Consider the following 72,089-nt stretch of genomic DNA (forward strand, 5'->3'; position numbering starts at 1 on the left):
CCTCTCTTGTGGATATCTATTCGATGTAATCTTCTTTTGCGGTGTGTTTGTTGAGACCGATGAATTGTAGGTTTATGATCAAGTTTATCTATGAACAATATTTGAATCTTCTCTGAATTCTTTTATGTATGATTGGTTATCTTTGCAAGTCTCTTCGAATTATCAGTTTGGTTTGGCCTACTAGATTGATCTTTCTTGCAATGGGAGAAGTGCTTAGCTTTGGGTTCAATCTTGCGGTGTCCTTTCCCAGTGACAGTAGGGGCAGCAAGGCACGTATTGTATTGTTGCCATCAAGGATAACAAGATGGGGTTTATATCATATTGCATGAGTTTATCCCTCTACATCATGTCATCTTGCTTAAATCGTTACTCTGTTCTCTTGAACTTAATACTCTAGATGCATGCTGGTTAGCGGTCGATGTGTGGAGTAATACTAGTAGATGCAGGCAGGAGTCGGTCTACTTGTCTCGGACGTGATGCCTATATACATGATCATACCTAGATATTCTCATAACTATGCTCAATTCTGTCAATTGCTCAACAGTAATTTGTTCACCCACCGTAATACTTATGCTCTCGAGAGAAGTCTCTAGTGAAACCTATGGCCCCCGGGTCTATTTTCCATCATATTAATCTTCCAATACTTAGTTATTTCCTTTGCCATTTATTTTACTTGCATCTTTATTTCTCTTTATCATAAAAATACCAAAAATATTATTTTATCATATCTATCAGATCTCACTCTCTTAGGTGACCGTGAAGGGATTGACAACCCCTTTATCGCGTTGGTTGTGAGGAGTTTATTTGTTTGTGTAGGTGTGAGGGACTCGTGCGTGGCCTCCTACTGGATTGATACCTTGGTTCTCAAAAACTGAGGGAAATACTTACGCTGCTCTACTGCATCACCCTTTCCTCTTCAAGGGAAAACCAACACAGTGCTCAAGAGGTAGCATGGATGCATTCAAAGGCAATGATAGAATTGTCCGAGATGAGCCGTCCCGGAATAAAGGCACTCTGGTTTTCAGTAATCTGCTCCGAAAGCAACAGATGGAGCCGATTAACCAAACACTTGGACACAATTTTATAGATTACATTGCGTAAGGTGATCGGCCTGAAATCCTTCAACTCCTTAGGGTGAGGAACTTTCGGTATTAGAACAATCGCCGTATCGTTCACTCCCTCCGGCATTGAACCTGAAGTAAAAAACTCCAAAACAACAACAATGATTTTAGTTTTTAGAGCAGACCAGTTCCGTTGGTAGAACCTAGATGGGAAGCCATCCATACCAGGAGCTTTCAACGGTCCAATATCAAAAAGAGCAGCCGACACTTCCTCCTCTGAAAACGGAGTGCATAATGTATCGTTCATATGTGGAGTAACCTTCATCAATATGCCATCAAGCACTTCCTCCGGTGCTCAAGTTGGATCTTTGGTATATACTTCCTTAAAGTAGGAAGTAGCCATGCGCTCCATCTCTGTTGGAGCAGAACACCAAGTTCCATCGGACCGACGCAGTTTCTATATATGATTCCTGCTTGCCCTCAATAACGCCCGTCGGTGTAGATAAGCGGTATTCCATCCCCCTTCTTTTAACCATGTAATACACGATCTTTGAAGTCACATCATCTCTTCCCTGTAAAGTAGTTCGTCCAGCAGATACATCTTCTTCCTGATCAAGGTTCTATCGGCATCACGCATCTGTAGATCAGCCAACTTAGCTCTCAGTTTCTCTAGTTCAGTCGCGACGTGGCCAAAATTCTCTTTACTCCATTCCCGCAGGCTGTTCATCATTTCATGCTGGGCATCCTGGACAGCTCCAAGATTGCCCGCGGGTTTACTCTTCTCCCACCTTCTTGCCACCACATCTGCCAACGCGGGGTGTCGTTCCCACATGATCTCATATCCAGGTGAGTCCCTAATTCTCTTCGGATCTACCAAAGAGAGCTGAATCAACACAGGGTTGTGATCTGTGCAAGACGAAGCTAGATGAGTTACTTGCGTGCAAGGAAAGAGCTCCCTCCAGGCTTCGTCCACACAAGCTCTGTCGAGCCGAACCCGTACGTTCCTGTCACCTATTTGGCCATTATCATACGTAAATGGGAACCCCAAAAAACCCAGGTCCAACAGCTCACATGACATCAAACACTCTCGAAATATCATCATTTGGTTTTTAGAAGTTGGACTCGAGACATGTGTTCATGTTGCCACATTGCCTCGTTGAAGTCACCACACAATAACCAAGGATCTGTGGAGGTCGCTGATACGTCTCCAACGTATCTATAATTTTTTATTGTTCCATGCTATTATATTATCTATTTTGGATGTTTAATGGGCTTTAATATACCTTTTTATATTATTCTTGGGACTAACCTACTAACCAAAGGCCCAGTGCAAATTGTTGTTTTTTGCCTATTTCAGTGTTTCGCACAAAAGGAATATCAGACGGAATCCAAACGGAATGAAACCTTCGGGAGAGTGATTTTTGGAACAAACGCAATCCAGGAGACTTGGAGTGGACGTCAAGGAAGCATCGAGGAGGCCACGAGGCAGGGAGGTGCGCCCAGGGGGGCAGGCGCGCCCCCACCCTCATGGGCCCCTCGTGGCTCCCCTGGCCGACTTCTTTCGCCTATATATACTCATATACCCCAAAAACATACGAGAGCACCACAAAACCCTATTTCCACCACCACAACCTTCTATACCCAAGAGATCCCATCTTGGGGCCTTTTTCGGAGCTCCGCCGGAGGGGGAATCGATCACGGAGGGCTTCTACATCAACACCATAGCCTCTCTGATGATGTGTGAGTAGTTTACCACAGACCTTTGGGTCCATAGTTATTAGCTAGATGGCTTGTTCTCTCTCTTTGGATCTCAATACAAAGTTCTCCTCGATCTTCTTGGAGACCTATTTGATGTAATTCTTTTGCGGTGTGTTTGTCGAGATCCGATGAATTGTGGGTTTATGATCAAGATTATCTATGAAAAATATTTGATTCTTCTCTGCAATCTTTTATGTATGATTTGTTATCTTTGCAAGTCTCTTCGAATTATCAGTTTGGTTTGGCATACTAGATTGATCTTTCTTGCAATGGGAGAAGTGCTTAGCTTTGAGTTCAATCTTGCGGTGTCCTTTCCCAGTGACAGTAGGGGCAGCAAGGCACGTATTGTATTGTTACCATCGAGGATAAAAAGATGGGGTTTATATCATATTGCTTGAGTTTATCCCTCTACATCATGTCAGCTTGCCTAATGCATTACTCTGTTCTTATGAACTAAAGACTCTAGATGCATGCTGGATAGCGGTTGGTGTGTGGAGTAATAGTAGTAGATGCAGAATCGTTTCGGTCTACTTGTCGCGGACGTGATGCCTATATACATGATCATGCCTAGATATTCTCATAATTATGCACTTTTCTATCAATTGCTCGACAGTAATTTGTTTACCCACAGTAATACTTATGCTATCTTGAGAGAAGCCACTAGTGAAACCTATGGCCCCGGGGTCTATTTTCCATCATATAAGTTTCCAAACTATTTTACTTTGCAATCTTTACTTTCAATCTATATCATAAAAATACCAAAAATATTTATCTTATTATCTCTATCAGATCTCGCTTTTGCAAGTGGCCGTGAAGGGATTGACAACCCCTTTATCGCGTTGGTTGCAAGGTTCTTATTTGGTTGTGTAGGTGCGAGGCGACTTGCGTGTAGTCTCCTACTGGATTGATACCTTGGTTCTCAAAAACTGAGGGAAATACTTACGCTACTTTTCTGCATCACCCTTTCCTCTTCAAGGGAAAACCAACGCAGTGCTCAAGAGGTAGCAAGAAGTATTTCTGGCACCGTTGCTGGGGAGGCTTACACCAAGTCAAGTCAAGATTTGATCTCCCGCCAACGTGCGATTTCTGGCGCCGTTGCCGAGGATATCTACGAACAAGTCAAGACATACCAAGTACCCATCACAAACTCTTATCCCTCGCATTATATTATTTGCCATTTGCCTCTCGTTTTCCTCTCCCCCACTTCACCCTTGCCGTTTTATTTGCCCTTCTTCTGTTCGTCTTTTCGTTTGCTTTGATGTCTTACTTGGCTCGTTTGCTCGTTTGGTTGGAATAGTTGTTTATTTATTGCTAAACAGAGAACCTAAGATCTATGGATCCTCATCCGCTTGCCAATCTTTTTAAGAGATCCAATTATGATGAACCAATTGCTAGTGAGTTTTGTGCACTAGATTATCTTTATGAAGTTTTGCTTGAAATTCGTGAATCTGAAAATTGTGATGAAGTACTTTATGAAGTGATTCACGATAGATCTTTGAATAAAAAGCATGATTGCAATGATAATAATATAAATTATATTAATGTCAACTGTGCTTATAATATGCAAAACCCTAAGCTTGGTGATGCTAGTTTTGCTATGTCCACTACTTGTTGCAATGATCATGATTGGGGTGATTCTTCTTACGATCTTGAAAATTTATTTAAGTCCCTTGATGAATATGTGATTGATAATAGTGTTTGCAATAATATTAAAAGTGGGTTTGGAAGAGTGTCGACTTTAGATCCCACATATTTAGAGAATGTTCAATCTTATGAATTTTTTGATAAAAGTGGGTTTGGAGAGGTCATGACTTTAGTTAATGTTAATCCCACTATTTTGGAAGGGTGTCAACTTTGCATGCATGTGGATCATGTAGAGAAAATTTTATGTGAGAGCTATATTGTTGAATTTGATTATGATCCCACATGTAATTATTATGAGAGAGGAAATTATGGTTGTAGAAATCTTCATCTTACTAAATTACCTCTCGTCATGTTGAGATTGCTATTGTCTCTTTCTTCTTCTTTGCATATGCTAATTTTTGCTTGCTATGATAATTTGTTTGCTTATAAAATGCCTATGCATAGGAAGTATGTTAGACTTAGATGTGTTTGTCACATGCTTTATGATGCTCCTTTTGCGCTTCAATTCTTGTCTTTCATGTGAGCATCATTAAAATTATCAACGCCTAGCTAAAAGCTTAAAAGAAAAGCGCTTGTTGGGAGACAACCCAATTTATTTCCTTTATGTTTTTGAATAAATAATTCATCTAGATTCTGTTTAGATGTGGTTTTATGCTTTTAATTAGTGTTTATGCCAAGTAGAACCTTTGGGAAGACTCGGGGGGGGGGGGTTGCGATCTTGCTGTAAAAAACAGAAATGTTAGCGCTCACGAGATTTGCTACCATTTTTTACTGGAGAGTGAGATTAGGTTTATTATTTTTGAAGATGATTAATAGACAAATTTCTCACATCCACCAACTTATTTCATAATTTTTGGGGTTACAGAAGTATTCGAAACCTACAGATTACTACAAACTGTTCTGTTTTTGACAGAATCTGTTTTTCGTGTGTTGTTTGCTTATTTTGATGAATCTATGGCTAGTATCGGGGGGTATGAACCATAGAGAAGTTGGAATACAGTAGGTTTAACACCAATATAAATAAAGAATGAGTTCATTACAGTACCTTAAGTGGTGGTTTGTTTTCTTATACTAACGGAGCTCATGAGATTTTCTGTTGAGTTTTGTGTTGTGAAGTTTTCAAGTTTTGGGTAAAGATTTGACGGATTATGGAATAAGGAGTGTCAAAATCCTAAGCTTGGGGATGCCCAAGGCACCCCAAGGTAAAATTCAAGGACAACCAAAATCCTAAGCTAGGGTATGCCCCGGAAGGCATCCCCTCTTTCGTCTTCATCCATCGGTAACTTTACTTGAGGCTATATTTTTATTCACCACATGATATGTGTTTTGCTTGGAGCATCTTGTATGATTTGAGTCTTTGCTTTTTAGTTTACCACAATAATCCTTGCTGTACACACCTTTTGGAGAAACACACATGAATCGGAATTTATTAGAATACTCTATCTGCTTCACTTACATCTTTTGAGCTAGATAATTTTGCTCTAGTACTTCACTTATATATTTTTAGAGCACGGTGGTGGTTTTATTTTATAGAAATTATTGATCTCTCATGCTTCACTTATATTATTTTGAGAGTCCTCTATAACAGCATGGTAATTTGCTTTAGCTATAAAATTAGTCCTAATATGATAGCCATCCAAGATGGGTATAATAAAAACTATCATAAAAAGTGCATCGAATACTATGAGAAGTTTGATACTTGATGATTGTTTTGAGATATGAAGATGGTAATATTAGAGTCATGCTAGTTGAGTAGTTGTCAATTTGAGAAATACTTGTGTTGAAGTTTGTGATTCCCGTAGCATGCACGTATGGTGAACCGTTATGTGATGAAGTCGGAGCATGATTTATTTATTGATTGTCTTCCTTATGAGTGGCGGTCGGGGATGAGCGATGGTATTTTCCTACCAATCTATCCCCCTAGGAGCATGTGTGTAGTACTTTGTTTCGATAACTAATAGATTTTTGCAATAAGTATGTGAGTTCTTTATGACTAATGTTGAGTCCATGGATTATACGCACTCTCACCCTTCCACCATTGCTAGCCTCTCTAGTACCGCGCAACTTCCACCGGTACCGTAAACCCACCATATACTTTCCTCAAAACAGCCACCATACCTACCTATTATGGCATTTTCATAGCCATTCCGAGATATATTGCCATGCAACTTACCACTGTTTCGTTTATTATGACACGCTTCATCATTGTCATATTGCTTTGCATGATCATGTAGTTGACATCGTATTTGTGGCAAAGCCACCTTCATAATTCTTTCATACATGTCACTCATGAGTCATTGCACATCCCGGTACACCACCGGAGGCATTCACATAGAGTCATATTTTGTTCTAGTATCGAGTTGTGATTTTTCGAGTTGTAAGTAAATAAAAGCGTGATGATCATCATTATTAGAGCATTGTCCCATGTGAGGAAAGGATGATGGAGACTATGATTCCCCCACAAGTCGGGATGAGACTCCGGACAAAAAAAGAAAAAAGAGAAAGGCCATAAAAAAGTGAAGGCCCAAAAAAAGGAAAAAAGAGAAGAAAAAAATGAGAGAAAAAGAGAGAAGGGACAATGTTACTATTCTTTTACCACACTTGTGCTTCAAAGTAGCACCATGATCTTCATGATAGAGATTCTCTTATGTTGTCACTTTCATATACTAGTGGGAATTTTACAATATAGAACTTGGCTTGTATATTCCAATGATGGGCTTCCTCAAAATGCCCTAGGTCTTCGTGAGCAAGCAAGTTGGATGCACACCCACTTAGTTATTTTGTTGAGCTTTCATACATTTATAGATCTAGTGCATCCATTGCATGGCAATCCCTACTCACTCACATTGATATATATTGATGTGCATCTCCATAGCCCATTGATACACCTAGTTGATGTGAGACTATCTTCTCCTTTTTGTCTTCTCCACAACCACCATTCTATTCCACCTATAGTGCTATGTCCATGGCTCACACTCATATATTGCGTGAAGATTGAAAAAGTTCGAGAACAACAAAAGTATGAAACAATTGCTTGGCTTGTCATCGGGGTTTTGCATGATTTAAATATTTTGTGTGGTGAAGATGGAGCATAGCCAGACTATATGATTTTGTAGGGATAACTCTCTTTGGCCATGTTATTTTGAGAAGACATGATTGCTTTGTTAGTATGCTTGAAGTATTATTATTTTTATGTCAATATTAAAATTTTGTCTTGAATCTTTTGGATCTGAACATTCATGCCACAATAAATAAAACTACATTGAGAATTATGCTAGGTGGCATTCCACATCAAAAATTCTGTTTTTATCATGTACCTACTCGAGGACGAGCAGGAATTAAGCTTGGGGATGCTTGATACGTCTCCCACGTATCTATAATTTTTTATTGTTCCATGCTATTATATTATCTGTTTTGGATGTTTAGTGGGCTTTAATATACCTTTTATATTTTTTGGGACTAACCTACTAACCAAAGGCCCAGTGCAAATTGCTTTTTTTTGCCTATTTCAGTGCTCGCAAAAAAGGAATATCAAACGGAATCCCAACGGAATGAAACCTTCGGGAGAGTGATTTTTGGAACAAACGCAATCCAGGAGACTTGGAGTGGACGTCAAGGATCGAGGAGGCCACGAGGCAGGGAGGTGCGCCCAGGGGGACAGGCGCGCCCCCACCCTCGTGGCTCCCCTGACCGACTTCTTTTGCCTATATATACTCATATACCCCGAAAACATCCGAGAGCACCACGAAACCCTATTTCCACTGCCGCAACCTTCTGTACCCAAGAGATCCCATCTTGTGGCCTTTTCCGGAGCTCCGCCGGAGGGGGAATCGATCACGGAGGGCTTCTACATCAACACCATAGCCTCTCCGATGATGTGTGAGTAGTTTACCATAGACCTCCGGGTCCATAGTTATTAGCTAGATGGCTTCTTCTTCTCTCTTTGGATCTCAGTACAAAGTTCTCCTCGATCTTCTTGGATATCTATTCGATGTAATTATTTTGTGGTGTGTTTGTCGAGATCCGATGAATTGTGGGCTTGTGATCAAGATTATCTATGAACAATATTTGATTCTTCTCTGAAATCTTTTATGTATGATTTGTTATCTTTGCAAGTCTCTTCGAATTATCAGTTTGGTTTGGCCTACTAGATTGATCTTTCTTGCAATGGGAGAAGTGCTTAGCTTTGGGTTCAATCTTGCGGTGTCCTTTCCTAGTGACAGCAGGGGCAGCAAGGCACGTATTGTATTGTTGCCATCGAGGATAAAAATATGGGGTTTATATCATATTGCTTGAGTTTATCCCTCTACATCATGTCATCTTGCCTAATGCGTTACTCTGTTCTTGTGAACTTAATACTCTAGATGCATGCTGGATAGCGGTCGATGTGTGGAGTAATAGTAGTAGATGCAGAATCGTTTCGGTCTACTTGTCGCGGACGTGATGCCTATATACATGATCATGCCTAGATATTCTCATAATTATGCACTTTTTTATCAATTGCTCGACAGTAATTTGTTTACCCACTGTAATACTTATGTTATCTTGAGAGAAGCCACTAGTGAAACCTATGCCCCCCGGGTCTATTTTCCATCATATAAGTTTCCAATCTATTTTAATTTGCAATCTTTACTTTCAATCTATATTATAAAAATACCAAAAATATTTATCTTATTATCTCTATCAGATCTCACTTTTGCAAGTGGCCGTGAAGGGATTGACAACCCCTTTATCGCGTTGGTTGCAAGATTCTTATTTGTTTGTGTAGGTGCGAGGCGACTTGCGTGTAGTCTCCTACTGGATTGATACCTTGGTTCTCAAAAACTGAGGAAATACTTGCGATACTTTGCTGCATCACCCTTTCCTCTTCAAGGAAAAAACCAACGCAGTGCTCAAGAGGTAGCAGTCGCGCGTAGCTGGGACAGGGAACTCCACATGCGATGGCGGTTCTCCACCCGCGGTTCGCCATACACAAACGTTGTTCTCCATGTCTTGTCATTGGCAACATCCACAATCCGCACGTCAATATACCGTGCACAAGAATCCAACACCGTTACTTGAAACTTTTCGTCCCAGTAGAGCACAAGTCCTCCACTGAGCCCATCACTCGAGACACCCACAAAACACTTCATCTGTAATCTCCATTTGAGTTTCTCCATCTTTTTTGAGGCCTATCTTGTTTCCGAGAAAAAAACAAGCCCCGGGGAATTGGCTTTAGAGAGGGCCAAAACCTCACGAACTATCCCCCCCCCCCCCCCCCCCGCGGAAGTTCCACACTAAGATATTCATTGCGTCTGGCGGTCCTCCTCGAGGGAGGCCGCCGATCTATCTCCAGACACACCATCAGACTCAACACGGACTCTCTTACTATACCAAGCACAAACACACACGGCAGTTGCTAGGTGGCCGCACTCGACCGCGGCAGCGTGGGATCCAATTTTTCTCGGCAACAGCCTTCACTTTTTTTCTTAGGTTAAGTATATATGTAGCTGATTTATTTCTAATAGTTCTCTTAAAAATGTTGATTGTGTTTCAAAAAGATATTTATTCATGTATTAAAATATGTTCATCATGTATTAAAAAACGTTCAACATGTATTTAAAAAACATGTACTTGAAAAATGTTAAATACGTATTTTAGAAATGTTAAATATGGATAAATATAACGTTCCAGATGTATACAATCTACAATGTGTATGAAAAAAGTAGACATCAAATCATGTGTTAAAAAATGTTAACTATACTTTTGAAAAATGTTAAATGTGTAAAAAACAATGCTTTGGATGTACACAAAAAATGTACAATGTGTATGAAAAAGAGTAGATGTCAAAACATGGGTTTTAAAAAACAAAATTAATATGTATTTGAAAAATATTAAATATGTATAAAATTAGTGCTTCAGATGTATCAGAATGATCAAGGGTTTTTTGCTTACCTGACACTTCTGAAGATAGTACTGCTCTTCATCAGTGACAACGATCACAATGTCGGAAACGTCGGCTGCCGAGAAGGAATAACATCGACTAGCAAAGAATGAACACAATCAATGCAATGCATAGTCAAATGCATGACATGGTATTTCAAGGTACTGAATCCATCTAATGCAACATTAAGTCATTTTAATTGAGGTGGAATTCAAACATATAGCAAATTCCAACTCCAAAACTAATTATCATATGTTCCATAATCATGAAATGTCCTAGTTGGTGACGTTAACTAGCTCAAACATGAATGAACATGGCATAAATAGATTCTTCATATTTTTTTGATAATTTTTCATATATAAATTATTTTCATCTGAGCTATGGTTTAATTTCTATGGGTTTTTGAAGTTTATGCAAATTTCTAAAATAAATAAATCATTTAGATTTATTTAAAATCCAGATATCCTTTATTGCGTCAGCATGAGGTCAGGGCTAGTCCAGGTCAAACCTAACATGTGGGGTCCACATGTCATTGACACACCGGTTAACAGAGGGTTAATTAACACCTAACAAAAGTAATTTGCAGGCCGGGGCCCACTGTCACTGACCTAAACTAACCGTAATTAGTCTAACTAATGCTGCCATGTTATCTCAAAGAGCGGTTAGTCGCCGGTGATAAATAGGATGCGACGGAGCTCGCCGGCTGGCCGGCCAACTCCAGAGACGAGAGATTGCGCGGCTAGGCTTGCTGGAGCCAGCGCAACGAGGCGCGTCGGGTGGTAGTAAACTTCAGATCGACCGTGCCAATACCATGAACAGAAGCACCCGCGCCATTCCCCATCAATACGGACCCATGGCCTGTGGCCTGGTAATAAGAAAACAATGAAATGTCAGCACACACATGAACACCTGCACTTGTGTCCACCCACCAATCGGTGGGCTGAAACACTGAAAAACAGTAAATAAATTACTGTACCCAGATGCACCATTTTCATTGTTGTCCACAATCATGTTGACAGACTTAGAGTCCTGTCCTGGCTTCTTGTACTTGTTTGGGCACTTGTTGGCCCAATGTTCAACCGAACCACAAGTAAAGTAGCCCTCATCCTTCTTGTTCTTCTTAAAGGTCTTCTTACCCTTCTTATTAAAGTCGGTATTGTGTTGGACACCGTTCTTTTCATTGGGCTTGTGGGAGTTATGGTTCCTCTGGTTCACCATGTTGGTGACAGAGATTCCTTCGACCCCTTTTCCGTGTGAGTCCTTTGCCCTCGAATCCCGCTCAACACTCAGATGGCCGATGTCATCCTCCACAGAGAATTCACGCCTCTGATGTTTCAGAGTGGTGGTAAAGTTCCTCCGGGAATTAGGGAGCTTAGCAATTATGCAGCCCGCAACAAACTTGCCCGGTAACTCGCACTTAAGAAGTTCAAGCTCCTTAACGATGCATATTATCTCATAAGCCTGCTCCAGCACGTGACGGTTTTCAACCATCTTGTAATCGTGGAACTGCTCTATAACATACATTTCGTTCCCAGCGTCGGTGGCCTCGAACTTAAATTCAAGCGTCTCCCACAAGTCCTTGGCGACATGCACATGTAAATATGCGTCGACCAACTTATCTCCGGTCACGCTAAGAACTGCTCCTAGGAACACGATGGTAGCTTCCTTGAACGCCTTCTCCTGTGCAGGAGCAATCGTTCCTGAAGGAACACTGGTGACCCAGAACACGTTCATAGCCATGAGCCATAAGGTGGTCTTTGTCTGCCAACGTTTAAAATATGTATCGGTAAACTTATCCGGTTTCAATGCTGCGGCAAAGCCACTCGCCGAAAAATTCCTACACATATTAGGTTTTTGGATTGCTGACTAAATAGGCAATTCTTCGATTAACTTAATCCACGAGTAAATCACTAGCATGGCATTGACACAAATAAACGCATACTGATATTCAGTCAATCAAGCACATACTACGCTAATTACAGAAAGATCCGTGTATAACGCTACCATGGCTAAAACAGAAAACAATAGGAGCGGGATAAACGAATTATACCCTCCAGTAGGCCATGAAGAGGCCGCGATAGTGGTGGCGGCGGCAGTGTCCTCGGCGGCCTTCTTGTCGGCCTTAAGTTTCTCAACGGCGGCACGTTGGGCCTCGGTGGACATGGTGATGATGAAGACGACGCAGACGTAGGGTACTGGATTGGAGGCAAGCAGTCGCGTAGTCTGTTGGGAAACGCAGTAATTTCAAAAAAATTCCTACGCACACACAAGATCATGATGATGCATAGCAATGAGAGGGGAGAGTACCGTCTACGAACCCTCGTAGACCGTAAGCGGAAGCATTATGACAACGCGGTTGATGTAGTCGTACGTCTTCACGATCGCCCGATCTAGCACCGAAGGTATGACACCTCCGCGATCTGCACACGTTCAGCTCGGTGATGTCCCGCGAACTCACGATCCAGTAGAGCTTCGAGGGAGAGTTTTGTCAGCACGACGGCGTGATGACGGTGATGATGTTGCTACCGGAACAGGGCTTCGCCTAAGCACCGCTACGATATGACCGAGGTGGATTATGGTGGAGGGGGGCACCACACACGGCTAAAAGATCAATGATCAACTTGTGTGTCTATGGGGTGCCCCCCTCCCCTGTATATAAAGGAGTGGAGGAGGGGGAGGAGGCCGGCCTCCTAGGCGCGCCCCAAGGGGAGTCCTACTCCCACCGGGAGTAGGATTCCACCCCTTCCATGAGTAGGAGTAGGAGTGAAGGAAGGAGAAGAGAGGGGGAAGGAAAGGGGGACGCCGCCCCCCTTCCTAGTCCAATTCGGACTAGAGGGGGAGGGGGCGCGCGGCCTGCCCTGGCCGCCCCTTCCTCTCTCCACCAAGGCCCATGAGGCCCAATACACTCCCCGGGGGGTTCCGGTAACCCCCCAGCACTCCGGTATTCGTCCAAACTTACTCGGAACCCTTCCGATGTCCAAACATAGTCATCCAATATATCAATCTTTATGTCTCGACCATTTCGAGACTCATCGTCATGTCCGTGATCAAATCCGGGATGCCGAACTATCTTCGGTACATCAAAACACATAAACTCGTGACATTGTCGTCACCAGACGTTAAGCGTGCGGACCCTATGGGTTCGAGAACTATGTAGACATGACCGAGACATGTCTCCGGTCAATAACCAATAGCGGAACCTGGATGCTCATATTGGCTCCTACATATTCTACGAAGATCTTTATTGGTCAAACCTCATAACGGTATACGTTGTCGTTGTTCCCTTTGTCACCGGTATGTTACTTGCCCAAGATTCGATCGACGGTATCTCAATACCTAGTTCAATCTCGTTACCGGCAAGTCTCTTGACTCGTTCCGTAATGCTACATCCCATAACTAACTCATTAGCTACATTGCTTGCAAGGCTTATTGCGATGTACATTACCGAGAGGGCCCAGAGACACCTCTCCGGCAATCAGAGTGACAAATCCTAATCTTGATCCATGCCAACTCAACAAACACCATCGGAGACACCTGTAGAGCACCTTTATAATCACCCAGTTACGTTGTGACGTTTGGTAGCACACAAAGTGTTCCTCCGGTATCCGAGAGTTGCATGATCTCATAGTCATAGGAACATGTATAGTTATGGAGAAAGCAATAGCAACAAAATAAACGATCATCGTGCTAAGCTAACGGATGGGTCAAGTCAATCACATCATTCTCTAATGATGTGATCCCGTTAATCAAATGAAAACTCATGTCTATGGTTAGGAAACATAACCATCATTGATTCAACGAGCTAGTCAAATAGAGGCAAACTAGTGACACTATGTTTGTCTATGTATTCACACATGTACTAAGTTTCCAGTTAATACAATTCTAGCATGAATAATAAACATTTATCATGATATAAGAAAATATAAATAACAACTTTATTATTACCTCTAGGGCATATTTCCTTCATAGTCGCTGCCCAAAAACCTATTCGCCCCTCTCCCGTACAAGAACCAGAAGGGCGGGGTTTCAGAGACCTGGTCTCCCGTCGACCGTGTATGCAGCAGACGGGGTGGAGTCACCGGCGGCAGCAAAGGAACGATGGTGGGCGTGTGCGTGAGCAGATGTGCTATGTTTATGGCGGCTAGGGTTGGGAGACACCGCACACAGAGACGTGGCTCGACCCATGTCTGAGTCCATGACAGCCCACGATCCGACGTCTCAGATCATGGCCCAGCTCTCAGAAACTCTCCGTTAGTGACTGGCAAAAATAAGCGCGTAGGTGTGGGCTCGGCTCAATCCCGCAACCCGCGACGCGTCGTGATGAGGCGAGGCGGGCGACGAAGGAGGAACGCGCAAGGGCCTCTTCTATTCTCAAGCTCCAATAGCATGTAGAAGAGAAACCCTTATAAAGAGGTCCAACTCCTTCTCCACTAGCGTGGTGGGACTAAACTTCCCACTACACCTAGTGCCATATACCCACATGGACCCTTAGAGATTTTTCAGAAATTGCTATATGGTCCTAAAGCCCATCCCAAATTTCAGCAGTAACGCCGGCGACAACATGGACGCCGGCGCTGAGCTCACGGGTGCGGCGGCTAGCGCGGTTAGAGCAGGCGGGCGAGCTAGAGGGCGGGAAGGGAAGGAGGAGGAGCTCATGGGGGTGTAGCAGCTGGTCAATGGCTTCGGGGACGGCCGAAATGGGGTTCGGCGTGACGGCGGATCTCCCAGACATGCTGGCGCGGCATCCCGTCGATGGTGGCCACGTAAACAGAGCTCGACGGGCGGTGGATGCCCTCGGGGATGCTCGAAATTGAGCGCTGGAGAGAAAGAGGGACCAGAAGGGAGGGGAACGACAGAGGGGCTCGAGGGGGCCTTCCAGGCGAAGGGGAAGGGCACGGGGGAGACTGCTGCGTGGTAAGCACGAGGTGGACGCGGTGCGTGCACGGGCGACACGCAGGTGCTCCTACTGGCAGGAGGTACGAGACGCTAGCGAGGAGGTGGGCTGGGCCAGCTACCATATAGTAGGTTGTGAGTCGAGTCTTTCTCTCTGTTTTCTATTTTCTGTTTTCAATTAATTATTTTGCCACTGTTTGAAAATCAAAACAAAATTCAAACCAGTGCCAAAACTTTCTATGAATATTTATGTGACTTAGCTGGACCTTTCCAAATGCACATAAATATTTCAGAGACATTTGAAGATATATTCTAACAATAAGAATATAAATTCAAATTCAAATACAATAGTGATTTAAATTTCAAGGCCCAAAATATTTGGTAAAAATGTTCATCATTTTTGGTTGGGCACAAAACCTTTGCCAAACTATAAGCAACATTATTTAAGGTAATTTTGGAATCATTGAATGCATTTTCAGGGTTTTTGCCCTTTATTTAAAATTTGGAGCCTTCAAATTTCCTTATTTCAAATTTCACTAAAATTAAATATGATGCATGATGCTCTTTGACGCAACTATTTACAAGCAACAATCTAGGGCTGTGACATCAGAATAGGTATCTCTAATATAACTTTTTCAAGTCCAAAATTTCAGTTGCCGTAATCTCCCTCTTCATATAAATCTTGTAATTTAAGAGAGAAAAGACATTAGAATGGTACTACAAAGTATTATATTTGTCAAAAAAAATATAAATAACAATAAAAAAACATAATGTAAAATGGACGCATCAGTTCCCATCAGCGACGACTTCACCCCAATGAATGCCTCGTCCAAATGAGCAAACATAGGGAGGACCAGGGCCGCGTTGGGGTGAAGGTCGAGTGTGTACTTGAAAATGCTCCAGAATAGCGGGAAGAAAGCTTGAGAAGGGCGGCACCAAACCCTTGACGAGAAAGACAACGAAAATCAAAGCGTCCGTGATGTCAACCTCCCTCGCGCTAGCCACCTTGAGCTTGGTCAGACCCCATTTATTATCTGCCCCACCCACGAAGTGTCAAACCTTGTCCAGCACCTCGGCGTTGATGATTCCTAGGAGGTGGAGGGCCCACGGCGGGGCCACCGGTCGAGGCATTGTCACCTAGATCATTTTGTCACCATATCATTATCAACCATCTGTAAACAGAAAGGGATCTGTTTTGACGTCACAATTAGTTCACGAATACGAGACTCAAGTGCCCACCAAAAGCCTCACTATCTAAGCAAACACCATATTGTCCAATGGGTAGTGACAACAAACGTGAGTAGCGCATTGAGAGAACATTTCACATTTTCACAACAAGCCTGAACCACAACAAGCCTGAACCAGAATTCAACAATGTTATGACGGCACTCCCAGGAGTCTGACACCCCTCCTACTTCTTTGTTTTGTCATAAACCTCAATATATCTCTTCGGAACACCGTGATGTTCAACGAGGTGCTTTGCCAGGTTTTCAATGACTCCGCCTTGAATCAAGACCTCATGCTGCCCCTTTTTACCTGAAATGATAATGTGAATTGTAATGCATATACATATATCGGTTGCACACCTTCACAAACTTTTTCCCTATCAAGAAACAGGTGGACAAGGGTTGGGTACAAAGCAATAATACCTGGAAGCTCAGCTGTGGTGGTGCTGCAAGCAAATTTCTTTTGTAGTTCAGAAGCCAAGGAGTCAGCATCCAGCAAAAAGCATTCCAATCCAGAGACTCGGGTCATCTTCTTGTTCCCTTGCCTTCTTTCTGTCATGATTTGAACAGTGCGTATGGCGCCCTTACGAATAGCCACCTCATTTCCTCTAGCTACTCTATGATGAATTTGCATACGGTTAATAAATGTTGACCCTAAATCCTTCTTGTGGATCTCACTTGGGTATGCTGAACCCTTCTTCACAGCCCCTTTGTACAGAGCATCACATAATGTAGCATCCAGAATTACTTTGGCCTTATCTGTTTGCTTGACCAAATTTTCCTTCTCCACATACCTTCAATCATACGAGAATAAAATTAGTTGAAATGTCAGAAACTTGCAGTCTTCCCGCTTTACAAACATAGAACTTGTAGACTACGAGAATCAATTGCTGTACCAGAAACAAACCTGAAAACCACATCAGACGCCTCTGATGCACTGTAATACTTCCCTGTGTCAGCGTCAACAGCCAAAAATATGGGGTTGACATGCGAACTTGGCTTATAAATTTCATCCACTTCCAGTTGCTTTGTACTGCTGCCATCGGCAACAATGTTATCATGCTGTTCAACTGGCTCCTGTACCCTCTTATGATGTTTGAAGGTCGTGTAGTCTGGATGTTTGCGACTGATACTTATCAACATGACTTCCTTTTTATGCTTGTCCTCTTTCACTGAGATCTGTAAATTTAATGGGCATTAGATAATCTTGAGGAATTTAAAAACTGGATTAGTTCCAAACATGGGTAGTATGTACTGATAATTCGTAAATTAAACTTCATTTTGATACGATACCACATTACCACACATCAATGCATCATCATCATGACTCTTTCTAAATCTTACAAGTTCGCAAGTGAACTGTATAATATAGTAAGAAAGATTAATAAGCACACGACCTTCAATCACACATGCTCTATTCCAGATGTTAGGATGAGTGTAGCACTTTTGTACCAAGTTCGACAAAACCATGTGAACAAAACCTTTCACAGGTTCCAACTGTGCAAGGAGTTCACAACCAAGAGATAGGATACATCAGCTCTACTCGACTAAACGTGCTGAAAGACATGGAAGATGAATAAATCAAACCCTAGTGTGTAAGTTAACTTCTTAGAAATCCTTAGGAACCCTGTCATGTACTCCCTCCGTTCCGAATTACTTGTCGCAGGTATGGATGTATCTAGATGTATTTTAGATCTAGATACATCCATTTCTGCGACGAGCAATTTGGAACGGAGGGAGTATCTGCTTACTTAAAGGGCTTAAATAGTTACTAGTTATCAGATACATGACAATCTAGCGAACAATAATGTATTCTTGACTATTTAATAGACTTCTAATTTACCATATGAATGAAAAAAGGACAGACCCAGTGCATAGAAGCTCCCACACAAGGTGGGGTCTGGGGAGGGATTATAGGAACCTAGTCTTACCCCTGCAAAGTGCAATGCAGAGAGGCTGGTTCGAACCCAGGACCTCTTAGCACAAGTGGGGAGGACTTCACCACTGCGCCAGGCCTGCCCTCTAATTTACCATAAATGAAGCTTAAAAGAAAAGCTTTGCCCAACTAGCTTACAAGGCCAGAAGAAGATTTTGACTGCAACCACTTGGATAGTTTTTTATGTGATGACTTCTTAATATCAAGGGTAACACCTGGAGGTCTGCATGGGAGAATGTGATTTGACCTACACAGAACAGTAAACAGAAGATGAACAAGATAATAGTTATGCATCATAAAAAATGCAGGTTATAGGAGAGTTGGATATCTTGGTGAAGTCACCCTGCCAAATTATCATTTACTAGATGTAGAAGATAAGTACCAAGATCTATTTTCTCAAAGCAATGCCAATATTTACTGATGTAGATTAGCGTGAAACATGGTTTTGTTGACTATCAAAAGACTTGGTAATGAGACTCGGTATAAAGCTGTGTGAATAACTCATCTCAATCATATGACCGGGTGGAAAACAATTAGTGTCGCATGAACCTACTCAGAAGGGACAGAATAACAAATTGTTCATCAATGTGAAATTACTATATACACATACCACAATATACTTCCTGGCATGGGGAGGTCTTTATCTTTTATGTTCGTGTGTAATGCTTGCAGAAGGCATATGTCCAAGAGAGAGTCAATTTCTTCAGTAGACAAATGTTGATGTTCCTTCTCCTCGGTCTGTTCCTCGGTGGTTTTCTCTTGAGGCAAATTTAACTCGCTCACGCCAGCTGTTACATTCTCTATGGTTTCACTGTTAATGGCATGATCTTCAGTAAGACACTCCGAGACATCAACAGCTGCTTTGTCTTGCTTTCCTTCTGAAGGATCTTCGGAAGAGTCAATATGTTGAGAAGCGGAAGCAAAATTAGGATCTTCAATAACCATGTCATCATAAAATCCTTCATTTGGAACATAACGACCATCAGCAGAAGCCCTGCAATAATATTTAACAATTATTTATAGAAGTGAAGATGAACTCAGGTGTGCATTAATAGCATTTAACTTGCCATAACAAATCTTTATAGTAATGTGCAATCCGCAAAGCCTTGCCACGTAATCCTGCCTTTAGTGCTTCAGTATTGCTCATAGTTGTGGTCCCAACCTGTGTAGAGCGTGTAACAGAACCAGAAGTTGAACTTGTACATCTTTGGCAAGATTACTTAATAAAAACTACGAACCAAACTAGTGCAAGAGACCATGAGAAACTTACAGCAATTGGAGCAGGGTTACCAGGGACTTTAACTGACCATGGCTGGCCAGCTTGGAAAGAAGGTAATCCTTCTGGAGGTACGCTGATACCAGGAAACATAAGATCGGCGCCACCAAGAATGAAGTGTGAAACTTCACCACCCTTAAGTGTAAAAGCTGGCAACAGATAAGGAACCTTCCAGAGTGCATAAACTGCAACATTTTCACCAATTAAATAATGCTACAAAGTAGAGAATGAGGAATCCACTTATCTTGAGATCTAAAACACACAACAAGCTGTGATCACATTTTAGTCCAACCATAACTTTATCAACAAATTAAAGCACATTAAAGATGGATCCCACAGTTTGCAGCTCAGCTATCCCAAGCAGAAGCATAATATTTTCACCTATTTGATAAAAACAGAAAATTAAGCCATTCAAAACAATAAATAGACATATCAAAAGTTCCTCTTGCTGAAGTAATAGTCATACTAATTTAGGCGCATGTTATCTTTGGCTTAGACACATATGCCCTCCTGTATTCTACAAAGTTCGGCTTGGCTTTCAACGTCAGTGCATTATTTGTTTCCCTACATCCCTACTATGGTACCCATACACTCTTGGAAAAAGCAACTTGCAGAATGATAGCACGTCAACAAGAATTACTACGTACCAATTTACCATTCCAGTCACTTTTCATGCAAGCTAGAGTGTGTAGTTAGTGGCGCATAAAATTAGAATTAATTGAAAACCAATAAATCAAACAAAGAGTTCAATTGGTTAGAAGCACATGAACTATAAAATTAAAGAATCAATTATTATAATAGTTAGAAAACAACAGACTGAGGACTACACTCATTGCTTGAAGCATTAGCATGTTTAGATTCTCTTCCTAAATTTTGTTTTATACATGCACAATCAAAATAAGAATTTCAAAAATTGCAATAACAAAAAAGACACAACACAGTGGAAATGAGAAGGGTTAAGATTACTACTCCCTCCGTTCCAAAATAGATGACCCAACTTTGTACTAACTTTAGTACAAAGTTGGGTCATCTATTTTGGAACGGAGGGAGTAGATGAAAATAAATGTATTACTCTGCAATCTGGAAATAAAAATAACCTGTTGGAAACAGCTCATGGCCTCTTCCATCAATGTCGAATAGCATTGGCAGTTCGCCCTCTATGCCATAAACAAGAGTCCGGCTTGGGTACTTAGCGACTGTTATCTCAACCTATCCACAACGCAATATTTTCACAAAGTTATGAAGAAGATATAAATGCAACAAATAATAACTAAGTTTGAATGAAAAGATATATACAGTTCACTCTTCCGTAAACTGGCAACACCACAAAATATAAGGTAGATAATAATACAGTTGATAATAAACAATACAGGCCAGTTAGATAGATGGGCGGGGATGAATGCTGAAAATTCACAGCTATTGCATGTAAAAGTAGACCAGTCTATCTATTGTAAGTACAATTATATATTTGATGTAATATAACTTGAACCACTTGGCGAGCTAAAACCATGTAACATATTTTCAAGACTTAATACCTTTGGAGGAAGCATGTTATAGGGTTATACTGTTATTACTCCACATACTGATAAGAAAATTCATTACCTTTGGAGGAAGAATGGCATCCAGATCATCATCAGATGCTTGCGGAAACCTTTGCTTGGCGGTTCTTCTCAGCTTCTTTTTGTCAGCGCCTGACAAACGTTGTAGTGCTTTTGCATCAACATTCTTCTTGAACATGGTTTATGGGTTATCAAACAAGATTCCAGGCTGCAAAAAAAAAGCATCAAACAGGTCATCAAATGGAATATAGACCGGTAGAGCAGTACAGACATCCATCAAAAAGTCCTGCTGCATTCAAACTTCTGGGGGGGAGCAGAACATAAGGAAACATGTAGCAGAATTCCAATTTCGTTGTACCCTATAATAGTCACAAGGGCTACATTACACAAATCATAACCCTCTTAGGACAATACCAGTTTATCATTCCAACCAGCCACAATCTGGAAAACCTCCATCTTCTTGGTTCGAAGGAAAATAAGCGAAATTGGCAAGCTCTCCACGCGAATAGAATAAGAGAAGTCAATTCCATTGCATCCCAAAACTTCGTACTTCCGGAACTACAAGGAAGCTATGGATTCACAGCGGAGAGACCACACCAATATCACCGACCCTATCCAATAACTCGGAAGAGGCGGCAGATTGTAACAATCGACTGAAAAGGAAAAAAAGGAGGGCAAACTTTTCACCGTTCGCCCAAGCAAGGGCCAGCGAATCGAGAGACTAAGAGTGATGGAGGAGATGAGCGAGGCGAGAGACAGAGAAACAGAGAGAGAGGAAGGCTTCGTTACCGGCGGCGAGGCGATCGGATTGGAGGAGCGCGGAGGCGGCGATAGGACTGGACGGATCGGGAAGCTTCCGGGGATGGAAACCTCTCACGAGTCCAAGGGCAAACCCTATCTGGCGCTCATCTGGGCCGGCCCATCTAGGTATTTTGTTGTGTGTAAAGCAGGCGCTGTAACCGATGAAATCACTAATTAAGAAGTACTCGTTGCAAAGAATACTTCACTTTCTCAGGTCGCGACAAGTGGCGCACATGCAGCGCGCCACTTGTCGCAACCTGGGAGTTTTCCCTTTTTTCATAGATTCATTATTCAAAACGTTTTATCTCTTAAACCATGTGTCCAAATCTCGAACCGTTTTCATCATTGGATTCCTCGCGTCGAGATCTTCAAAATTAGATCCCATGTTGATAGGTTTTGACGAACTTTTTTTTCATGAAAAAAAACCGGAGAAAAAACCGGGCGAAAAAACCGAACCGGGAGCACGTTTTTTCCCTTTTCGAAAGAGGCACGCCCGTGCCTCTCACAAAATCACAACCGTGCCTCTCGTGGAAGCAAAACCGTGACTCTCATGGAAGGAAAAAAAAACAGAAAACGCGTCTTTTTTCGTTTTCGAGAGGCACGACGGTGACTCTCGTGAAAGCACAACCGTGCCTCTCGCGGAAGCAAAACCATAACTCTCGTGAAAGAAAAATAAATAGAAAACACGTATTTTTTCTCTTTCCGAGAGGCACGGCCGTGACTTTCGCGTAAGCACAAGCATGCCTCTCGCGAAAGCAAAACCGTGACTCACGAAAGAAAAAAAACAGAAAACGCGTTTTGTTTTTTCCTTTCCGAGAGGCACGGCCATGACTCTCGCAAAAGCACAACTATGCCTCTCGCGGAAGAAAAACCGTGACTCTCGCAAAAGAAAAAAAACAGAAAACGCGTTTTTTTCGTTTCCGAAAGGCACGGCCGTGACTCTCGATAAAGCACATCCGTGCCTCTCGCGGAAGAAAAACCGTGACTTTTGTGAAAGGAAAAAAAAGAAAACACGTTTTTTCGCGCAAAAAATTTTTTTTTTCAAATTTTTTTATCGAAAAGCTAAGAAAGATCGGGGGAAAACCAAAATGTCAAAAAAACAGGGAAAAAACCCGTTTAAAAAGCCGAAAACGCGTGTGGAAAAATAAAAAAATAAAATTCGAAGGGAGCGTCCAGAGCGCGACACGTGGCGAATGGCTGAGAGCGCGCCAAGTGGCGCTGATCGTTGCGAGGCTCCCGAAGTAGCGCTCGTTAACTAGTTGCTCCCTGGAACTGATTCGAACCCGCGACCTCCGGACTTAGAGCATCTCCAGACGCGTCCCTAACAAACCCTTTCCAGACGTTTTTTTCGCGCCGGTGCAGAAAAATCGGCCCAGTCACGTCTCCAGGAGCCCGATTTTCGCCGGCCTGGGCCGAATTTAGCGCCGGCGGACTCAGGCCAAACCCGGCGCGTTGGGGACGCTCGGGGGCGCCGGGGCAAGCGATTTTGGCGCGAAAGAGTCGCGGGCCCGCTGCGTCAGCGACACCGCGTGTCGTCTTCCCCGAACGCCTCGGTTTTCCGCGGGGAATCAATGGCAAGGCTGTCGCCGGTCGGCCTTACCATTGATTCCTCACGGGCGGCGCGTCACGGGGCGGCGCACCGATGCCCCCCCTTCCTCGCACACGTACACACGGGGCGACACCGCTATATAAGCCGGTGGCCTCCCTCGCCTCTGGCCACACCAGCCACACTAGCCCTAGCCCGCCCTCCACCTTTCCCGAGAGCCGCCGCCGAGCCCTCCCTCTCCCGAGCGCCGCCGTCGAGCCCTCCCTCTCCCTCCCTCCCTCCCTCTCCCGATGGCCAAGCGATTCCCCGGCGATGAGGCCGCAGCCAACGGCTTCGGCCGCCGCTCGCTCCGCGAACAGGAGTCTTGGCTCCTGTTCCAGGCGAACATCCCGGCGCCGTCGGACATGCGCGCAGGGCCAACGGGGTGGAGACTCAGCAACGGGGGAGTGCCCATTCCCCCGTTGCCCGACGCCGTGGCGAAACCGGGCTACTTCGCCGACGAGGTCGACGTCATGCGCGCCTCCCTCACCGACGCCCAGCTCGCCCTCCCCGAGTACGCCGCCGACAACATAGCGGCGTGGACGGCGTACTTCCAGCGCCGGCAGCAGCAGAGGATGGCGTCCACCAACGGCGCGCCGGTGGTGGCTGGCCTGAAGAACAGCGAGGGACGTCACCTGTGGTGGGGTGTCCCCGGCCGCACCCTCGAGGGCGTTCTAACGTACCTCGAGGGCGGCAATGACCCGCCGTTGGCATACCCCCCGGCGAGGGCGGCCGCCACGGCCACGGCTCACCGTCGATGCAACGGGCAATGGTTGCCCAGGAGGTTCGGCGCCTCCTCTTCTTCCTCCTCCTCCCGCTCTTTCTCACACTCGTCTGGCGCTCTGGCTGCTTGGCGTCAAGGTCGAGCCCGCGGCGGAGACGCCGCTCGGCCGGCGCACTCGCAGCGTCGGCATCGTCATCAATGAGGGCGGCCGGCGTGCCTCCTCGTCGGCTCCTCCGCGCTTCGTCAAGCCCAAGACGGAGCCGGACCTGGCGCCGATGAAGACGGAGCCGGGCCTCCCCGCGGTGAAGACGGAGCACGGCGGCGACGTCGAGCTCGACGACGACGCGGCCCTAAAATGGGCGCGCGCGGACTCCCTGAAGATGGCGAGGGAGCGCCAGTGCGCCGCCCTGCGGTGATTCACGCAGCGCCGCCGAGGCCGCGACGAAGGAGGAATCGTCGTCATCGAGGACAGCGACGACGCCGCCGCGCCGCCGCCACCAGCTCGCATAGGCGACGCCGGTCAGGGGTCCACCAGGGACGGCCGCGTCAAGGAGGAGAAGCCGGACGACGACGGCAACTACTCCGCTTTTAGCCAGTTCTTTTTTTAATTATACATATTATGTAATAAAAACCCGCTTTTTAATGTAATATATGCCGAACTTCGAACTTTGCTATATTTTTTAATTTTTTTGAACGCGCCTGGGGACGGCCCTGGGGACGGCGGCTGGGGACCAACTCGCCCCCAGGCCGATTTTTTGCGCCAGCTCACCCCCAGGGGGCGATTTTAGGCGCCCCCTGAGGGGCCAACGACTGAAGATGCTCTTAGAAACGCTGGTGTAACAACCACGCAACCATGCGAATAATAAAGGTAGCAGGTGTATCCGACCATAAAGTTTTTTTTAACATCAGTACAGACGCAAGCGCTCATATATACGCGCATACACTCACCCCTATGAACGCACACACGCACACCCTACCTCTATATGCACCTCCGAGAGACTGAGCCGACATGTCATCTTGAACTTTATGAAGTCACCGTAGGCATCTCGTCGTCGACGGGAACGTCTCCTCCCACTGAAAGTGCATCGCCGGAAATTCTGAAATAAATCCAGAAATAATGCGAGCACCAGGACTTGAACCCTGATGGGCTGGGGATACAACTGTCCCTCTAACCATCCAACCACAGGTTGGTTCGCATCCGACCACAAAGTTGGTGGATTACTTCTTCCAAACCTAGTTAGCTCAGAGCATCTCCAACAGCCGCCGAACGCGGCACGCGCTAAAAACTACTTTGTCACGCGTCCATCGTCTGGTTTGGCGCGGCGGGCAGCGCTGGCTCCAGCAGCCGTGCTAAAATGTAGCGCGCGCGCGACTCTCGCACAAACAACATATGCATTCCAAAACAGAAGCAAAAAGATCAAATACAAACAAAATAAATCAAAATAAATAGTTCAATTTCGTTATTACAACTCAAACATTTATCGTTCAATACAACAAATAGTGTAATAAACACAACAAATAGTTCAACAATACAATATCGAACACACAAATCATGATGCTATTTGTCGTCCATTCCATGCCACCACTCCTCAATGAGATCTTTCTGAAGATCATCATGCGCTGCGGGGCGTCGAATGGCATGATAGGAGGCAACAAAATGGGCCACCCTGTCAGCCCTCCGTCGCACTCGCACGGGATGTCCCAAGAGCTCATACTGAGAGTAGTCTACATCTTGTCCACGCTCATTTTTGATGATCATGTTATGCATGATCACACAAGCGTGCATGATGTATCAAAGCATTTTTTGATCCCAAAATCTAGTCGGTCCTCTCACAATAGCAAGTTGGGCTTGCACAATTCCAAAAGCTCTCTCCACATTTTTTCTAGCCGTCGACTGAGCATTGTGGAAATCAAGATTTTTCTTACCTTCCGGCTTTTTCAATGGCTTCACAAAGGTTTGTCACTTTGGATAGATGCCATCCGCTAGATAATAGCCATAGTTGTATGTACGGCCATTTGCTACAAACTGCACCGGTGGTAAATCACCATTTGCAATCTTATTCATCAACATTGATGTCATTCAAAGATCCAGACATTCCAAAGAATGCATGCCAAATCCAAGTCTCTTGATTGGCCACCACTTCAAGGATTATAGTGGAACCCTTTTTTTGGCCGTGGAATTGCCCATGCCATGCCTTTGGACAATTTTTCCAACTCCAATGCATGTAATCTATTGAGCCAAGCATACCAGGAAAGCCGCGAGCTTTGTTCATCTCCAATAGCCTTGCAGCATCTTCAGCATTGGGAGATCTCAAATACTCCTAGCCAAACACTTGCACAATTCCGACTGTGAAGCGCTTGACACACATGATGGCTTGCCTCTCACCCATAGCCAAGTGATCATCAACTAAATCAGCCGGGATACCATATGCCAACATACGCAAAGCGGTCGTCACCTTCTGAAAGGTGCTATGCCCGAGCTCTCTGGCGGCATTCCTCCTTTGTTGAAAAAATCGGTCATGGCTCGCTAGTTTCTCTGCAATGCGCCTGAACAACTCGGTGCTCATCCTAAACCGGCGATGAAAATACGACTCGGGGTATATGTGGGATTCTCCGCAAAATAATGCCTGATCAATCTGTTGTGGGCATCGATCCTATCCCTCCAAATTTTCTACCGGCCCATAACCAAACCACCGTGCTTCGGTTTTTTATTGATGTGCATGGCTAGGATCATTGCAAGATCCTCCTCCTCTTCCATATCAAATTCTTCTTCGGAAGAATCATACGACGAACTCATCTACAATGTTCAATACTATGCTATAAAAACTACAATCAACATGCACCAAATTCATGAAGTTTGAACAATACATACCTTGCAGGCGTTTTGTCGAACACCTTGCGGGCGCCGAGCGGTAGCGAGCGCCCGGGCGCTGTTCGTCAAAAGACGGACGCGCGCGAGGGGCGGCGGTGACTAGAGGGGGGCGGAGGAAGCCGCCGCGGCACGGGGATAGGCCGGGGAAGCGCCGGAACGGTCGCCGGGTGGCGCGGGCGGCGGCGGCGCCGCGGCTGGAAGGGGGTGAGTTGCGAGCGAGCGCGCGAGAGTCTAGCGCGCGGGAGCGGGCGCAGCAAATAAGCGGCGCGCGATGGAGTTTCGGCCTGCGCGCTGAACTAGATATGCCGCGCGCGCGGTTTTTGCGCGCCCGCTGGAACCACTATACCGGTTGCGCGCGCTAAAATAGGCAATTTTACAGCGGGGCGCTTGTTTGGCGCGGCTATTGGAGATGCTCTCATGAGAAAACATGTTTGACTCCCTGTTACATTGTTCAACAAGTACCTTCCCGAAATTCAAAAGTATACTTCGACATTCATTAAGTATTGGTGTTGCAATCATTGAGTAACCCTCGTTCAAATTCAATGCCTCTACCACGGTCACATTATCAGTTTAGACAATTATCTTGGCACACCCAAGGCTCTGAATGAGCATTATCCCTTGACGCAATGCCTCTGATTCGGCCGAGACCACATCGGCTACATGTTCCACGCAAGCAGTTGCTGCAGCGACAAAACCTCCCAAGTGATCACGTACCACAGATCCACATGAACTAGAGTTTTCCTCATCAGAAAAGGATGCGTCCACGTTAAGGATTTGGAATCCAGATGGTGGCTTCTTCCATTCATTCAAGCGATCATGTACCTCTAGCAGTCTTGCTGATCGAACAAAGCTCAGGGATAAGGCGTGTATTGCCAAAACTGTGCGGTCAATTGTCTGCACATGTTCTCCCCTCACAACTTCTCTTCTTTGCCACCACAAGTACCAACACGTAGATGCAACTATCTCAGGAGTTTGAATGCAATCAGAGAAGGTGCACTGGTATTTATTTTCACACAACAGGAACTCAAGCACATTTGCACCTGATCGGTTGATGTCTACTACACAACCTTCTTCTTGTAGATGTTGTTGGGCCTCCAAGTGCAGAGGTTTGTAGGACAGTAGCAAATTTCCCTCAAGTGGGTGACCTAAGGTTTATCAATCCGTAGGAGGCGTAGGATGAAGATGGTCTCTCTCAAGCAACCCTGCAACCAAATAACAAAGAGTCTCTTGTGTCCCCAACACACCCAATACAATGGTAAATTGTATAGGTGCACTAGTTTGGCGAAGAGATGGTGAAACAAGTGGTATATGGATGGTAGATAATAGTTTTTGTAATCTGAAATAATAAAAACAGCAAGGTAGCAAGTGATAAAAGCGAGCGTAAACGGTATTACAATGCTAGGAAACAAGGCCTAGGGTTCATACTTTCAGTAGTGTAAGTCCTCTCAACAATACTAACATAATTGGATCATAAAACTATCCCTCAACATGCAACAAAGAGTCAGTATCAAGCATCCCCAAGCTTAATTCCTGCTCGTCCTCGAGTAGGTAAATGATAAAAAAAGATAATTTTTGATGTGGAATGCTAGTTGGCATAATTTCAATGTAATTCTTCTTACTTGTGATATGAATATTCAGATCCGAAAGATTCAGGACAAAAGTTCATATTGACATAAAAATAATAATACTTCAAGCATACTAACAAAGCAATCATGTCTTCTCAAAATAACATGGCCAAAGAAAGTTATCCCTACAAAATCATATAGTCTGGCTATGCTCCATCTTCACCACACAAAATATTTAAATCATGCACAACCCCGATGACAAGCCAAGCAATTGTTTCATACTTTTGATGTTCTCAAACTTTTTCAATCTTCACGCAATACATGAGCGTGAGCCATTGACATAGCACTATAGGTGGAATAGAATGGTGGTTGTGGAGAAGACAAAAAGGGAGAAGATAGTCTCACATCAACTAGGCGTATCAACGGGCTATGGAGATGCCCATTAATAGATATCAATGTGAGTGAGTAGGGATTGCCATGCAACAGGTGCACTAGAGCTATAAGTATATGAAAGCTCAACAAAAGAAACTAGTGGGTGTGCATCCAACTCGCTTGCTCACGAAGACCTAGGGCATTTTGAGGAAGCCCATCATTGGAATATACAAGCCAAGTTCTATAATGAAAGATTCCCACTAGTATATGAAAGTGACAACATATGAGACTCTCTATATGAAGAACATGGTGCTACTTTGAAGCACAATATATGAGACTCGCTATATCATGGTGCTACTTTGAAGTAGAAGTGTGGAAAAAAGGATAGTAGCATTGTCCCTTTTATTTTTTTATTTGGCCTTCCTTTCTTTATTTGGCCTTTTTTTATTTGGCCTTTCCTTTTTTTGGCCTTCCTTCCTTTTTTGGGGACAATGCTCTATTGAATGATGATCATCACACTTCTATTTATTTACAACTCGATGATACAACTCGATACTAGAACAAAGATGACTCTATATGAATGCCTCTGGCGGTGTACCGGGATATGCAATATGACAATGATGGAATGTGTCATGAACGGAACGGTGGAAAGTTGCATGGCAATATATCTCGGAATGGCTATGGAAATGCCATGATAGGTAGGTATGGTGGCTGTTTTGAGGAAGGTATATGGTAGGTGTATGATACCGGCGAAAGGTGCGCGGTATTAGAGAGGCTAGCAAAGGTGGAAGGGTGAGAGTGCGTATGATCCATGGACTCAACATTAGTCATAAAGAACTCACATACTTATTGCAAAAATCTAGAAGTTATCAAAGCAAAGTATTACGCGCATGCTCCTAGGGGGATAGATTGGTAGGAAAAGACCATCGCTCGTCCCCGACCGCCACTCATAAGGAAGACAATCAATAAATAAATCATGCTCCGACTTCATCACATAACGGTTCACCATACGTGCATGCTACGGGAATCACAAACTTCAACACAAGCATTTCTCAAATTCATAACCACTCAACTAGCATGACTCTAATATCACCATCTCCATATCTCAAAATAATTATCAAATATCAAACTTCTCATAGTATTCAACACACTCATGAGAGAATTTTATTATTCTTGAATACCTAGCATATTAGGATTTTAAGCAAATTACCATGCTATTTAAGACTCTCAAAATAATCTAAGTGAAGCATGAGATTTCATCTATTTCTTCAAAATAAAACTCCGACCATGCTCTAAAAGATATAAGTGAAGCACTAGAGCAAATGACAAACTACTCCGAAAGATATAAGTGAAGATCAATGAGTAGTCGAATAATTATGCAACTATGTGAAGACTCTCTAACATTTAATCATTTCAGATCTTGGTACTCTATTCAAACAGCAAGCAAAGCAAAATAAAATGACATCTAAGAATAGCAAACATCATGTGAAGAAGCAAAAACTTAGATCAACCGATACTAACCGATAGTTGTTGAAGAAGAAAGGTGGGATGCCAACCGGGGCATCCCCAAGCTTAGATGATTGAGACTTCTTGAAATATTATCTTGGGGTGCCTTGGGCATCCCCAAGCTTGAGCTTTTGTGTCTTCTTAATTCCTCTCATATCAAGGTCTCCCTAAATCTCAAAAGCTTCATCCACACAAAACTCAACAAGGACTCGTGAGATAAGTTAGCACAAACCATTGCCAAAACCTTATCATACTCTACTGTAGCAAATCACTAAAATTATTATTCAACATTGCATACTAAATGCCTCTGCATACTTAATAGTCCTATCCTCAAATAGAATCATTAAAGAAGCAAACATATGCAAACAATGCAAACATAACAGCAATCTGCCTAAACAGGACAGTCTATAAAGAATGCAGCAACATCCATACTTCCCTAGCTCCAAAAATTATGAAAGAAAATTCCCACTGTAGTAAATTTATCAGAGCTTAATATGCAAAAGGTTTCAACATTTTATCACATTCTGACTTTTCTAGGGAATTATTGCAACAACGGTAAACTTTCTGTTTTCAAACAGCAACATGTGGACTTCTAAAATAGGCATAGTAAAGGCTATCAATGCCACTTTTATTGAAATAAAAATTGCAAAACATTGTTATAAATAACAGCAAGCAAATCCTAACAAAATAAATTGATGCTCCAAGCCAAACACATATCATGTGGCGAATAAAAATATAGCTTCAAGTAAAGTTACCGATGAACGAAGACGAAAGAGGGGATGCCTTCCGGGGCATCCCCAAGCTTAGGCTCTTGGTTGTCCTTGAATATTACCTTGGGGTGCCTTGGGAATACCCAAGCTTAGGCTCTTTTCACTCCTTATTCCATATTCCATCGAATCCTTACCCAAAACTTGAAAACTTCACAACACAAAACTTAACAGAAAACTTGTAAGCTCCGTTAGTGAAAGAAAACAAAAGACCACTTCAAGGTACTGTAATAAACTCATTCTTTATTTATATTGGTGTTAAACCTACTGTATTCCAACTTCTCTATGGTTTATAAACTATTTTACTAGCCATAGATTCATCAAAATAAGTAAACAACACATGAAAAACAGAATCTGTCAAAAACAGAACAATCTGTAGTAATCTGAATCAAACGTATATTTCTAGAACTCATAAAATTCTCAAATAAATTGCTGGACCTGAGTAATTTATCTATTAATCATCTTCAAAAATAATTAACTAAATATCACTCTCCAAATAAAAATGGCAGCAGTTCTCGTGAGCGCTAAAGTTTTTGTTTTTTACAGCATGATCAACAAGACTTTCCCCAAGTCTTCCCAAAGGTTCTACTTGACACAAACACTAATTAAAAGCATAAAACCACATCTAAACAGAGTCTAGATTAATTATTTATTACTAAACAGGAATAAAAAGCAAGGAAATAAAATAGAATTGGGTTGCCTCCCAACAAGCGCTATCGTTTAACGTCCCTAGCTAGACATGATGATTTTAATGATGCTCATATAAAAGATAAGAATTGAAATATAAAGAGAGCATCATGAAGAATATGACTAGCACATTTAAGTCTAACATGCTTCCTATGCATAGGGATTTTGTGATCAAACAACTTGTGGGAACAAGGATCAAGTTGCATGTAACACCCTCGATGCGACTATAGCTCCCACGTGTCGAGGCACGACTTAGAGACATAATCGCATTGAAGGCATATGTCGCAAGTCAGGCAATCTTCACAACATCCCATGTAATAATAATAATAAAGGGGAGATAACATAGTTGGCTTACACTCGCCACGTCAATCAAGTACATAAATAACATTACATCAACCAAACACTCATGGCCCGACTACGGCGCCAAAATGAAAGAGAACCCAACCCGCGACACGATCCCAATCACCCCCAACTGGGCACCACTACTGATCGTCGGGAAAGGAAACATAGTATCGTTGCGAGTCTTTGTCGAACTCCCACTTGAGCTCGTACGCGTCTGCTGGAGCGGAATCATCAGGCCCTGCATCTGGTGTAATAGTAATCTGTGAGCCACAGGGACTCAGCAATCTCACACCCTCGCGATCAAGACTATTCAAGCTTATAGGTAAGGCAAGGTAAAATATGAGTGGAGCTGCAGCAAGCGACTAGCAAGTATGGTGGCTAACTTATTCACAAAAGAGAGCGAGAAGAGGAGGCAAAGCACGAGCGGGAAGCTAGAGAACAACCTGCGCAAACATTACTCCAACACCGTGTCCACTTCCCGGACTCCGCCGAGAAGAGGCCGTCACGGTAACACACTCGGTTGATTCATTTTAATAAATTAAGGTTCAAGTTATCTACAACCGGACATTAACAAATTCCCATCTGCCCATAACCGCGGGCACGGCTTTCGAAAGTTCAATCCCTGCAGGGGAGTCCCAACTTAGCCCATGACAAGCTCTCACGGTCAACGAAGGAATAGACCTCCTCCCAAGACGTTCCGATCAGACTCGGTATCTCGGTAATTCAAGACAACTCCGACAATGGTAAAACAAGTCCAGCAACACCGCCCGCTGTGCCGACAAATCCCGATAGGAGCTGCACATATCTCGTTCTCAGGGCACACCGGATAAGCTAAGCGTACGGGAGCCAATGTAATCCAAGTTGCCAAGGGACGGCCCCGCACGGTGCTCTAGGTTGGACCAACACTCAGAGGAGCACTGGCCCGGGGGGGTTAAAATAAGATGACCCTTGAGTCCGCGAAACCCAAGGGAAAAAAGGCTAGGTGGCAAATGGTAAAACCAAGGTTGGGCATTGCTGGAGAAGTTTTATTCAAGGCGGACTGTCAAGGGGTTCCCATTATAACCCAACCGCGTAAGGAACGCAAAATCCGGGAACATAACACTGATATGACGGAAACTAGGGCGGCAAGAGTGGAACAAAACACTAGGCAAGAGGCCGAGCCTTCCACCTTTTACCAAGTATATAGATGCATTAAGATAACATGGCAATATAATGATATCCCAACAAGTAAATAAAATATGTTCCAACAAGGAACGGCCTTCAATCTTCACCTGCAACTAGCAACGCTATAAGAGGGGCTGAGCAAAGCGGTAACGTAGCCAATCAACGGTTTGCTAGGACAATGGTGGGTTAGAGGTTTGACATGGCAATTTAGGAGGCTTGCAAGCAAGTGGTAGGCATCGTAGCAATGGCATAGCAAAAGAGTGAGCAAACTAGCATAGCAAAGATAGTAGTGATTTCGAGGGTATGATCATCTTGCCTGCAAAGCTGTCAGAGTTGACTGGATCCTCAAAAGCAAACTCAACGGGCTCCTCGTTAGCGAACTCGTCTCCCGGCTCTACCCAAACAAGACAAACAAGCAACAAGGATACAATCAACCACGTGCAAACTCAGACAACACGATGCAAAGATGATATGCTATGCGGGATGCGATGCGGGATGCAAAATGCAAGATATGATAGGAAATGCATGAACCTGGCCTCAACTTGGAATTCCAAGTGTGTCACTGGAAAGATGAGATGAAATCGCTTGAAAACAATATAAATAACGCCGGAATCGGAGTTACGGTTTGGAAATGGCAAGCGATTCAAAAATGACACCGGTCTGCGATTTACAGCAAGTAGGCATCTAAATGCAATGAAATGAACATGCTACAGCCACCAAACATGACAACAAAATACATGGCAGGGATGCACACAAGATGCTTAACAAAAGTCTAGCACAGAGCCACGGCCAATTCATCCATTAGGAGGTTCAAACAAGCATGGCAAAAACGCAAATGGTAAAACAGATCTCAGACTTAGTGAATTTAACACTTGTCTGGAATTTCAGATCATATAGCCCTCTTCGGAGCATCAAAACAACATGCTACAGGACCTGAACATGACAAAGGAAGACATGGCATGGAGCTACTCAACAAGTTTAACAAAAGTCCCTTAGTGACCTTGAGTCAAAAGGGATTACAAAATATACTAACGGGCACACGAACATAGCTAAAACACAATCAGTTTTCAGACTTAGTGAAAACTGAGACATGCTGAAATATAACTCACGAAGGCATGTAAACAAGCTCGATGCACTCACTACGGTGCAAGTCATGGCAAGGCAAGAATACATCCACTAAGAAGGCACAAAATGCTATCTAGACATGGCAAGAACAATGGCATAGCATGCACGGTTCAACTACAATAACATCGGCAAAATCGCAAACAAGTTGACGATCTGCCCAGATTCGCAACGAAGCAAAAGTAGAGCTCGATTGACTCAAGCTAGGGTGCTCCATAATTGCAAGTAAAGACATGGATGGATAGAGCATAACAAGATTAACAAAACTACTTTACTGATCATCCTCAAAAGAGGCACGGATCACTAGGAAAAAGCATGAACATATGGCATTCTGAACTAAACAATCCTAGGACTTAGTGAAATTACCAAGTCCCTGAAAACAGAATTAGCAAGTGCACCTCTTTGCAAGCTTGCACAAGTCACCACACACATCCTAAAAATACATGGGTTGCACCTCTGGATAGATGACAAAACCCTTAACAAAACATATGAAGGACTCACAGGCATATCATGCACACAACAATCATGGCAAAAATGACAAAAGTCTAAGATGAACTAGCAGATCTGACAAATAACTCACGAAGCCCTCTTCTAACAGCATTTCGGGCACCAAGATGAGCTCAAATGAAAAAGATGCAATGTAATTAAATGATGTACTCGTCGAGGAGAACATTTTGATATGCTATATGCATGAATCGGAGCTACGGATGCAAAGTTACGGAGTCGCGAACATGGGCATATGGATCAAGAATTCTGGGACTTAGTGAAAAAAAACTACCCCGGGTTAGGGTTTACTGTAGCAACCCCGGTCCAGATCTGGGCGCGCCTCCCGAGGCGGCGGCGACACTGTTCACCGGCGGCTCGGAAGTCGAGGACGCTGGGGACGAAGACGGCGGCGGCCGGCGGCGAGGTCGCCAGTGGCCGGGGCGGCGGCGCAGGGCCCGGGCGACCGGAGCTTGGACCGGCCGGAGCTAGGGGCGTCGCCGGCGGCTCCTGCGGCGGCTCGGGCGGAGCCGGACCAGGGCGGCGCGGCGGCTCCGGGATCCTGCGGCGGCCGGGCGCGAAGAGGAGGGCGGCGGCTCGGCAGACGGCGGCGGGGCGAAGGACTGGGCCGCGGGGGCCCGCGCTGGGCTCGGCGGGCCTCAGCGGCGGCGGCGGCGAAGCGGTCCCGCAAGGGACACGTGGCGGCTGACGGTTGGTGCGGGCGGAGGCGGCGGATGTGTCCGGCCGGGGACGGACGTGTCCGGCCGGCGCGCGGAGGAAATTAGGGTTTCGTGGGAGGAGAAGATCCGAAAAACGGGGGGTCTATTTATAGGCATAAGTGGAGCTAGGAGAGTCCAAATGAGGTGCGGTTTTCGGCCACGCGATCGTGATCGAACGCTCTAGGACATGGAGCAGAGTTTGGTGGGTTTTGGGCCAAATTGGAGGGGTGTTGGGCTGCAACACACACGAGGCCTTTTCGGTCCCTCGGTTAACCGTTGGAGTATCAAACGAAGTCCAAATGATACAAAACTTGGCAGGCGGTCTACCAGTAGTAAACCAAGGCCGCTTGGCAAGTCTCGGTCCAATCCGGAAATGTTTAATCCCCACACACGAAAGAAAGCTAGAAATGGCCACAGGAGGAGAACGAAGCGCCGGAATGCAAAACGGACAACGGGAAAAATGCTCGAATGCATGAGATGAACATGTATGCAAATGCAATGCACATGATGACATGATATGAGATGCATGACAACGACAACAACACATGGAGACAAAAACTCGAACCCGAGAAAATAAGATAACTTAACGCCGGAAACGGCAAGAGTTGGAGTACAATTGGGAAAGTTATATCCGGGGCGTTACAACACTCCACCACTACGAAAGGATCTCGTCCCGAGATCTAGGACTAAAAGAACGCCGGGTACTCAGAATGGAGGTGATCCTCGCGTTCCCAGGTAGCTTCACGGTCGGAATGGTGTGACCACTTGACTTTGAGAAATTTGATTGACTTGTTGCGAGTCTTGCGTTCAGTCTCTTCAAGAATAGCAACTGGGTGCTCACGATAAGAGAGATCTTCTTGGAGCTCAATGTCCTCGAAGTTGACGGTGCGGTCAGGAGTCTTGAAGCACTTTCGAAGCTGAGAGACATGGAACATGTCATGAACATTTGCAAAGTTTGAAGGAAGCTCGAGTTGATAGGCGAGGTCGCCTCTCTTGCTGACAATCTTGAAAGGTCCCACGTATCTAGGGGCAAGCTTCCCTTTGATACCGAAGCGACGAGTACCTTTCATAGGAGAGACGCGAAGGTAAACTTGATCTCCGATCTCGAAAGCCAAATCACGGTGCTTACTATCATAGTAGCTCTTCTGACGGGATTGGGCTGCTTTGAGGTTATCTCAAATGACTTTGCACATTTCTTCTGCTTCTGTGATTAAGTCATTACCCAAAAGCTGACGTTCACCGGTTTCAGACCAGTTGAGAGGGGTACGGCACTTCCTGCCATACAGAATTTCAAATGGGGCCTTGCCCGAACTTGCTTGAAAACTGTTGTTATAGGAGAATTCAGCATAAGGAAGACAATCCTCCCACTTCATGCCGAAGGAGATCACACAAGCCCTGAGCATATCTTTAAGAATCTGGTTGACACGCTCGACTTAACCGCTTGTTTGAGGATGGAAAGCTGTGCTGAAGCGGATGTTAGTGCCCATGGCCTTCTGAAAAGAATCCCAAAACTTCGAGGTAAAGATGCTGCCACGGTCTGAAGAGATCACTTGAGGAATACCGTGCAGAGAGACAATTCGAGAGGTATAGAGTTCCGCCAATTGAGTTGCAGTGATCGACTCTTTGATAGGCAGAAAGTGAGCCACTTTGGTGAGTTTGTCGATGACAACGAATATAGCATCATTGCCACGCTTGGACTTTGGAAACCCAGTCACGAAGTCCATTTCAATATGGTCAAACTTCCATTCTGGAATGGCAAGAGGTTGGAGGAGACCTGCTGGCCTTTGGTGTTCTGCCTTCACTCTTCTGCAGACATCACATTCATTCATGAATTGAGCGATCTCGCGCTTCATTCGAGTCCACCAATAAGCTTGCTTAAGGTCCTGATACATCTTCGTGCTCCCAGGGTGGATGGAGAGGAGAGAATTGTGAGCCTCGTTCATGATCACTTTATGGAGGTCAACTTTGGGCACAACAATACGATCCTCGAAGAAGAGAGTGTCCTTGTCATCAAGGCGGTAGCACTTGTACTTGGACTGGCTCTTGGCAATCCAAATCTTCACCTTTTTCACCATAGCATCAAGAAGCTGGGCTTGGCGAATCTGATCTTCTAAGGTAGGAGAGACTTGAAGGTTGGCGAGGAAACCTTGGGGAACAACTTGCAGGTTAAGTTTGCGGAAAGCTTCACAAAGCTCGGGTTGATAAGGCTTGAGAATCAGACTGTTGCAGTAGGCCTTTCTGCTCAAAGCGTCAGCAATCACATTGGCCTTGCCTGGAGTATACTCAATACTCGAATTATACTCTTGAATCATTTCGACCCAACGAGTTTGCCTGAGGTTGAGATTAGGCTGAGTGAAGATGTACTTGAGACTCTTGTGATCAGTGAAAATGTCCACTTTTCTTCCCAATAGAAGATGTCTCCAAGTCAAAAGAGCATGCACAACTGCCGCCAACTCGAGATCATGAGTGGGGTAGTTCTTCTCATTAGGCTTCAACTGGCGAGATGTATAAGCAACCACTTTCTTCTCTTGCATCAATACCGCGCCAAGACCTTGGAGAGAGGCATCACAAAAGACCTCGTACGGCTTGGATTCATCAGGCGGAGTCAGAACTGGAGCAGTGATCAACTTCTCTTTCAAAGTGTTGAAAGCAATGTCACACTCCGGAGACCAAACGTACTTGACGTGCTTCTGAAGAAGATTTGAGAGAGGCTTCGCGATCTTAGAAAAGTTTTCAACGAATCTTCGGCAATAGCTTGCGAGACCGAGAAAACTGCGGAGTTGCTTCACGTTCTGAGGAGGTTCCCAATTCACAATTGCGGACACCTTCTCAGGATTCACGGCAATGCCCTTGGCAGAGATGATATGACCAAGATAAAGAACCTCATCAAGCCAAAATTCACACTTGGAGAACTTGGCGTAGAACTGATGTTCCCTGAGCTTATCAAGAACCAAACGCAAATGCTTGGCATGATCTTCCTTGTTCTTCGAGAAAACCAGAATGTCGTCGAGATAGACCAAAACGAAGTCATTGGTGTAGGCGTTGAAGATGAAGTTCATCATGCGAGAGAACGTCGGAGGAGCGTTGGCGAGGCCAAAAGACATGATAGTGTATTCATATGAACCAAAGCTTGTTCTGAATGCTGTCTTGGGAATATCTTCTTCACGAATGCGAATCTGGTGATAACCCATACGGAGATCAAGCTTGGAGAATACTTGGGCACCTTTGAGTTGTTCGAACAGCTCATTGATGTTGGGAAGTGGGTATTTGTTCTTGATGGTCTTCTTGTTCACTGGACGGTAATCAACACAAAGTCGGTCCGTTCCATCCTTCTTCTTCACGAAAAGAACACCACAACCCCACGGAGAAGAACTAGGCCGGATGAGACCCATTCTTTCTTGCTCATCGAGTTGCTTCTTCAGTTCCTTCAACTCTTCAGGTCCGAGCTTGTAAGGACGTTTGCACACAGGTTCCGTGCCAGGCTCAAGTTCAATAACGAATTCAACTGGCCGGTGCGGAGGCATTCCTGGGAGCTCTTCTGGAAAGACGTCTTGATATTCGCAAACGACTGGAATTTGAGAGATGGCATCCAATTCACCCTTCTCATTGAGAGAAAACAGACGGATAGTATCATCACGAGCGGCAAAGACAATTACATCCTCAGACGAATGAGTCAATTGAATCTGCCTGGCTGCACAATCAAGCTGAGCCTTGTGCTTAGAAAGCCAATCCATCCCGAGAATAAGATCAATATCCGAGTTACCAAGAACCATAGGAGAAGCCAGAAACTTGAAATCACCCATCATGATAGAAACATCCGGGACTATTGAAGTAGCCCTCATAGACTTAGCCGGAGAAACCACTCCCATAGGTTTACCCAACATTTGTGAAACGAAGTCATGCTTGGAAACAAATGATCTTGACATGAAACAATGCGATGCACCAGTGTCAAAAAGAACTTTTGCTGGAAAAGAGTTAACTGGAAAGTTACCCATGATCACATCTGACGAGTCCTCTGCCTGAGCTGCATTCATCAAATTCACCTTGGCATGCTTGGGGTTATGCTTGACCACAGCTGTACTTGCCGATCTGACAGGAGGAGGAGGAGGAAGACGCCTCTGGTTGAGACACTTGTTGGCATAGTGACCCTTCTGTTGGCACTTGTTGCACGTGACCTCTGAAAGCGGACGGTGATACGGAGCACTCGATCTTGGAGCTTGAGACGAAGTCTTGTTCTGAAAGCCAGGGTTGGGTGGGTGGGAAGAACCACTGCCACCTTTGCTCTTCTGCTGATATGGCTGACGGAACGGAGGAGGAGGAAGCCAAAACTTCTGCTGCTTGGCCACTTGATTAGAGGAAGAAGGAGTAACATCCCCGACTCGCTTCTTGGAAGCATCACACCTCAACTGAGCAGCCTCTTGCTTCAGTGCCATGTTGTAGAACTCATCGTACCTCAAGGGCTCAAAGAGGACAAGAGCTAGCTGAATTTCTTCTCTGAGGCCACCCCTGAACTGGTATATCATGCTCTTCTCATCAGGCACGTCCTGCTTGGCAAAGCGGGCGAGCTTCTGGAACAACTTGTTGTAGTCATAGACAGACAAAGAGCCTTGCTTCAGATTGCGGAATTCCTCACGCTTGCTTTCAACCACGCTCTGGGGAATATGATGAGCTCGGAAATCTCGACGGAAATCATCCCAAGTGATAACACGTCCACCTCTAGAGTCCCTATACTGCTGGAACCATTCTGCAGCTTGATCTTTGAGTTGGAAGGAAGCGAACTTGACAAAGTCCTCAGGCCTGACGTTACTGCACTCGAAATGCTTACACAGATCCACAAGCCAATCGTCAGCATCAGTTGCCTCAACACAATTGCTGAAAGTCTTTGGCCCGTTAGCAAGGAACTGGTTGAGTGTAGCAAAGTGACTCTGATTGCTGCCTTGATTCCCTTGACTGCTTTGATTGCGCTCTTGGAGAATTTGCATGATCAGCTGTGTGTTTGCATTGGTTGCGGCCATCACAGCTTGCCATGCCTCCGGAGGAGGTGGAGGTGGTGGCGGATCAGGATTCGGAGTCGTGCGCGTTGGAGGAGCCATCCTGAAGAGGGTGACCACCATAAGCACTTGAAAGATAAATATTGAAGCTGAATCCAACGGAATGAAAATTACAACATATAGTCTTCACATCCGAACAAAATGAACGAATGCATTCCTCTTGAATTGGTCACATATCCATAAATTGAGAAGCCACGTAAAATTAAGGTAGAGAAATAAATCAACAAGGTACGGATCAAGAACGAATAATCGGTAAGAAATCCCAATCTCAAACCAATATCCGTGGAAGAAGAACTAGAGCTACTAGAATTCCCACCTATGAAACTCCTGAACTTTTCTGGTTATGCAATCAGGTGTTGGGGATACAGGGGAAGCATAATATCTCACCCAAACTAGCAATTCCTACATCCAGCTGTATCCATCCTTCAACACATAACCAAGAAACCTTCGGAAACCATCTACCTCAACCTTCGAAAAGCATCCGTTATACAAGTTATGGCGATACTCCTGAACTCCCGCCCCAGTACTGGGTGGCGTCGAGGTTATCTCACCAACGAACTTCATAAAAGAGATTTTCGATGTCGGCGAAAATATCTCAAGTATTCCAGAATTGCAACGATAAAATTATGATGACAACACCTCAGAGCTCAACTCCCCGGGACACTTCCACTAAACCCCTGACAGGAGGCACCAAGACAATGTTCTCATCATAAGCCATCGGAACAAATCCAAGATACTCGCGTGATCCTAAAATTTTTTTTAGTGAAATTTGAGAAGAGAAGAGTCAAAACTCTACGTCACGATGCCTTACCAGAGCGATGAGGAGACTGGGAAGTAAAAAGAATTCCTAATCTCTCCGATATATAATTCCTAAATGACTCAAAACATTTTTCTAGACACAACTCGGCCGCTAAAAACGATCAAGCAATGGGGCTCCTAAGGTCGGGGAAGGCTCTGATTACCAACTTGTAACACCCTCGATGCGACTATAGCTCCCACGTGTCGAGGCACGACTTAGAGACATAATCGCATTGAAGGCATATGTCGCAAGTCAGGCAATCTTCACAACATCCCATGTAATAATAATAAAGGGGAGATAACATAGTTGGCTTACACTCGCCACGTCAATCAAGTACATAAATAACATTACATCAACCAAACACTCATGGCCCGACTACGGCGCCAAAATGAAAGAGAACCCAACCCGCGACACGATCCCAATCACCCCCAACTGGGCACCACTACTGATCGTCGGGAAAGGAAACATAGTATCGTTGCGAGTCTTCGTCGAACTCCCACTTGAGCTCGTACGCGTCTGCTGGAGCGGAATCATCAGGCCCTGCATCTGGTGTAATGGTAATCTGTGAGCCACAGGGACTCAGCAATCTCACACCCTCACGATCAAGACTATTTAAGCTTATAGGTATGGCAAGGTAAATATATGAGTGGAGCTGCAGCAAGCGACTAGCAAGTATGGTGGCTAGCTTATACGCAAAAGAGAGTGAGAAGAGGAGGCAAAGCGCGAGCGTGAAACTAGAGAGCAACCTGCGCAAACATTACTCCAACATCGTGTCCACTTCCCGGACTCCGCCGAGAAGAGGCCATCACGGTGACACACTCAGCTGATTCATTTTAATTAATTAAGGTTCAAGTTATCTACAACCGGACATTAACAAATTCCCATCTGCCCATAACCGCGGGCACGGCTTTCGAAAGTTCAATCCCTGCAGGGGAGTCCCAACTTAGCCCATGACAAGCTCTCACGGTCAACGAAGGAATAGACCTCCTCCCAAGACGTTCCGATCAGACTCGGTATCTCGGTAATTCAAGACAACTCCGACAATGGTAAAACAAGTCCAGCAACACCGCCCGCTGTGCCGACAAATCCCGATAGGAGCTGCACATATCTCGTTCTCAGGGCACACCGGATAAGCTAAGCGTACGGGAGCCAATGTAATCCAAGTTGCCAAGGGACGGCCCCGCACGGTGCTCTAGGTTGGACCAACACTCAGAGGAGCACTGGCCCGGGGGGGTTAAAATAAGATGACCCTTGAGTCCGCGAAACCCAAGGGAAAAAAGGCTAGGTGGCAAATGGTAAAACCAAGGTTGGGCATTGCTGGAGAAGTTTTATTCAAGGCGGACTGTCAAGGGGTTCCCATTATAACCCAACCGCGTAAGGAACGCAAAATCCGGGAACATAACACTGATATGACGGAAACTAGGGCGGCAAGAGTGGAACAAAACACTAGGCAAGAGGCCGAGCCTTCCACCTTTTACCAAGTATATAGATGCATTAAGATAACATGGCAATATAATGATATCCCAACAAGTAAATAAAATATGTTCCAACAAGGAACGGCCTTCAATCTTCACCTGCAACTAGCAACGCTATAAGAGGGGCTGAGCAAAGCGGTAACGTAGCCAATCAACGGTTTGCTAGGACAATGGTGGGTTAGAGGTTTGACATGGCAATTTAGGAGGCTTGCAAGCAAGTGGTAGGCATCGTAGCAATGGCATAGCAAAAGAGTGAGCAAACTAGCATAGCAAAGATAGTAGTGATTTCGAGGGTATGATCATCTTGCCTGCAAAGCTGTCAGAGTTGACTGGATCCTCAAAAGCAAACTCAACGGGCTCCTCGTTAGCGAAATCGTCTCCCGGCTCTACCCAAACAAGACAAACAAGCAACAAGGATACAATCAACCACGTGCAAACTCAGACAACACGATGCAAAGATGATATGCTATGCGGGATGCGATGCGGGATGCAAAATGCAAGATATGATAGGAAATGCATGAACCTGGCCTCAACTTGGAATTCCAAGTGTGCCACTGGAAAGATGAGATGAAATCGCTTGAAAACGATATAAATAACGCCGGAATCGGAGTTACGGTTTGGAAATGGTAAGCGATTCAAAAATGACACCGGTCTGCGATTTACAGCAAGTAGGCATCTAAATGCAATGAAATGAACATGCTACAGCCACCAAACATGACAACAAAATACATGGCAGGGATGCACACAAGATGCTTAACAAAAGTCTAGCACAGAGCCACGGCCAATTCATCCATTAGGAGGTTCAAACAAGCATGGCAAAAACGCAAATGGTAAAACAGATCTCAGACTTAGTGAATTTAACACTTGTCTGGAATTTCAGATCATATAGCCCTCTTCGGAGCATCAAAACAACATGCTACAGGACCTGAACATGACAAAGGAAGACATGGCATGGAGCTACTCAACAAGTTTAACAAAAGTCCCTTAGTGACCTTGAGTCAAAAGGGATTACAAAATATACTAACGGGCACACGAACATAGCTAAAACACAATCAGTTTTCAGACTTAGTGAAAACTGAGACATGCTGAAATATAACTCACGAAGGCATGTAAACAAGCTCGATGCACTCACTACGGTGCAAGTCATGGCAAGGCAAGAATACATCCACTAAGAAGGCACAAAATGCTAGCTAGACATGGCAAGAACAATGGCATAGCATGCACGGTTCAACTACAATAACATCGGCAAAATCGCAAACAAGTTGACGATCTGCCCAGATTCGCAACGAAGCAAAAGTAGAGCTCGATTGACTCAAGCTAGGGTGCTCCATAATTGCAAGTAAAGACATGGATGGATAGAGCATAACAAGATTAACAAAACTACTTTACTGATCATCCTCAAAAGAGGCACGGATCACTAGGAAAAAGCATGAACATATGGCATTCTGAACTAAACAATCCTAGGACTTAGTGAAATTACCAAGTCCCTGAAAACAGAATTAGCAAGTGCACCTCTTTGCAAGCTTGCACAAGTCACCACACACATCCTAAAAATACATGGGTTGCACCTCTGGATAGATGACAAAACCCTTAACAAAACATATGAAGGACTCACAGGCATATCATGCACACAACAATCATGGCAAAAATGACAAAAGTCTAAGATGAACTAGCAGATCTGACAAATAACTCACGAAGCCCTCTTCTAACAGCATTTCGGGCACCAAGATGAGCTCAAATGAAAAAGATGCAATGTAATTAAATGATGTACTCGTCGAGGAGAACATTTTGATATGCTATATGCATGAATCGGAGCTACGGATGCAAAGTTACGGAGTCGCGAACATGGGCATATGGATCAAGAATTCTGGGACTTAGTGAAAAAAAACTACCCCGGGTTAGGGTTTACTGTAGCAACCCCGGTCCAGATCTGGGCGCGCCTCCCGAGGCGGCGGCGACACTGTTCACCGGCGGCTCGGAAGTCGAGGACGCTGGGGACGAAGACGGCGGCGGCCGGCGGCGAGGTCGCCAGTGGCCGGGGCGGCGGCGCAGGGCCCGGGCGACCGGAGCTTGGACCGGCCGGAGCTAGGGGCGTCGCCGGCGGCTCCTGCGGCGGCTCGGGCGGAGCCGGACCAGGGCGGCGCGGCGGCTCCGGGATCCTGCGGCGGCCGGGCGCGAAGAGGAGGGCGGCGGCTCGGCAGACGGCGGCGGGGCGATGGACTGGGCCGCGGGGGCCCGCGCTGGGCTCGGCGGGCCTCAGCGGCGGCGGCGGCGAAGCGGTCCCGCAAGGGACACGTGGCGGCTGACGGTTGGTGCGGGCGGAGGCGGCGGGTGTGTCCGGCCGGGGACGGACGTGTCCGGCCGGCGCGCGGAGGAAATTAGGGTTTCGTGGGAGGAGAAGATCCGAAAAACGGGGGGTCTATTTATAGGCATAAGTGGAGCTAGGAGAGTCCAAATGAGGTGCGGTTTTCGGCCACGCGATCGTGATCGAACGCTCTAGGACATGGAGGAGAGTTTGGTGGGTTTTGGGCCAAATTGGAGGGGTGTTGGGCTGCAACACACACGAGGCCTTTTCGGTCCCTCGGTTAACCGTTGGAGTATCAAACGAAGTCCAAATGATACGAAACTTGGCAGGCGGTCTACCAGTAGTAAACCAAGGCCGCTTGGCAAGTCTCGGTCCAATCCGGAAATGTTTAATCCCCACAAATGAAAGAAAGCTAGAAATGGCCACAGGAGGAGAACGAAGCGCCGGAATGCAAAACGGACAACGGGAAAAATGCTCGAATGCATGAGATGAACATGTATGCAAATGCAATGCACATGATGACATGATATGAGATGCATGACAACGACAACAACACACGGAGATAAAAACCCGAACCCGAGAAAATAAGATAACTTAACGCCGGAAACGACAAGAGTTGGAGTACAATTGGGAAAGTTATATCCGGGGCGTTACATTGCATAGGAAGGTAAAGCAAGCAAAACTTCAAAATTTTAAGCACATAGAGAGGAAACTTGATATTATTGCAATTCCTACAAGCATATGTTCCTCCCTCATAATAATTTTCAGTAGCATCATGCATGAATTCAACAACATAACCAGCACCTAAAGCATTCCTTTCATGATCTACAAGCATAGAAAATTTACTACTCTCCACATAAGCAAAATTCTTCTCATCAATAGTAGTGGGAGCAAACTAAACGAAATAACTATCATGGGATTGAAAATTAAGATCAAGATGACAAGTTTCATTGTTATCATTATTCTTTAAAGCATACGTGTCATCACAATAATCATCATAGATAGGAGGCATGCTTTCATCATAATAAATTTTCTCATCAAAACTTGGTTCAACAAGTACCTTCCCGAAATTCAAAAGTATACTTCGACATTCATTAAGTATTGGTGTTGTAATCATTGAGTAACCCTCGTTCAAATTCAACGCCTCTACCACGGTCACATTATCAGTTTGTACAATTATCTTGGCACACCCAAGGCTCTGAATGAGCATTATCCCTTGACGCAACGCTTCTGATTCGGCCGAGACCACATCGGCTACAAGTTCCATGCAAGCAGTTGCTGCAGCGACAAAACCTCCCAAGTGATCACGTACCACAACTCCACATGAACTAGAGTTTTCCTCATCATAAAAGGATGCGTCCATGTTAAGGATTTGGAATCCAGATGGTGGCTTCTTCCATTCATTCAAGCGATCATGTACCTCTGGCAGTCTTGCTGATCGAACAAAGCTCGGGGATAAGGCGTGTATTGCCAAAACTGTGCGGTCAATTGTCTGCACCTGTTCTCCCCTCACAACTTCTCTTCTTTGCCACCACAAGTACCAACACGTAGATGCAACTATCTCAGGAGTTTGAATGCAATCAGAGAAGGTCCACTGGTATTTATTTTCACACAACAGGAACTCAAGCACATTTGCACCTGATCGGTTGATGTCTACTACACAACCTTCTTCTTATAGACGTTGTTGGGCCTCCAAGTGCAGAGGTTTGTAGGACAGTAGCAAATTTCCCTCAAGTGGGTGACCTAAGGTTTATCAATCCGTAGGAGGCATAGGATGAAGATGGTCTCTCTCAAGCAACCCTGCAACCAAATAACAAAGAGTCTCTTGTGTCCCCAACACACCCAATACAATGGTAAATTGTATAGGTGCACTAGTTCGGCGAAGAGATGGTGAAACAAGTGGTATATGGATGGTAGATAATAGTTTTTGTAATCTGAAATAATAAAAACAGCAAGGTAGCAAGTGATAAAAGCGAGCGTAAACGGTATTGCAATGCTAGGAAACAAGGCCTAGGGTTCATACTTTCAGTAGTGTAAGTCCTCTCAACAATACTAACATAATTGGATCATAAAACTATCCCTCAACATGCAACAAAGAGTCACTCCAAAGTCACTAATAGCGGAGAACGAACGAAGAGATTATGGTAGGGTACGAAACCACCTCAAAGTTATTCTTTCCAATCAATCCGTTGGGCTATTCCTATAAGTGTCACAAACAGCCCTAGAGTTCGTACTAGAATAAGACCTTAAGACACAAGTCAACCAAAACCCTAATTTCACCTAGATACTCCAATGTCACCTCAAGTATCCGTGGGTATGATTATACGATATGCGTCACACAATTTCAGATTCATCTATTCAACCAACACATAGAACCTCAAAGAGTGCCCCAAAGTTCCTACCGGAGAATCACGACGAAAACATGTGCCAACCCCTATGCATAGGTTCATGGGCGGAACCCGCAAGTTGATCACCAAAACATACATCAAGTGAATCACGTGATATCCCATTGTCACCACAGATATCCACGGCAAGACATACATCAAGTGTTCTCAAATCTTTAAAGACTCAATCCGATAAGATAACTCCAAAGGGGAAACTCAATTCATTACAAGGGAGAAGAGGGGGAGGAGAAACATAAGATCCAACTATAATAGCAAAGTTCGCAATACATCAAGATCGTGCCAAATCAAGAACACGAGAGAGAGAGAGAGATCAAACACATAGCTACTGGTACATACCCTCAACCCCGAGGGAGAACTACTCCCTCCTTGTCATGGAGAGCACCGGGATGATGAAGATGGCCACTGGAGAAGGATTGCCCCTCCGGTAGGGTGCCGGAACGGGTCTAGATTGGTTTTCGGTGGCTACGGAGGCTTCTGGCGGCGGAACTCCCAATCTATTGTGCGTTCTGGAAGTTTTAGGGTATATGGAATTATATAGGCAGAAGAAGCACGTCAGGGGAGCCACACGAGGCAGGGGGCGCGCCCTAGGGGGGTGGGCGCGCCCCCACCCTCGTGGGCAGCTCCCGTATCTTCTGACGTGGGGTCCAAGTCCATCAGGTGTGTTTCCTTCCAAAAGTAACTTCTCTAGTTGATTTCGTTCCGTTTCGACTCCGTCTGATATTCCTTTTCTTCGAAACACTGAAATAGGCATAAAACAACAAATCTGGGCTAGGCCTCCGGTTAATAGGTTAGTCCCAAAAATAATATAAAAGTGGATAATAAAGCCAAATATTGCCCAAAACAGTAGATAATATAGCGTGGAGCAATTAAAAATTATAGATACGTTGGAGACGTATCATCGGTCCACCACCAAGGCTTCTTCTATTATTTCATGCAAGCCCAACTCTCTGCATATATTATTCGCCTGGCCACATGTGAAAAGTGCATGTTTAATATCCTCGGCACTGCTTTTGCATAAAGGGCATTGAGCAGTATTACCTACATGGCGGTTGGCAAGTGTACAAAGGAAAGGAATCGTATTGTGCAAGCATCTCCACACAAATATCTTTATCTTCCCCGGTAGTTTCAGATTCCAAACTTTTCATACTGGATGGTTGCGTGAACAGGTTTGTCCCTCTTCACTTTGCAGTTTACTTCCAAATCGATCATCCCATTCAACATGATATGCTAACCGTACACTAAATGTTACACTTTTTGTAAAATGCCAGGCGATATTGTCCTCTCTTCATGGTGTGCAAGTGGGATTTTTAAAATTCGTTCTACATCAATTTGCCAAAAATTATCACGCACAAGCAATTCATTCCATTCACCGGAGGCGGGATCTATAAGTTCATTAACATATGTCAAAACCCGGTTACCTTGCACCGTAATTACTTTCCTTGATGGACTATTAGGAATCCAACAATCTTCCCAAATGTTTATCTTTACACCATCTCCCACTCTCCAAATGCTTCCCTTCTTGAAAGTTTGAATCCCTGCAAAGATACTCTGCCACACAAATGAAGACCCTTTCTTCAAGGTGCAGTTTAATATGTCACCAGAGGGGTAATATCTAGCTCGAAGTACTCTTGCACAAAGGGAATCAAAGTTCTCAATGAGCCTCCAACATTGCTTAGCTAGCATGGCAAGGTTGAAAGAATGGACATCTCGGAATCCCAGGCCACCCCTCTTTTTCAGTATACACATCTTCCACCAAGCAAACCAATGCATTCTCCGACGATCATCCTCATCTCCCCACTAATACCGCAACATTGCATCAGTGATCCCCTTACAAATTTTCTATGGGAATTTGAAAACACTCATCGCATATGTGGGTATGGCTTGGGCCACCGCCTTTATCAAAGTTTCTTTTCCTCCAAAAGTCAACATTCTCTCCTTCCAACTATTTACCATTTTCAAAATTCTCTCAATGAGATGCATAAAACAATCCGTCCAATCAACACCAATCATTGAAGGCAAGCCAAGATATTTGTTAGATAAAGATTCTGTCATGATATCCAGAGTTTGGCATACCTCCGCTAAGAGGATCGATATAGTTGACTAGAGGGGGGTGAATAGGCAACTAACAATTTTTAGCTTTTCTTTACCAAATTAAACTTTGCATCAAAGTAGGTTGTCTAGATATGCAACTAGGTGAGCAACCTATATGATGCAACAAGAACAAGCACACAAGCAAGCAAGGAAAATAACACAAATAAGCTTGCACAAGTAAAGGTACGAGATAACCAAGAGTGGAGCCGGTGAAGACGAGGATGTGTTGCCGAAGTTCCTTCCTTTTGAGGGGAAGTACGTCTCTGTTGGAGCGGTGTGGAGGCACAATGCTCCCCAAGAAGCCACTAGGGCCACCGTATTCTCCTCACGCCCTCACACAATACGAGATGTCGTGATTCCACTATTGGCGCCCTTGGAGGCGGCGACCGGACCTTTACAAACAAGGTTGGGGCAATCTCCATAACTTAATCGGAGGCTCCCAACAACACCACGAAGATTCACCACAATGGAATATGGCTCCGCGGTGACCTCAACCGTCTAGGGTCCTCAAACACTCAAGAGTAACAAGATCCACAAGGGATTAGTGGGGGGGGGGTCGAATTTCTCTTGGTGGAAGTGTAGATCGAAGCCTTCTCAACCAATCCCTAGAAAATCAACAAGTTTGATTGGCTAGGGAGAGAGATCAGGCGAAAATGGAGCTTGGGGCAACAATGGAGCTTAGGGTTGGAAGAGGTGGTCAACTCGGAGAAGAAGACACCCCTTATACAGTGGAGACAAATCCAACCGTTATCCACTTAACCAGCCCGCGACCTGCGGTACTACCGCACCAACCGAGCGGTACTACCGCAAGGGCTCACGGTACTACCGTAGCAAGCCGCGGTACTACCGTGGCCACGGCGGGAGCTAGCCCAGGCCTGTTGTGACGCCCCCGATTTGACCGTACACTAATCATACACGCAAATTTGTATGATCAAGATCAAGGACTCACGGGAAGACATCACAACACAACTCTACAAATAAAATAAGTCATACAAGCATCATATTACAAGCCAGGGGCCTCGAGGGCTCGAATACAAGAGCTCGATCATAGACGAGTCAGCGGAAGCAACAATATCTGAGTACAGACATAAGTTAAAGAAGTTGCCATAAGATGGCTAGCACAAACTGGGATACAGATCGAAAGAAGCGCATGCCTCCTGCTTGGTATCCTCCTAAACTACTCCTGGTCGTCGTCAGCGGCCTGCACGTAGTAGTAGGCACCTCCAGTGTAGTAGGAGTCGTCGTCGACGGTGGCGTCTGGTTCCTGGACTCCATCGTTTGGTTGCAACAATCGGGTATAGAAAGGGGGAAAAGGGATAGCAAAGCAACCGTGAGTACTCATTCAAAGTACTCACAAGCAAGGAGCTACACTACATATGCATTGGTATCAATGAAAGGGGTAGTATATGTGGACTGAACTGCAGAATGCCAGAATAAGAGGAGGATAGCTAGTCCTATGGAAGACTACGCTTCTGGCAACCTCCATCTTGCAGCATGTAGAAGAGAGTAGATGGTAAGTTCACCAAGTAGCATCGCATAGCATAATCCTACCCGGTGATCCTCCCCTCGTCGCCCTGTGAGAGAGCGACCACCGGTTGTATCTGGCACTTGGAAGGGTGTGTTTTATTAAGTATCCATTTCTAGTTGTCATAAGGTCAATGTATAACTCCGGGTCGTCCTTTTACTGAGGGACACGGCTATTCGAATAGATCAACTTCCCTACAGGGGTGCACCACATTTCCCAACACGCTCGATCCCCTTTGTTCGGACACACTTTTCTGGGTCATGCCCGGCCTCGGAAGATCAACACGTCGCAGCCCTACCTATTACAGAGAGGTCAGCACGCCGGTCTAAATCCTATGGCGCAGGGGTCTGGGCCCATCGCCCATTGCACACCTGCACGTTGCGTGGGCGGCCGGAGAGCAAACCTAGCAACCTCCATTACAAAGGAAGTTGTGTTACACGGTCCAACCCGGCGCGTGCCGCTCAGTCGCTGACGTCACGAAGGCTTCAGATGATACCACGACGTCGAGTGCCCATAACTGTTCCCGCGTAGTTGGTTAGTGCGTATAGGCCAGTGGCCAGACTCAGATCAAATACCAAGATCTCATTAAGCGTGTTAATTGAAGTATCCGCGAACGCCGACCAGGGCCAGGCCCACATCTCTCTTAGGTGGTCTCAACCTGCCCTGTCGCTCCACCTCAAAGTAACAGTTGGGGGCCGTCAGGAACCCAGGCCCACCACTACCTGGGTGGAACCACCTGCCCCTTCAACCCGCAACATCAGAATCACTTGCGGGTACTCAATGAGCCGACCCGACTTTAGTCACAACATTTATTATGTGTAATATGTATTGTAAACACCCATGATCAACACCCGACGTGATCACGGCCTGATAGTATAGCATGGAAGACTGACAAGAATGTAGGGCCACTGATGATAAACTAGCATCCTATACTAAGCATTTAGGATTGCAGGTAAGGTATCAACAGCTGTAGCAACAATGACAGGCTATGCATCAGAATAGGATTAACGGAAAGCAGTAACATGCTACACTACTCTAATGCAAGCAGTAGAGAGAGAATAGGCGATATCTGGTGATCAAGGGGGGGCTTGCCTGGTTGCTCTGGCAAGTAGGGGTCGTCAACAACGTAGTCGGACGGGGCACCAGCAGCGGCGTCAGTCTCGTAGTCTAGCAGAGAGAAGAGGGGGAAGAAACAATGAATACAATGCAAACAAATGCATAATGATGCATGACATGACAAGTAGCGGTGCTAGGTGTGCCCTAACGCGGTATGAGGTGATACCGGTGAAGGGGGGAAACATCCGGGAAAATATCCCCGGTGTTTCGCGTTTTTGGACAGATGAAATGGAGGAGTAAAGTTGCATGTTCGCTATGCTAGGAATGCGCGGCGGACGAACAGGCTGCGTATCCGGATTCATCTCGTCGTTCTGAGCAACTTTCATGTACACAGTTTTCCCATCCGAGCTACGGTTTATTTTATATTAATTTTAAAAGATTTAAATAATTTTTAGGATTTATTTAATTATTTTAATTCAACATTATCCAGAATAGTGTTTGCTGATGTCAGCATGACATCAGCAGTCAACAGGGGTGTTGACTGGTCAGTGACACATTTTATTAACCAGTTTTAATTAACCTAACCAGGATTAATTAGGGGTGGGCCCCACTGTCAATGATTGATTAATTAACTAACATTAGTTAGTTTAATTAGTTATTAGATTAATGTAATCATGATTAATTAACTTAATTAATTCTTTAATTAATTAATTAATTAATTAAATTATTATTTATTTATTTTAATTATTAATTATTAATTATTTTTTTATTTTTTTCGTTCTGGGCAGTGGGCCCCGTTTGGCAGTGGCCCGTAGGGCCAAAGGGGTGCTGGGCGGTTCGGGTGCAGGAGCGCTAGGGGCGCGCGGTTTAGGGGCGAAGCCTGTGCGTGCAAAGTGGGCTGGCACCGGCGGTCACGGCCGTAGCCGGAGCAAGGCGGCGCGACGATGTCAGTGGCCAGGGCAGCCGCGGTGGTGGCTGCGGCGATATGCAGAGGAGGCGGGGATGGCCGGAGCGACGCACAGAGAGGGAAGGCGAGGCTGGAGCGAGCGGCACGACCAGGGTGCGTGCGGACGACGAGCGGGTGCCATGGCAGAGCGAAACTGGACGCAGCGGCAGCGGGGGGGATGGGGCCATGCGCGGGCGCGCACGAAGGCGAGGTCGCCGGCAGAGAGCAGCAACGGGGACTGTCGAGGCCGCAGGCGAGCGTGGGGTCGTGCGGGTGTGGGACAGCGAGCAGGACTGCGTGCGGGGAGCGGCGCACGGCTGTGACCGTGGTCGGCGAGCGGGAACAGGGGAAGGAGGTGGAGGGCGGAGGCGGTGCTGTGTGATGGCCGTGACAGTGTTCGATGACCCGGACGGCGCGACGGACGGCGGTGACGGGGAGAGAAGAGGAGGCCGGGGGCCTCACCGAAGGAGCGTAGGGCACGGGGCAGCGGTGCTCGAGGTGGGGAGACGGGGACGATGCGGCTAAGAGGAGGCGGGCTGGTGAGGAGGAGGTAGTCCAGTGGGGAAGCTCCGAGCGCCGACGTCGGCGTCGGGGGTGGAGGGGCGAGGGGATCGGGCTCCTCCCGATCCACATCCAATCGAGGGGGAGTGGGGGAGCGAGTAGGGCGACGGGGGGAGAACGGTTAGGGTTTCGGGGGGTATGGATAGGGAGTGGGCCGGCCGGTTGGTTGGCACAGTTGGGTTCTGGCCTGCTGGGCCGAAGCCCCGGGGGGTTTCCTTTCCTCCTTTTTTTGTTAGTTTTGTTAGTTTTGTTTTTTGTTTTTTCTTTTCTTTATTTTCTTTTCTATTTTAAATCATTTTAAGATATTTAGGCAACTGCTAAAAATGGGTTTCCTCCACAACAATTACCTGTGCAATATTTGGCACCCACCGAACATTTTTGATTCAATGTTTGAAAGTTTTTATCGTTCGACTCGATTTTGAATTTGAATTTTGTATCAGTTTCGAATCAACGCGAGTTTATCAACAGTAACCGAAGTGACATGTCATCATTATCAGAGTTTTACTGTAGCTTAATTATCCGGGTGTCACAAAACTCCTCCACTACAAGAAATCTCGTCCCGAGATTTTAGGAGGTGGAGGGAAACAGTGCGGGGTATTCATCACGCAGGCGGTCCTCGCGCTCCCAAGTGGCTTCATCTTCAGAGTGATGCGACCACTGGACATTGAGGAACTTGATCGCCTTCTGACGTGTGCGGCGTTCAGCTTTGTCGAGAATGCGCACCGGATGCTCTTTATAGGAGAGGTCCTGTTGCAATTCGAGCACTTCATGATCCACTGCTCGGATTGGGTCCTTAAAGCAACGGCGGAGCTGTGACACATGGAACACATCGTGAACCTGAGAAAGATTCGGCGGAAGCTCCAGTTGATATGCCACTTTTCCACGCCTTTCCAGAATAGTGAAGGGACCGATCTAGCGAGGAGCTAGCTTGCCCTTGATCCCGAAGCGGTGAGCACCCTTCATTGGTGTAACTCGAAGATAAGCCTTTTCGCCAGGTCGATAGACCATGTCTTTGTGATGACGGTCATACTGACTCTTCTGATGTGACTGAGCAGTCTTGAGATTCTCACGAATAATGCGGACTTGTTCTTCGGCATGTTGGATAATATCCGGACCGAAGAGTGGACATTCCCCAGTTTCTGACTAGTTTAGAGGGGTTCGATACTTTCGTCCATATAACACTTCGAAGGGGGGCATCTTCAGACTAGCTTGATAGCTATTATTATAAGAGAACTCAACATACGGAAGAGATTCCTCCCATTTCTTGCCGAAGGAAATTACCAACGCTCGAAGCATGTCTTCGAGAACTTGGTTGACACGTTCAACTTGTCCTTGCGACTGAGGATGAAACGCAGTACTGAATGACAAATGAGTTCCCATAGCTTCTTGGAAACTTGCCCAAAATCTTGAAGTGAACAAGCTACCACGGTCCGAACTGATAACCAGTGGAATACCGTGAAGTGAAACAATTCTGGACATGTAGAGAGTTGCAAGCTGACTAGCAGTGATTGTTTATTTGACCGCCAGAAAATGTGCAACTTTAGAAAGCCGGTCAATGACGACAAGAATAGCATCATTACCTTTCTGCGATTTGGGGAATCCAGTGACGAAGTCCATTTCAACATGGTTCCATTTCCATTCTGGAATAGAGATAGGTTGCAGAGTTCCAGCAGGCCTTTGATGCCCTACTTTGATACGACGACAAACGTCACACTCAGCAACATAACGAGCAATGTCTTGCTTCATATTAGACCACAAGAATCTCTGACAAATATCCTGATACATCTTTGTACTACCAGGATGGATAGATAGAGGCGTATCATGAGCTTCTTTCATGGCCTCGTGTGTCATATCATGGTTTTTCTGTGAACATGGCACCACTAGGCAACCCTTGAAGTACAAGGTGCCATCATCAGCAATAGTGAAGAAGGAGGGCTTGCCTTCTGCGAGGTAGCACTTAATCTTGTGGGCTTGAGAGTCATATCCCTGAATTCTCTTGATGGAGTCCAAGAGATCTGGTTCGACAGCCAGGGTATTGAGGGAACCCTGCGAAACAACACGGAGGTTCATCTTGCGAAACTCCTTAGGAGGGGGAGCGAGTGACCATGGGGAACAATATGGAGGTTCAACTTTCTGAATTCTTCAACAAGCGAGGGCTGAACTTTGCGAACCTGAAGGTGGTTACAGTAAGACTTGTGGCTCAAGGCATCAGCCATTACATTAGCCTTGCCTGGGGTATAGGATATACCCACGTCAAAGTCTGCAACAGTCTCCATCCATCTTTGCTGACGGAGGTTCAGGTCTGGCTGAGTAAACAGATACTTCAGACTTTGGTGGTCGGTGAAGATCTCGCAACGGTTACCGAGAAGGTAATGTCGCCACTGCTTTAGTGCATGAATGACAGCAGCAAGCTTGAGGTCGTGAACTGGGTAGTTTTCTTCATGAGGGCGCAGTTGACGAGAGGCATAAGGAATCACTCTGCGCTCTTGCATTAGGCCACAGCCTAATCCTTGACGGGAAGCGTCGCAGTAAATGACGAAGTCCTTCATAGTATCAGGTGGAGCAAGCACTGGGGCAGAAGTCAACTTGTCTTTGAGCGCCTGGAAACTTTCTTGACACTTGTCTGTCCATTATAACTTGACGCCCTTATGCAACAGGTTAGTCAGAGGCCTGGCGATCTTGGAGAAGTTCTCGACAAATCAGCGGCAATAGCCGGCAAGACCGAGAAAACTTATGACTTGCTTGACATTCTTCGGAGGAGTCCAATCGAGAATAGCCTGGACTCGTTCAAGGTTTACGGCAATACCATCCTTGGAGATGACATGCCCAAGATAGGTTACTTTGGGGAGCCAGAATTCACACTTGGAATACTTAGCATAGAGTTGATGCTCTCGAAGCTTTTCCAGCACAAGACGAAGATGTTTAACATGTTCTTCTTTGTTCTCGGAAAATACAAGGATATCATCCAGATAAACCATGACGAACTTGTCGAGGTAATCCATGAATATATAGTTCATCAGACGAGAGAAGGTGGCTGGAGCATTCGTTAAGCCGAATGACATGACGGTGTACTCGTATGATCCATATCGAGTCACGAAGGCGGTCTTTGGGATATCTTCTTCACGAACACAGATCTGGTGGTAACCCAACCTCAAGTCGAGTTTGGAGAACACTAATGAGCCAGCCAGTTGATCATAAACATCATTGATCTGAGGAAGAGGATATTTATTCTGAATGGTAGCTTGGTTTATAGGACGGTAGTCTTGGACTAATCGGTTTGTCCCATCCTTCTTCTTAACAAAGAGAGAAGGTGCTCCCCAAGGAGAGCAACTAGGGAGAATGAAACCTTTGCTAAGAGATTTGTCGATTTCCTCCTTAAGCTCAATGAGTTCATGCGGCGGCATCTTGTAGGGTCATTTGGCTATAGGAGTGGTGCCTGGTTTCAAGTCGATGATGAATTCGACAGCTCTAGCAGGGGGAATCCCTGGAAGTTCTTCAGGAAAGACGTCTTGGAATTCACGAACGACGGGAATGTTTGCAATGCCCTCGAGTGGTGCAACGTTCAATGCATTCAAGGCATAAAGCCTTGCCTCGGCATTCTGAACCAGATGAGCGTGGTAAGTAATTATTTCATCAGAAGGGTGTAGCAGATGGACGATCTTAGTGGCGCAAACTATAAAAGCAATATGCGCTTTCAACCAATCCATTCCCAGAATGAGATCAATTCTACAGGACTTCAGTACGATGGGAGAGACAAGGAATTCCAGTCCTTCGATTTCAACAGGGACGCCATTGCAAATCATGGAGGTCCGACATTGGCCCGTGGGAGTGTGTACTAATAGCGAAGTGTTCATGTCCTCACATTTAATGTCGTGCAAGCATGCAAAATCTTCTGACATGAATGAATGCGATGCACCTGTATCAAATAAAACAGATGCTGGTACTGAATATACAAGGAGTGTATCCATCACAGTAGCAGGCTGGTCTTGAGCTTCATTAATATCAACATGGTTGGCATGAACACGACCATAAGACCTGGCATTGTTGTTGCGAGGCTGGTTGCTTCCACGGCCGACTGCAGGAAGGGCCAGTTGATTCTGGTTCTGAAGGCAATTCCTGGCGAGGTGACCTGGTTGGCCACACTTGTAGCACAGACCATTATTGGGAGTGGGAATAGGAGCTCGGGGTGGTGGAGTTGGAAGTCTCGGCTGCCTAGTTGGTGGGGGAAGTAGATGCGGTGCAGCATAGGACTGCCTTGGAGCAGGTGCAGTTGGCTGGTACATGCTATTGGCAATCCATATCCTATGCTTCTGCGAGGACGGGCCCGAAGATGAGCCCGTGTCATGGTTGCGCCTGTGAGAGCTTTGGTATTCCTGCAGACCAGTTTCGACATTGATGGCCTTGTTCACCATGGTGGCGAAATCAGCAAAATCATGCACTAGAAGTGCGAGCTTGATGTCAGCTTGAAGGCCATCACGGAACTTCTCATGTCTGCGTGCATCAGTTGCAATGTCCTCTTCAGCATAGCGAGACAAATCTAGAAACTCCCACTGATAAGCTTCCACAGTTTTGTTGCCTTGGGTGAGGTTACGGAACTCGCGCTTCTTCCGGTCCATGACTCCCTGAGGAATGAAGCGGGCACAGAAAGCAGCTTGGAAGTCTGGCTAGGTGATGATTGTTCCAACCAGAAGAGTACGCCTGTGGCTGTCCCACCATTGAGCAGCGGGTCCTTTCAGGAAGAAGGAAGCAAAGGTGACATAGCTGACAGGGGCTACATCAGCAGATTCCATCTGATAGGTGATGTCACGGAGCCAGTCATCAGCATCCAGAGGCTGAGTTGAGCTGCGGTACATAGTTGGGTTGAGGCGCATGAAATCCTGCAGAGTCACTTGGGCTGGCTGCTGGTTCATATTGGGACGAGGAAACCGAGCCATCATATTTTCCATGAACCGGCGATTCATCTCGAGCTGTTGGATCATACTAGCCATGTACTCAGGCGGTGCTGGGGCATGGCCACCACGACCACGACCACCTGGTCTAACCATCCTGCTAAAATATAATAGGGGTAATTCAGCATTGAGAAATTTGCAAAGACAACCATCATTCACGATGAGGCATGCATAACGAAAGGAACCCGATAGATACTACATAGTAGTTGGCATATCTTACAAAAGGGATTATGCATAGAGTTCGGTACACGGAGTTCAGTACATAGGCTAAAGACATCATAGGCAGCACGCAGGCTCGCGGCGAATGCATCTAATTCTAATAAGCAAGCCTACATTAGTCCCAGGAGGAACTGTGGAGGTAGGTGTAGCCGGACAGCTGGTAGTGACGCGATGGGAAGTCCTCCACGTCAGTAGCCTGGGGTCCATGGATACTATGGTGCAGAACCCGACGCACAGGTGGCAGAAGAGGACCAAGTGCGGGAGAGTAGCCTCCCACCTCTGGCCAGCCGACACCCTGGGGCATCACGGTCCTGGCAGGGTAGATCACCGAACGCGACAATCACCAGATCGGACAGAGGGGTGCAACAACGTCAGAGCACGGTACAAGTGTTAACAGGTGGTGTACAACTCGTGGCAAAGAGCTCAGTTAGCTCTATCCAGCCCATCAGCATGCAGAACCAGGTTCTGATGGTAGAAGGGCTCTCGGGTGACCGTGGAGTAGGCAGCAGTGTAGTATCCATCCGCACCAACATCGGATGCGATAGCAATGTGCCTGAAAGGGGAGGTGTCCAACTCCCGATACTCTCCACGAAGACGTGTCAGAGCAGCATTAGTAGCATCGTGGACCGTCATGTCGATAGTCACTCCAACACCATGAGTGTGCAGCACAATAGTGGAGTCATACTCCCGAGAGTAGAGGTGGACGATGGCATGGTACTGCTCCTGGTTAAAGTCCTGATACTCCTCGTAGACGGTGTACTCAGGGTGCCAGCGATAACCCAGATAGGTCATCATCTCAACCAACACAACAGGTGATCTTGAGGCACCAATGGCCGTCGTGTGGCGCACGACCTGTCTCGTGGGTTCCATCTGAAAACAATGATGTTTCAAAGGAGTCAAATGACAGTGTGGATAATGTTCAAAATACTACTCTAAAGAATAACTAGGGCTTATCCAACTTTGGGGTGAATGTGGTCACGGGATCCTAATATTAGAGTTAGTAAATTCGTTTGACCCGAGTAGAAGAGAGTTCAGAGTCCCAGAGTAAGGATCGAGGAGTAAAAGATCCTAATACCACCCAAATGGCGACGTGGGCCCGTAAGACACACAACCATGTTAGTAGAAAAAAGTTTTGTAATGTCTAGACTCGACTTCGGCCAAGGAGTGTGGAAGGGGGATTCCTACAGGCAGTCGACTCTGATACCAACTTGTGACGCCCCCGATTTGACCGTACACTAATCATACACGCAAACGTGTACGATCAAGATCAAGGACTCATGGGAAGATATCACAACACAACTCTAAAAATAAAGTAAGTCATACAAGCATCATATTACAAGCCAGGAGCCTCGAGGGCTCGAGTACAAGAGCTCGATCATAGATGAGTCAGCGAAGCAACAATATCTGAGTACAGACATAAGTTAAACAAGTTGACATAAGATGGCTAGCACAAACTGGGATACAGATCGAAAGAGGCGCATGCCTCCTTCCTGGGATCCTCCTAAACTACTCCTGGTCGTCGTCAGCGGCCTACACGTAGTAGTAGGCACCTCGAGTGTAGTAGGAGTCGTCGTCGACGGTGGCGTCTGGCTCCTGGACTCCATCGTCTGGTCGCAACAATCGGGTATAGAAAGGGGGAAAAGGGAGAGCAAAGCAACCGTGATTACTCATTCAAAGTACTCGCAAGCAAGGAGCTACACCACATATGCATTGGTATCAATGAAAGGGGTAGTATATGTGGACTGAACTGCAGAATGCCAGAATAAGAGGGTGATAGCTAGTCCTATCGAAGACTACGCTTCTGGCAACCTCCATCTTGCAGCATGTAGAAGAGAGTAGGTGGTAAGTTCACCAAGTAGCATCGCATAGCATAATCCTACCCGGTGATCCTCCCCTTGTCGCCCTGTGAGAGAGCGACCGCCGGTTGTATATAGCACTTGGAAGGGTGTGTTTTATTAAGTATCCGATTCTAGTTATCATAAGGTCAAGGTACGACTATTCGAATAGATCAACTTCCCTGCAGGGGTGCACCACATTTCCCAACATGCTCGATCCCCTTTGTCCGGACACACTTTTCTGGGTCATGCCCGGCCTCAGAAGATCAACACGTCGCAGCCCTACCTATTACAGAGAGGTCAGCACGCCGGTCTAAATCCTATGGCGCAGGGGTCTGGGCCCAACGCCCATTGCACACCTGCACGTTGCGTGGGCGGCCGAAGAGCAGACCTAGCAACCTCCATTACAAAGGAAGTTGCGTTACGCGGTCCAACCCAGCGCGCGCCGCTCAATCGCTGACGTCACGAAGGCTTCGGCTGATACCATGACGTTGAGTGCCCATAATTGTTCCCGCGTAGTTGGTTAGTGCGTATAGGCCAGTGGCCATACTCAGATCAAATACCAAGATATTGTTAAGCATGTTAATTGAAGTATCCGCGAACGCCGACCAGGGCCAGGCCCACCTCTCTCTTAGGTGGTCTTAACCTGCCCTGTCGCTCCGCCTCAAAGTAACAGTCGGGGGCCGTCGGGAACCCAGGCCCACCACTACCTGGGTGGAACCACCTGCCCCTTCAACCCCCAACATCAGAATCACTTGCGGGTACTCAATGAGCCGACCCGACTTTAGTCACAACATTTATTATGTGTAATATGTATTGTATATACCCGTGATCAACACCCGACGTGATCACGGCCCGATAGTATAGCATGGCAGACTGACAAGAATGTAGGGCCATTGATGATAAACTAGCATCCTATACTAATCATTTAGGATTGCAGGTAAGGTATCAACAACTGTAGCAACAATGACAGGCTATGCATCAGAATAGGATTAACGGAAAGCAGTAACATGCTACACTACTCTAATGCAAGCAGTAGAGAGAGAATAGGCAATATCTGGTGATCAAGGGGGGGGGGGGCTTGCCTGGTTGCTCTGGCAAGTAGGGGTCGTCAACAACGTAGTCGGACAGGGCACCAGCAGCGGCGTCAGTCTCGTAGTCTACCAGAGAGAAGATGGGGAAGGAACAATGAATACAATGCAAACAGATGCATAACGATGCATGAAATGACAAGTAGCGGTGCTAGGTGTGCCCTAACGCGGTATGAGGTGATATCGGTGAAGGGGGGAAACATCCGGGAAAATATCCCCGGTGTTTCGCGTTTTCGGACAGATGAAACGAAGGAGGAAAGTTGCGTGTTCGCTATGCTAGGAATGCATGGCGGACGAACGGGTTGCGTATCCGGATTCGTCTCGTCGTTCTGAGCAACTTTCATGTACACAGTTTTCCCATCCGAGCTACGATTTATTTTATATTGATTTTAAAAGATTTAAATCATTTTTAGGATTTATTTAATTATTTTAATTCAACATTATCCAGAATAGTGTTTGCTGACGTCAGCATGACGTCAGCAGTCAACAGGGGTGTTGAATGGTCAGTGACACATTTTAATTAACCAGTTTTAATTAACCTAACGAGGATTAATTAGGGGTGGGCCCCACTTTCATTTATTGATTAATTAACTAACAATAGTTAGTTTAATTAGTTATTAGATTAATCTAATTATGATTAAATAACTTAATTAATTCTTTTATTAATTAATTATTATTTATTAATTATTATTATTTTTTCATTCTGGGCAGTGGGCCCCATTTGGAAGTGGCCCATAGGGCCAAACGGGTGCTGGGCGGTTCGGGTGCAGGGGCGCTACGGGCGCGCGGTTTACCGGCGAAGCTCGTGCGGGCGCTGCGGTCTGGCGCTGGCGGCCACGGCCATAGCCGGAGCAAGGCGGCCCGACGAGGTCAGTGGCCAGGGCAGCTGCGGTGGTGGTTGCGGGCGGTATGCAGAGGAGGCGGGGATGGCCGGAGCGGCGCACTAAGAGGGAAGGTGAGGCCAGAGCGAGCGGCACAGCCAGGGCGCGTGCGGACGGCGAGCGGGTGCCATGGCAGAGCGAAACTACACGCAGCGGCAGCGGGGGGGGGGGGGGTGAGGCCATGCGCGGGCGCGCACGAAGGCGAGGTCACCGGCAGAGAGCAGCAACGGGGACCGTCAAGGCCGCACGCGAGCGCGGGGTCGCGCGGGTGTGGGACGACGAGAAGGACTGCGCGCGGGGAGCGGCAGAGGGGCGCACGCATGCGCGCGGGGCCGTGGACGCGTGCGCGGCCACGACCGTGGTCAGCGAGCGGGAACAGGGGAAGGAGGAGGAGGGCGGAGGCGGTGCTGTGCGATGGCAGTGAAGGTGTTCGATGACCCGGACGGCGTGACGGGACGGACGACGTTGACGGGGAGAGAAGAGGAGGCCGGGGGCCTCACCGAAGGAGCCCAAGGCACGGGGCAGCGGTGCTCGAGGTGGGGAGACGGGGACGATGTGGCGAAGAGGAGGCAGGCCGGTGAGGAGGAGGCAGTCCGGCGGGGAAGCTCCGGGTGCCGGCTTCAGCGTCGGGGTGGTGGGGCGAGGGGATCGGGCTCCTCCCGATCCAGATCCAATCGAGGGGGAGTGGGGGAGTGAGTAGGGCGACGGGGGAGAACGGTTAAGGTTTCCGAGGGGGGGGGGGTTATGGAGAGGGAGTGGGCTGGTCGGTTGGTTGGGCCAGGTGGGTCGTGGCCCAGTTGGGTTGTGGCCTGCTGGGCCGAAGCCTCGGGGGGGTTTCTTTTCCTCCTTTTTTTGTTAGTTTTGTTTTGTGTTTTCTTTTCTTTTTCTTTTAGTTATTTTCTTTTCTGTTTTAAATCATTTTAAAATATGTAGGCAACTGCAAAAATGGGTTTCCTCCATAACAATTACCAGTGCAATATTTGGCACCCACCGAACATTTTTGTTTCAATGTTTGGAAGTTTTTATCGTTCGACTCGATTTTGAATTTGAATTTTGTATCGGTTTCGAATCCACGCGAGTTTATCAACAGTAACCGAAGTGACGTGTCATCATTAGCAGAGTTTTACTGTAGATTAATTATCCGGGCGTCAATCCTGTAGCAAAGAAGCTGGGGCGGTACTGCCGCTCGCGCGGTACTACCGCACCCCCTTGTGGTACTACCGCAAGGCAGGATTGGACTAGACTGGAAGGGCGTGGACAAATAAAAATCGTCCGTGGAAACTTCCGCTGATTTTCAAACAGTGCAAAAATCCAACACGGTACTACCGCTCAAGGCACGCGATACTACCGCGCATGGAGCAGATGTAAAAAATTACATCCGCCCCTACTTCCGCTTATGGTGCTGTGCCGAACGATGACTCACGGTACTACGGCTCCCAAGAAGCGGTACTACCGTGACCACCTGCGGTACTACCGCAGGGGCCTGCGGTACTATCGCTCCGAAGAGCAGTACTACCGCATGCCCCAGAACATCAACACTAGGAATTCTTCTTTTTGCACAAACACGAAGAAACGGAGGATGCTCCATAGTGCTAAGGGAAAGGCGGTGCAAAGAGGAGTAAACGTGTACGTGACGATTCCACCCAAACTTTTCGAAAGCGGACCCCATCTTAATAGTACAGCTTTCCTATGACTCAAATCCACCGAAAAAGGGACATAGAAAAACGCCGTCTTCAATAATCTTCGAGGGGCACCAAACCGTCTTGTGCCTAGCAATGAAATATCTGAAATACTCAAGGCACACGATTAGTCTGCAAATGCATTGTCATCAATCACCAAAACACCTTAGGGATAAATATGCCCTTACAATCTCCCCCCTTTTGGTGGAGTGATGACAATACGGGATTTGCACAAGGGAGAAAATATAGAACATGAGCAAACCATACATCTCTAAAATATAGCTGGGCTCCCCCTAGATGTGTGCTATTTAGATAAGTGCTTTGGACTGCACGACACACATACTAGGATCAACACTCCCCCTATATTTTATAGTCATGGCATATCTTGCAATAATAATGCCAACACTAAGCAAGATAGTAAATAAGAGCATAATATAAGTAGCACAATATATCATAAGCTCAATAAGGTGCGATAGATAGAGTGCATATGTCTTACACCATATGATAGATAAGTATCACAAGCTCAAACCAAACCAAAGCAAACAAGGTTCAACGGAACAAACACAAGCGAAGCAAACACGACACAACACAGCAAATCCCTACACTCTCTCCCCCTTTGGCATCGAGATGCCAAAAAGGGAGAGAGGTCACCTACAACACAAGTGGTGGCTCAAGCGGAGTAGTCGCTCGCACGCTCTTCGTCGGACTCGGTAGCGGGGATGGGCTCCTCCTCAGAATCAGTCCACTTGTAGAGATCCGGCGAGCGTCTCCGACGCCGTTCTTGAGTGAGTAAGAGAGAGAGACCACGGGGGGAGAAAAGTACGAATGGGTATGGGGGAGTTGGAATTCCCCCTGCCCGATCTTAACCCCCACGAGCCCTCGGCAGCGTGGTAGTACCACATGTCATCGCGGTAGTACCGCCCGGGCAGAAGTACCGCACCAGGGATAGTAGTACCGCTCCCCCAGGCGGCAGTAAAAAATTACTGCCGCGCTGGGTGCGGAAGTACTGTGCGCTCCTCACGCGGTAGTACCGTGGCAGGCCGCGGTAGTACCGTGTGCTCAAGAAGATGCAGGTTTCAAGAAGGGGAAAACGAAGCCTTTGGAAGGCAACCTTCAAGCTAACGGACACACCAAAAGGCTGACACACAAGACAACTCAAACAAGAACGACACGATGAACGGAAGACAAGAGACGACAAGGACTAAGACACTCAACACAGCCTCTCTAGAGCGAGGGCGGTGGCCGGAGCCACCTATGTTTGAGTCAATTGGTATGGCACCACGAAGAATTATCCTTGGGCCCATGACCAAAACTCGTCTTTGAAGCACAAGTACCATAAAAATGGCTAATGTGAAAGAGTTGATTAATTTATGCATAATGGGGCGAGGGAGAGTTCATTGAGAGAACAACACTCCCCCTATGTCCATGCCTACACCTAAACAAGATAACAAGTTGAGTATGGTGGGGTGTGCACGGGCTCAAGCAACATTGCTCGAATCAATGATATTTAGCTCATGCCTTAACTCGCGAAATCTTGCTTCATCCAGGGGCTTCGTGAAGATATCTGCAAGGTTATCAAGAGTGTTGACATAGTTGAGCTCGATCTCCCCTCGCCTAATATGATCCCAGATGAAGTGATACCGAATCTCAATATGCTTCGTCTTGAAGTGTTGCAGCGGGTTGAGAGAGATCTTGATGGCACTTTCATTGTCACACCAAAGAGGCACTTTGTCACAAATGACACCGTAATCCTTTAAAGTTTGCCTCATCCATAAAAGTTGTGCACAACAACTACCGGCAACCACATACTCCGCTTCCGTGGACGAGAGAGATACACAACTTTGCTTCTTGGAAGATGAACTCACCAAAGAGCAACCAAGAAATTGGCACCCTTCGGAAGTTGACTTCCTATCCACTTTGTCTCCCGCCCAATCAGAGTCTGAATAGCCCACAAGATTGAAGTTAGATCCTCTTGGGTACCATAAGCCAAAGTTTGGGGTATGAGCCAAATATCGAAAGATTCGCTTGACGGCCACATAGTGGCTTTCCTTTGGGGTGGCTTGAAACCATGCACAAATTCCCACACTCAACATGATATACGGTCTAGATGCACAAAGGTAAAGCAAGGAGCCAATCATTGAGCGATATACCTTTCGATCCACCGCTTTACCATTGGGGTCTATGTCAAGTTGGCATTTGACGGGCATTGGAGTGGAAGCCGGCTTGACATCACTTAGCTTGAATCTCTTGAGCATGTCTTGAGTGTATTTGGCATGGTTGATGAAGGTTCCTTCTCTTCGTAGCTTGACTTCGAACCCGAGAAAGAACTTCAACTCTCCCATCATGGACATCTTGAACTTGGAGGTCATGAGTGCGGCAAATTCCTCATTGAAAGCTTTGTTAGGGGAACCAAAGATAAAATCATCAACATATAGTTGGCACACAAACAACTCCCCTTTGACCTTCTTAGTAAAAAGAGTGGGTTCGATTTTCCCAATTTCAAAACCACGATCTTGCAACAACTCGGTAAGGTGGTCATACCACGCACGTGGGGCTTGCTTAAGGCCATAGAGTGCCTTACCGAGTTGGTACACATGATCGGGAAAATAGGGATCCTCGAACACGGGGGGTTGCTTGACATATATCAACTCATTAATAGGACCATTAAGAAAAGAACTCTTCACATCCATTTTTTGTAACTTAAAGTTATGATGAGAAGCATATGCAATCAACATGCGAATGGATTCAAGGCGAGCAACGGGAGCAAAGGTTTCACCATAATCGATACCCTCGACTTGGGAGTAACCTTGTGCCACCAAGCGAGCCTTGTTGCGAATGATAATCCCATGAGCATCTTGCTTGTTCTTGAATACCCACTTGGTTCCAATGACATATGGTTCCCCGTTGGCCTTGGCACCAATCTCCACACCTTGTTGTGCTCGAAGTTGTTGAGTTCTTCATGCATGGCATTGAGCCAATCCGGATCCTCAAGCGCCTCATAGACCTTTTGGGATTCAACACAAGAGACAAACGCGTGATGTTCACAATAGTTTGCTAATTGTCTACGAGTGCTTACCCCCTTTTTAAGCTTCCAAGCACATTTGTCACGAGATTTTCTTTGGTGGATAGCTTGGATGCGATCTTGGCGGCACGACGCTCTAATTCCTCCTCTGGAGAGAGTTGAGGAGTGGTTACTTGATCTTGATCATCTTGAGCGTCGTCTTGAGCTCATTCTTGAGCTTGAGCATGCTATTGATCTTTAACTTGCTTGGATGATAAAACTTGACCTTGGGCACCTCTTGGTGATTCAACACCATCTTAAGGTTGATCTTGCCCTTGGTCTTGTTCATGAGGTTGATGACCTTCACTTTGTTCTTCGGAAGCGTGTGGGCCTTGAGTTAGTGATGGCTCCACGTGAGTGGAACATTGTCCTTCTCCTTCGGCCACAAGGGGATCCTTAATGGGTAGGATAAAACCAACACCCATTTTATTATGGCTTGGGGAGGAATTTCATCGCCTACATCACAAGTGCTACTTTGCTCCACTTGGAAGCCGTTATTCTCATCAAACTCCACGTTACATGTCTCCTCAATAAGTCCCGTGGATGGACTTATTGAGGACACGGTAAGCATGGGAGTTTGTAGCATAACCAACAAATATGCCCTCATGAGCTCTAGCCTCAAATTTAGACAAACACACACCTTTCTTGAGAATGAAACACTTACACCCGAACGCCCGGAAGTACTTGAGGTTGGGCTTGTTATCGGTGAGTATCTCATATGGAGTCTTGTTCAAGCCTTTGCGGAGGTAGAGCCGATTGGATGCATGACACGCGGTGTTCATGGCTTCGGCCCAAAAGTTGTATGGAGACTTGAACTCCGCCATCATGGTCCTTGTCGCATCCATCAACGTCCGGTTCTTCCTCTCCGCTACACCATTTTGTTGAGGGGTGTAAGGTGCGGAATATTGATGCTTGATCCCCTCATCACTAAGAAACTCATCCAAGGTGTAGTTCTTGAACTCGGTGCCGTTGTCACTTCTTATTGTTAAGATCTTTGCATTGTGTTGATGTTGAGCTTCATTTGAAAAGTCAATGACGGTTTGTTGGGTCTCACTCTTCCTCTTGAAGAAATATACCCAAGTGTATCTTGAATAATCATCCACAATCACCAAGCTATACTTCCTACCCCCAAGACTATCAAAAGATGGAGGCCCAAAGAGATCCATGTGAAGGAGCTCCAAAGGCCTCTTCGAGTAAATGATAGTCGTGGGAGGGTGAGCCTTTTCATGTATCTTTCCTTCGATACAAGCACTGCAAGCACGATCTTCGGCAAAACTAACATTTGTTAGTCCACGGACATGGTCCCCCTTGAGAAGACTTTGCAAAGATCTCATATTGACATGGGCTAAACGGCGATGCCAAAGACATCCCACGTCAACTTTAGCCATTAGGCATGTCGCGGTCTTAGTGAGTCGCTCCGAAAAGTTAATCACATAGAGACCGTTTTAGACATGCCCAACAAAGGCTACTTTAAGAGTCTTGCTCTAGAAGAGGGCCACGGTATCAACATCAAAGAAGGTGGTGCAACCCATGAGTGCAAGTTGACGAACGGAAAGTAAATTGTATGCAACGGACTCAACAAGCATGACCTTCTCGATCGTGAGATCATGAGAAATGACAACCTTGCCGAGTCCTAATACCTTAGAGGATGAGGCATCACCCCACTCGACGTTGGTGGGCATGGATGGAATCTTTTGCGCGTCCACCACCAAGTCCTTGCTTCCGGTCATATGATTAGTAGCTCCACTATCGAGCAACCATGATCCCCCACCGGAAGCAAACACCTACAAGAGATCAATGCTTGGTTTTAGGTACCCATTTTGTAATGGGTCCTTTGATGTTAGTAACAAGGGTCTTAGGAACCCAAATAGACCGTTCAATGTACTTATACGGAGAACCAACAAATTTGGCATAAACATGCCCACCACTAGCACGACACAGCACATAAGAAGGGTTAAAGTCATCGGCTTTGTTGGGAAGGGAAGCATTGCCCTTATTGGCATCACTAACCCTCACGGTGTTCTTCTTCTTCTCCTTAGTAGCGCCCTCTCCCTCCTTCACAAAGGTTTGCTTGAGAGGAGGAGGTCGTTTGGCCTTGTCATTCTTCTTCTTGTACTTGGACTTGGGCACGTACCCAATCCCTTCTTTCGCCACAACTTCCTTTTGGTTGCTCAAAAGGTCGTTGAGGTTCTTCTCGCCTTGTATGCAAGACACAAGACCTTTCTCAAGTTGCTCCTTCAACTTAGCGTTCTCCTCAACAAGATGCACATGCTCACAACATGGGTTAGTAGCATTGCATTATCAATTAACATCATTTTAGGAAAAGTGGCTTTCTCCTTGGTTAGCTTTACTTGAAGTTGATCATGAGACTCTTTGAGGCTAGCATGAGCCCCCTTCAAGACCTTGTGAGCCTTGTCAAGTAAGTCAAACTCCTCTTTGAGTCTAGCAAGATCAACCCCGAGCTTGGCCTTCTCGGAGTTTAGCACACGAGAAACAACAAGAGCATGATCAAAATCTTTATTTAACTTAGCGTGATCAACGTTGTGTGACTCCTCAAGAGCCAAACGAAGACCACGCTCTTCCTTAAGAGCATTGGAAAGATCCGAAATCTCATCGACATAGTAACGACTATGCCCCTCCATCTTGGAGGTAGTATCTTCGTGAGCCTCGATCATGTCATTGGCTTCACCAAGTTGTTCCAAGAGAGCAACGAAGTGCTTCTTGGATTTACCCTTGAGTTTACCCATAAAGGACTCAAACTCATTCTCCTCCACATTATATCCCTCATATTCATCAATGCAATCTATCAAAGAAGGATTATTAATGATGGTAGTTTTGATGTTGGGGGTTACCTTGTTGGTGGCTTTAGCCATGAGGCACTTGGCGGTGATGTTCTCATTGGGTGAGTCAAAAGTGACACCCGTGGAGTTGTCGCAATGGCAATGGAGGCCATGGAAATTGACTCACCATCTTCATCATCATCATCATCATCATCATCCTCATTGTACTCTTCTTGTACCACCAACGCCTTGGGAGGAGTCTTCTTGGTGAAGTTGCTCTTGTTGGGGAAAGACTTGGCTTTGTCCTTTCGGATGAGCTTGCCACCATTGTCTTCCCTCTTCTCATTAGGGCATTCCGCAACAAAATGACTCACATTGCCACAATTATAGCAAGTCCTCATACGTTGCTTGACCTTCGCACCACTTGAGTTGTTCTTGTTGAAGTTGGGCCTCAAGTTCTTCTTGCTCCAAAACTGCATTGAAGCAAGAGCCATGTGTTCATGATAGGCATACTTTGTATCTTCGGGGTTGCTCTCCTCTTCTTCCTCTTCGTCCTCTTCTTCTACCCTAACCTTGGCTTTTAATGCAAGGTTGGGCTTCTTTGCTCTTTGAGAACGTAGTACTGCATTGTCGGCGGTTTTGTCCAAGATGCTCATAGCCACAAACTCATCCAACACTTCACTTGAGGACAAGGTGTGGAAGTCCGGCCTTTGACGAATGACGGAGGACATGGCCTTGTGGTAAGGCATCATTGCCTTGAGGAATTTGCGCTTGACCCAATTGTCATTCGTGTCCTTGCTCCCATGATCCCGGAGTGAGACCGCGAGTTTGGTTACTCTCCAGTAAAGCTCACGAGGTTCTTCATCTTCCTTCGTTGCAAACTCATCGGCTTCATCTTGCACCACTTCATAGTTGGAGCGTTGAATGCTTGTGCCTCCCCTGTAGAGGGAAACAACTTGGTGCCATGCATCTTTGGCCATGGCGAAGGGACGGAGGTGAGGAAGATCTTCGGGTGGAATAGCATCTTGGATGATGAAGAGAGAATTCTCATTGAATTGATTATCCGCGGCTTCTCTAGGAGTGAAGTTGCTTCGGTCATGCGGATAGAAACCTTCTTCAATGATTCTCTAAAGATTAGTATTCACATGATTTAAATGATGCTTAAAACGATAGACCCAAGAATCAAAGTCCTCATTTTTCACAATCTTAGGGGGAGGACCGGCGTGATTCAAATGACTGGAAGGAATCGGTCCACCATAAACAAGTGGAGGTTCCACATGGGCAAAGATGCCGGTGCCATTTTTACCACTAGAAGAAGGAGCCTTTTCACTAGTAGCTTCCCCCTTGTCCGAGTTAGCATCCGTCACCTTGTTGGTGGGATCACCCACTTTCAAT

The 72,089-nt window shown here is 45.9% G+C and overlaps 1 protein-coding gene and 1 pseudogene across 1 annotated transcript; one reads left to right on the top strand and one right to left on the bottom strand.

The window, feature by feature from the left end:
• Positions 1-16,417: 16,417 nt before the first annotated feature.
• Positions 16,418-22,209, bottom strand: LOC125518235 (eukaryotic translation initiation factor SUI1 family protein). The gene is made up of 10 exons (XM_048683147.2): positions 22,066-22,209; positions 21,320-21,484; positions 20,815-20,926; positions 19,712-19,902; positions 19,509-19,603; positions 19,052-19,435; positions 18,580-18,688; positions 17,413-17,684; positions 16,929-17,299; positions 16,418-16,815 (listed from the first exon to the last, which is right to left on the bottom strand). The coding sequence occupies exons 2-10, from the start codon at positions 21,452-21,454 to the stop codon at positions 16,691-16,693; spliced, it is 1,794 nt and encodes a 597-aa protein (XP_048539104.2). The 5' UTR covers positions 21,455-21,484; positions 22,066-22,209; the 3' UTR covers positions 16,418-16,690.
• Positions 22,007-24,357, top strand: LOC147959174 (uncharacterized; annotated as a pseudogene).
• Positions 24,358-72,089: the final 47,732 nt, after the last annotated feature.

This window comes from Triticum urartu, chromosome 7A, assembly GCF_056163025.1.
Source record: "Triticum urartu cultivar PI428250 chromosome 7A, HENAU_Tu73, whole genome shotgun sequence".
Taxonomy (NCBI): domain Eukaryota; kingdom Viridiplantae; phylum Streptophyta; class Magnoliopsida; order Poales; family Poaceae; genus Triticum; species Triticum urartu.

Bases quoted from the DNA above. Each gene is read 5' to 3' on its own strand.
- LOC125518235 (XM_048683147.2), bottom strand. From the start codon at position 21,454: ATGTTCAAGAAGAATGTTGATGCAAAAGCACTACAACGTTTGTCAGGC. The intron at 17,685-18,579 runs GTAAGCTAGTTG...TTAAATTTACAG, and splicing joins CAAAATCTTCTTCTGGCCTT to ATCTCAGTGAAAGAGGACAA. The intron at 16,816-16,928 runs GTATTATTGCTT...TTATCATTTCAG, and splicing joins CACCACAGCTGAGCTTCCAG to GTAAAAAGGGGCAGCATGAG.